The 72,089-nt window shown below is 34.8% G+C and overlaps 2 protein-coding genes across 2 annotated transcripts; one reads left to right on the forward strand and one right to left on the reverse strand.

The window, feature by feature from the left end:
• Positions 1 to 460: 460 nt before the first annotated feature.
• LOC149563718 (Chlorophyll A-B binding family protein) lies at positions 461 to 53,560 on the reverse strand. The gene is made up of 6 exons (XM_089826856.1): positions 53,107 to 53,560; positions 52,865 to 53,031; positions 28,780 to 28,926; positions 25,279 to 25,411; positions 15,151 to 15,243; positions 461 to 979 (listed from the first exon to the last, which is right to left on the reverse strand). Exons 1-6 carry the CDS (start codon positions 53,239 to 53,241, stop codon positions 662 to 664), a joined length of 993 nt encoding a protein of 330 aa, XP_089682982.1. The 5' UTR covers positions 53,242 to 53,560; the 3' UTR covers positions 461 to 661.
• On the forward strand, positions 30,570 to 44,193 carry LOC149563719 (uncharacterized). Its single transcript, XM_089824204.1, has 5 exons — positions 30,570 to 30,700; positions 30,875 to 30,945; positions 42,930 to 43,082; positions 43,224 to 43,624; positions 43,762 to 44,193. Exons 1-5 carry the CDS (start codon positions 30,570 to 30,572, stop codon positions 44,176 to 44,178), a joined length of 1,173 nt encoding a protein of 390 aa, XP_089680330.1. The 3' UTR covers positions 44,179 to 44,193.
• Positions 53,561 to 72,089: the final 18,529 nt, after the last annotated feature.

Consider the following 72,089-nt stretch of genomic DNA (forward strand, 5'->3'; position numbering starts at 1 on the left):
TCCAGTGTTTCTCAAATGAACCAAGCATATTGAAGTTGATATACAAGAACATGTTCAACAAAACAATATTCAATCAATTCTACTCTTCTCAGGAACGTGCAGATATCTTCACCAAGCCCCTTCCTTACACGTGAAGTTTGATAACTTTCAAGACTCTCGGATTAGTACTTTAAAACTATGATGTAATAGGGGGGGATGTTGGAAATTCGATCATTTACTCCAAATAGATTATTTTATTTATTTTTGTCTTCTTGTAAATGTATGTTGTTTGTTGGAACAACTTATGATATCGGTTATTATTTGTGACCCAAGAGTACTATTTTAGATCAAACGGTTGTCTTTAGTCTTCCTATATATTTGTAGGCTCTATGGGAGAATGGAACGGAGAATTATATTATTGATTATCAATAAAATACATAATAAACCTTTGACAAATGCTGCTTATTAGAAAATCCAGTACTAAAATAAAGACTTATTAACACAATATTATTAGCTTCAACTTTCAGTTCAAACTATTACAATAGGAGGTAAAACAGTATTAAGTACCACACCTGGAAAATGCTGCTTACTAGAAATTTCAAGACCAAACTAAAGGGAGAATCCTTTAACAAAAAATATATTCAGCTTCAGAAAATCTACATAGAATGTAAAATATAGATAACTAATGTACCTTTGACAAAATGCTGCTTATACAAGTTACCACATTGTTATGAACAGGATCACTTATGTGATCCCGTAAATTTTCTATAGGCCCTTTTCCTGTAAGGGCAGCTTGTGCATAGAAGCCTAGCCAAGCCACCATGGCTAGACGTCCATTCTTTATTTCTTTCACCTTCAGATCCTCAAAGGCAACAGAATCATTTGATAGACCTAAGGGATCAAACAATATTCCCCCTGGATAATTTTTATCTCCTGGTAAATAGATGCCCAGTGGTTCTAAGGCTTCAATTCCACAGTACCTTGCATACTCAGGACCAACCTGTGGACAGGATGCTAAATGTCAATTTAAATGTAACAAAATAGTTTATAATTTCCAGAGTTTAATATTATAATTGAAATAAATCTCTCTCTCTCTCTCTGATAAGACCCAGAGCAGGTTTAAATAAACATGGAGCTACAGTACAGCTAACTACCTTCATAATAGAAAAATTTAGAGAACCTAATAAATATGTGACAATGACACTAAAATGGCAGACTGGTATTACTCAGATAATCATAAGTTTTGCTCATGCTAGTCAAACTAAATTACAATGAATCTTTGTCAGCTGTATAAAGCTAATGAAAAACTAAGACGAGTTAGAATATCAGGGTCAGATGAGTTTAAGCACATGTGTGCTATTCATTAATTCTGTAATCCCTATGATATCTAAGAGTGAATATTTTTAAAATACCTAAGTTACCAATTCGAATGCAGATCAGAATGCGAATGCTGGAAGCAGGTGCGCAGATGCGAGAAATTTCTTTTTGAGGGATGCAGATGCGTATGGATCCATATAATATATATGCAAAAACACGAAAGAAACTTAGAAATATAAAAGGTAAAACATTTCCAACATTCCTTCCTTAGTTCGAGGTAGACTCTTGCTATTGTCGTTCAGCCTCTTTCGTTTTCTTCTGGTATTTTGGCAAGGCTCGACAGTTCATGTTTTGTTACTTCATGTTAAGTATGAGTTTATATTGTTCTATGCGTCGGTTTCCTTCTTGTTTTCATACTTGGGTCAAGGATCTGCTTGATTATTTGTCTATCTATTGGTTCGATTACCTGTTGCCACTGTGTAAGCGATATGTACCGATGTTTATACTGAGGTGTGGTCATTCTTCATACGGTCAACTCTTCCTTTTCCGAGAATCATTGAAGATCAATGGTGCTAAATTTTAAGGCAGTGTTTGATATGTATTATGCATAAGGGGTTTGTAACTGCCGGTCTTTCAATATTTGGTAGGGCGTTTTAATTTGATTATGCCGTCTTCTATGTATGCCTACTACAATAATAGATAGTTTCTATTATCTTTGTTTAGTTTCTAATGGTTATCTATTGTAATCTTCTGTAAATATTAGAATGTTTCTAATATTTAGTTTTTTGTTTCTAGAATAGAATGTTTCTATTCTTTACGATTGTTTCCCAAGGAAACAATGTTCAACCTCTTGTATAAATTTACCTCTCGATCTATGTTAATATTGAGGAAATATTTTCCAATTACTTTGTAATATGTTATCAGAGTCAATATTCTAAATTTTTTCGAAATTAATTATAATTTCTTAATTGAAATTATCTGCCTTCTATTTTTTAAATTATTTACATACATATTTGCTTCCAACTCTCTCTATAATCCAACTAGGCTTTCCGTTCTGAGAGATCTAAATCCGCCAACTTCCAGTTTGGTTCTGCAACCCATTTCTATCCAGATCCGTCTATTTTTTCCTCCACATTTTTGCCATTTTTTGAAGATTTTTTGAAGCCAAGGTCGTTTTTGTTCAAAACCCTAATTTTCTGTACCGGATAAAAATAATTACAGATTAGGTTCTTGGTGGGTTTTTCGAGAGTTCAACTAGGTTGTCTGATTTTTTAGGTGTCTCAATTTTTGTGCCTTGATTTTCAAGCCAGCGAATCCAAAAACCGACTACATACTCTTTTTGGGTTTTTCGAGCTCTTCTAGTTCATCCTTCAAATTTTCTAGGGCTTCCATTTTTTTACCTCGAAGAACATGCCTTCAAGGACTTTCATGTTTTTTTACTGAAAAACGCGCTATGGCATCTCTAACTAATATTTTTCTCAAGGGAAATCAAAAGTTCAACGGTCGCCATTATGGCACGTGGAAACAACAGATGCTAACCATCTTCGAATATTGCAAAAACAATAAGGTGGCTATGGTTCATCAGCAATCTTCTCAGCAGACATCCTCTGCTCCAAATTCAGAAGGCTCCTAGAAAAAGAACATTAAATGCAACTATTACAAGTAGTATGTGCACCTGAAGATTGAATGTTGAGAGCACTTAGCTGCCCTATCTAAGCAATTTGGTTCGCAGCCCAAAGAAAACAGTGCGGAGCCCCTTGAGCAAACATAGTCTGCCTTTTATGCTTTTTGACAGCTTCATGTTTTGGATAGATTAACCATTAAGGGAGGGTATTACGATAATAGATAATTTCTATCATCTCTTTAGTTTCTAATGGTTATCTATTGTAATCTTCTATAAATATTAGAAATGTTTCTAATATTTAGTTTTCTGTAGAATGTTTCTAATCTTTACAATTGTTTCCTAAGGAAAAATCGTTCAACCTCTTGTATAAATTGACCTCTCGGTCTCTGTTAATATCAAGCAAATGTTTTCCAATTAGTTTGTAATAATGCCGTACGGAATAAGATTGATGCAGATTATTGTGTATGCTATGTTGGAAATTACAGTGTGCTGTTGGAGGCACCCGGATGTGGGTGGAAGCTGGCGGGGAGTGGCTTCCGCCCAGCTTATGGCCACCTCTGCTCCAGAATCTGCATCCATCCATTTCTGTTTCCACCTCTCCAGCCAGGAAGCCTGCATCGGCTTCTGAGAAAAATATTATGACAAGTATATTCATTTTCTGAATACTAAGACAAGGGAATATAGTGCTAGCATTGCAGATGAAAAACAAAACCAAGACAAGTTAAAAAATCAGGGTCACACGAGTTTAACTGCATGTGTACTATTCATTTTAAATCTGCAACCCTATGAAATGTAAGAGTGAATATTTGGAAAAATACATACATATATGTCATTCCTCAGTTGTGAGGCCAGGTGTTTACAGTTTGAAACTTTGGTTTTATTTGCTAGTTTCCCCACATCACAAGGAATCCATGTTTTTGCCATTTACTGTATGTATATGTGCCTGTTTCTCTGTGTATATGTATGCATGCAGGCGAAAATGGTGATACACTTAGACTCGAAAGAATAGTATTTTGAAGCATGTTCTTCAAGTGCAAAAAGGAAACTCTAACCCACTACAAAAATAAAAACATCTGTCCCTGGCTAATTTTCTGCTCGGAACTCTTCTTTTCAAAACTTTTGTATTCTTGTCTAGCCAGTACAGTTTGTTTCGTATCAATTAGAAACTGTTTTTAGATGTATCAATTGCCCATAAGTCATTTCAGCATCCACAAAGGTTTCCAAGAAATGGTAACTAAATCCAAATACAAGGAAACTCTAGTTGACAACAAACTTAAGAAAGCTTATTACTATGAGAAGGAACCAATATTCATGCACGGAGAAAAAGAGTGCGCACAACCTTGACAACTCAACCAAAAACTGATTCATTTGTCAGGTGCTGAATAAGATGAGACGAAACTGAAATGAAATACACTAATCAGAATGTTTGAAACTAAATTGAAATGAAAAGGAACTAGTATAAAACATATTAATGTATTTTTGGACCAACTTATGTAGGAGTGCCTAATTAAAGGTGAAGCTTGTTTTAGTTTAGGTATGGTTGATGTGGAAGAATCTATAGACGCAAGTTGGTGGGATGCACGACTGTCAGCTTTCACCAGGTAGGAGGATCCCCATACACTGGTAATTCCTTGCATTAAGCTTTATAAGCTAACAAAAAAATTAACAGCAGCCCCTAATTGTAGATCAGAGTAAGGTGCTTGGAGGTGAAGCCTTGGAATCGAAGCAGGAAGAGCACTAGTGATTGCACATTGAGCCTAGACTGCAATTGACTAGGCTGTCTTTGCCTTTGTCTCCGATAGGGCTGAGCCAGTAAGATCGGACCAGCACTGGTGGCAGAGATACCATCTTACCAGCGAACTATTGTGGAGCAGAAAACACACTAACAAAGGCAAAAGATCTCACAAGATATCTTCTACAGGCAGTTGTTTGAGCAATACTGGAAGGTGTCGAGTCTGTTTGAATTAGTAGTGGATCAATATTTCAGTATCTCATAGGTGTAAGACAGTCTGCTCTGTAAGCTATTAACGTAATTATGAGACCTGCACTTTTGGTTCATTGTGAAATAAGACTAGTACAGTTAAAGTCAATGTAACTGTAATAATTGCTGTCATACGAACTGATGATGTTTTAAGTTGTGACAATCGATTCCATATTTTTATAAATACATTGTGATGAGTATATTACCTGATAAAATTTGCCGTTTTATATTTTAAATCTTTCACTCAGCTCTCTCTTCAATGCTAGATGATCACATCTGATTTCATACATTTTAAGGGCAATTCAATGACAGCTATTTTGGCAAGAAAATGAAGTCTGTATAAATAGAAAATGTCATGTTTCACCTGTGGGTTTGTCTTAAGCATCAAACTGATAAAAAAAACTTCTTTCTAAAATTTCTGGAACTATTTCAACTTTTGATTTTGCAAATTTCAGGACTTCCTAAGTGGTTTTAAGGGGTCAAACTTAGACAGCCTTTCATCATGCTGTCTTAAACTTCTAAGCATTTTCTGAATGGGATTGTTCTAAGAGACAATCCCCAAGTGATGTCTCCAACAATCAAACCTACAAGTTTTAAGATAGTCTATAAAAACACTTGCTTGAACTGCAACCTGTACTGAACTCTTTTTGTGGAAGTCTAAAAGAAGATTTGTTTCCACTTACTTTACATGCTGTCTAACTTTTGTACCCTTGGGTTTCAACCTTACGACCAATATCAAAAACAAACTAGACTGCCAATTAACCCACACTAGGGTATTTATTATTTTTTATCAAAATCTAAAAGAACTGGTTAAGAAGGATATCCTTTGAATTTTTCCCAAGAAAGATATATTTCATGGTTTCTAATTTCTCCCAATTCACCCACACTAGGGTATGTTTTATTTTTTATCAAAATCTAAAAGAACTGGTTTAGAAGGATATCCTTTGAATTTTTCCCAACGAAGATATATTTCATGGTTTCTAATTTCTCCCTGAAATTAAAAAATAAGTACAAATATATGTGAATAAATGGGACTATCAAAGCTAAAAGAAGATACCGTAAGCAACGAAACACAAACAAAATCCTTCCAAAAAAAAGATAAGTAAATATTTAATGAATTTAATTATTGAAGTACGAATGAAAAAGCTTCTTTCAGAAAGCAAGGGCACGAGACTCTTCTTTGCTTATGCTTTAGGGCATATGAAGGGAATAGTTATAACCTATATAGTGTATAAACACAGTTACTAGAAATAATCCCAGGCCATACAATGTAAAAACTCTTTACTGATTAATTGCCATCAGAACAATGTCCATTAGCATCCAGTTGAAGAATTGTATCCTTTCTCCAGTCAACATATAGAAATCTCAATATGTTTACTGCTAACACAAATGATCAAATGTTCATTTACTCACTTGAGTTTGAATTGCAAAATGTTGAATGTACATAGATCGATATTGGTGTAGAATAACTAAACTGTATTTTCAGAATAATATAATGTTTAGAGTAATGTTCAAATCAATTTCTGATTTATTTCTGTTCTATATATATCTTGTACTAAATATCAATAACCCTGTTCTGATGTATGCAGATTTCTTTTGAACTGACTGAAGGTATAAAACAGATCGAAGCTTATAGCGGATATATATTTATATCAGATTGTATGTTCTTGACTGAGACTTATATTGCTGTTGTGATTAATATTTGTCTGCAGTCTTGAACTCGGCATATGTACAGATACTTAGGGACATGCCCATGTAGGGGCATGACCCTATGTGGTCATGTCTCAAGATACATTGTCCAAAAGACATAGCCAATCAATATCCTTAATCGGCATTTGATTCTAACACAACCGATTGTATATTAAGACTAGATCGGCATTAGCATTTAATGATAATATACAAAACAAAAGTTTATAATAAATTATAATGTGTGTATATATATATGTGTATGTGTATGAACATTCTCATCAACATTTACATGTATTATATGCTTATGGAATTTAATCAATATTAACATTAGCTTCAATTTACTATAATGCTAACATTCTCAACACTCCCTCTTTAGCAAGGAGGGAATTGAAGCAAATGTAATACAAGATTAAATACCACCTTAACTGTGGTCTATTAAGTTAGTGTTCGGCAAGATCCGGCCCGAAGAACCATAACAAATTGATTTTCATGGTGTTTGGCAAAATCCGGCCCGAAGAACAATGATGGTTATTAAGGTGTCCGGCAAAATCTGGCCCGAAGAACCATGATAACACTTAGCTCCAACACATTTTGGTGTCAGGAGATAGATCAACTATTGATAAGGTCATTACCTTACAATAGTGACCTTACACATATGAAAGATCATCACCTTTCATAACACAAGTTTGCAAACAATCTAATTTTCAATTATTCATAAATCTATTAACTTACAAATGTATTTACAAATTTGTCATACCAAGTTTACCTCTGAAGCACTCTATTTTCAACGTTGCAAGAGGCTTGGTGAAAATGTCAACATTTTGCTCATTAGTGTTGATATAAATCAGCTTGATAACATTTTTGTCAACCATGTCTCTTATGTAATGGTAAGGAGTCTCGATGTGCTTTGATCGATTTTGGAAGACAGGATTAGCAAAAAGTTTGTTGCAGCTCTGGTTATCACAATGAATCACCGTAGGACTCAGTTGCTTTCCAAAGAGTCCAAATAATAGCTTTCTCAGCCATACTGCTTCGAAATCTCCTATGGAAGCTGCCATATATTCAGCTTCGATGGAACTCAAGGCAACTATTGGTTGTTTTCTACAGAATCAGGATAACATTGTCGATCCAAGACTGAAGCAACAGCCTATAGTACTCGTGCGGTTTATGGAACAACCAGCCCAATTAGAATCAGTATATCCTTCAATTTTAATCTCAACATTTTTGTACTTCAAACCAAGACCAATAGTGCCACATAGATATCTTGTAACAACTAGTTTTCCTGCGTCTTAATTAACAACTAACATACTCATAGAAATATAGTTATTACTTCAATTTCATAGGAAGACGGTTGTATCAGTCATGTTCATGTGAATGAGACTTACCATTAAAATCAGTTAGACAAAATTTCTTAACTAAGAACTTAAAACAGCATCAATGAATTTACCATGAAATTTGAACCGATAAATCATTGTAAGAAGGCTTCTACAATCACCCTTAGTCCACAAATACCACTATAACAAAATCATATAACGACTACCATTTAATACTGCTATATCAAAATTAGATAACGATTACTATTAAATACCACTATATAAAATTAGGGAATCACCAACCACCGTATCAATTAGGGCATCGATTACCATTGGATCATTTAGGGCTTCAGATACCATTGTATCACTTAGGCTTCAATTACCACTAGATCATTTAGAGCATCAAATATCACTGTATCAATTAGGGCTTCGGATACCACGGAATTCAATTAGGGCTTCAAATACCACTATACCATTTAGGGCTCCAGATACCACTGATTCAATTAGGGCTTCAAATACCATTGTATCATTCCTTTCCTTTCAATTTCTTAACTGTGGCAATAACTTAAGATTAAAAGATTTGCTCATATTCTATATTCATATAAATAAAAGACTGAGATAACAATCCATCTGATAAATCTATCCCTTGCAACTAAGTGTAAAGTAACTATAATAATGATAAAACTCAATTAATCTTACCTTAGTCATGCATATACATCATAAAAGTAAAATACCTATTTTCGGTAACTAACTGAATGTATAACTTATCTTTGTTTGTTGTACGTCCGATAACTTGGGAAGAGGTGAAACATTGTTAGGGGCTTAACCACCCAACCTTGGACCTTAACTTATTCCCCACACAATCTCCAACGAGAAAGGCCCTCCCTACCCAGAATTGGACTTGGAACATCTGTCATCTACTAAGCATCCTAGTATTTAAATACACCATTCGACTTGACAGCAAGAGTTACAATAACAAGATTATGCATGATATTATTTTAGATTTAATGTATCAAATCTAACTTTTATTTTCTAAGTCATTGCAGACTCCATCTCACCTCTTCACCCTTTCCATGGCTATATAGTCGGTGAATTGTAGGTGCTCAGATCTCAGTACAATAAGCTCTGTCTGATGATTCCCAACAAATACATGAATAACATATATGTTCTAACTTATCACAATCTGTGATTTGAAAAAGATATTCTTAAAGATGACAGAATTTATTGTTTAATTAATTAATTTAATCATATCCGATTTCTCTTTTGCGTTCTTGCAGATTCATTCCACCTCTTCACCATTTCATGGTTTCTTTGCCAGTGAATCCTAGGTGCTTGATTATTCTATTTTATTTACACCTCTTCACCATTTCATGGCTTCTTTGACGGTGAATCCTGGGTGTCTATAAGATTATGAACATTCTATTTTTATTTACACCATTTCATGGCTTCATTGCCAGTGAATCCTAGGTGTCTGTAAGATTATGAACATTCTATTTTTATTTACACCTCTTCACCATTTCATGGCTTCATTGCTAGTGAATCCTAGGTGTTAAAGAATCTAAAAGTATTATGATCTTTGTTTCAAAAATTATGATAGCATGGTTATTGATGTTGATTCATATAATCATTTAAGTTTCTACAACTACCATTCAATTTCATAAATGATGTTACAATCACAAAGATAAAACTAAGAAGATCTTCAATGAACTCTATGAAATGCAAGAGACCATCAGCAAGGTATTTTGTGTTAAAACAATGTATAGTTGGCTGCAGTCAAACTTCTACTTAGAAAAAGAAGAATTATGAAATAGGAAGGTATGTATTGTATTAGTCTCAGTCCTAGCCTTGTAAAGCCAGATGCAGTCGGACTTATACTCAGAAAAGAAAGGAACTATGAAACACGAATACACGTATTCACGACCTAAGATTGGGCTTGAGGTTTGTCTAGATGTGGCTCATCCTGTCCTCGATCGGAACTCCTGTTGGCGATTTGTCTTGCCCGCCGGTTTGAGACTTGATTCGCAGATTCCAAAATGCTGGCGGAGTAAGGGAAGAACAGAGTAATATTGGTTGTCTAGTCGACATAATGTTTCAGCTGGGAATGAATGTTCTTGGCTTTAAATGGGAATGTAGCAGACAATGGAAAGAGAGATGTCGTCTTGGTTGATTCACGGCTTCTCTTAAACACTAGTCGTGGCTCCTCGGCTTCTATCAATTTAAAAAGATTATAGCCAATTCAAATTCCAAATGTTTTAAATCGATTCATCATGCCAAGTGTTAATCGGTTAAAAACAAAGAATATTAAAAAGGAAAGAAATAGAGTTGGAAGATTATAACTCGAATATTATTATTATTTTATATTTATACAAGTAAATATATTAATCAGGTGACATCGATTTATTAAATTATTATAATATAATTATCTCAATTCATTTTTATATTTATATGTACGTATATAAATATTTATTATAATAATATGAAGATCAATTAAAATCCTTAAATGTACGTTTTATATTTTAACTCAATTATTTTATGTTTCTCAATTTATTTATTTAAATAGCTCGTGCGGGTCACACAGATGTATCCTATTTCAAGTCGCTAGGTTCTCAACCCATTTGCCCAATGATAGTGATGCTCCTGTGCCTAATTCTTTTTTGACAATGCTTCAACCCCTCCAATATGTTTCCTGCAAGGAAATTCTCCGCAGTTAAATTATTTTATCATAATAAATTATTTAATCATAAATAATCATAACGGTTAACCATCTTCTCAATTCCATGAATTCGTGATAAATGATCAACTAACTTGTTACCCTCACTTGAAATTAGAACGATTAACCATCTTACCATTTCGCAAGATTATAACAAATTAAACTACCAACTAACTTCATGTGAACCTCAAAGGCTATATTTTAAATTAGGTCAAAATTTGGGATGTAACATACCTCAAGATATATTTAGCAGCCATCAAAAGAATCTTCTTTGGTTCACGCATGAAGTCACTTAAAACATTGGTGGCATAGCAGATATCAGGCCTAGTATTTACTAGATACATAAGTGATCCAATGATTTGTTTGTAGAGAGTGGAGTCAATAGACTCTGAATTCACAGCTTTTTCTTTTAGTTTGTGTAGATTTGTTTCCATCGAAGTTGCTATACGTTTCTTGTGCATCATCCCAAATCTAGTCAAGATGCCATGGGTGTACTTCCCTTGATTTAGAAACATATGATCTTTCTTTTGACATACTTCTAGACACAAAAAATAGTGTAGTAGGCCTAGATCATTTCAAATTCATAAGATCTTGTCTGCATCTTTCAATTAAGTGATCTTCACCTGTTATCAATAGATCATCAACATATAAAACAAGTATTAATATGTCACCATTAAATATTTTGAAATATATGTTAAGATCAACTTCATTTTTGGAGTATCCTAGTTTGGAGAGGTAGCTATCTATCCCTTCATACCAAGCTCGTGGTGCTTGTTTGAGGCCATAAAGAACTCTCTTTAGTTTACATACATATAGATTCTTATCTTTTATAACAAAACCTTAAAGTTGTTCAATATATACTTCTTTATTAATAATAATGACACCATTGAGAAATGCAGTCTTGACATCCATTTGATATATCTTCCATCCTTTGGATACTGCAATAGCAATGATTGTCCTTATTAAAGTGTATCAAGCAACTGGAGCAAAGGTTTCCTGACAATCAATACCTGTCTTTTGGGAAAAACCACGAGCAACAAACCTTGCTTTATGTTCTTCAATACTGTAATCTAAAGCATATTTGATTTTGTATAACCAATTTGATGAAACAACTGATTTGTCTTTTGGCCTAGGTACAATATCCCAAACATCATTTTATAATATGGATTGGTATTCTTCAACCATAGCATCTTTCCATGCTTGACAAGATAGGGCTTCTTCAACAGTTGATGGTTCAGATTTTGTAAGCTCAATTACTAGTGCAGTGTAACAAGATTTATTTCTGGTTTTCTTGCTCTCTCTAGAGATTTCATCTAGTTCAACATTATTTTCTTCAATCATTTTCCTTGCCCATAAAGGCCTTTTCTTGATATTAGAGATGTCTCTGTTTTCAGTGTCCGGTAGTAGTTCATTCTCTTCTGATATGTTCTCCCTCTGATTTTCAATTTGCAAATTTTCATCTAATTCTGTGATGGGCTCATCTTATGTGCTAGTGGATAGTTTCAAAGCAGTGTTTTCTTCAAATTTGACATCTCTGCTAATTTCAACTGATCTCTACCCAGATTTATAGACTCTATACCCTTTGATGTTTTCACTGTACCCAACAAATATTCCTTTCTTTCCGAATGGTTCTAACTTAGTTCTCTTTTCTTTAGGTATGTGAATGTAAATGTGGCAGCCAAATATTCTGAGATGACTTAGATCAGGTTTAATTCCTGTAGAGACTTCTTCAGGAGTTATGTTTTCTAGGATTGAGTGTGGGCATCTGTTTTGAATATATACAGTAGTATTAGTGGCCTACGCCTAAAATGAGAAGTGTAAATTTTGATCATGCAGCATAGCTTTTGTTGCTTCAACAATGGTATTGTTTTTTCTTTCTACTACCCCATTCTGTTGGTATTATAAGGTACAATATACTCCCTCTTAATCCCAACAGAGGTGTAGAAGTCTTCGAAATTTTCAAAACTATATTCACCCCCATTCTCTGATCTTGGAGTTTTTATTCTTTTTGATGTTTGATTTTCCACAATTGCTTTGATCTCTTTAAATTTTAATAGAACCTCACTTGATTCTTTGACCTTAAGAAAATAAATCCACGTTTTCCTAGAAAAATCATCAATAAAGATTATGTAGTATGAGAATCCTCCTAGAGAAAGTGTTGGTATAGGTCCACATAAATCAATGTGGATTAGTTCTAGAACTGATTTAGACTTGTGTTTGCTAGGAGGAAAAGGTCTTTTTACATTCTTTCCTAGAGCACATCCTTTACAAATGCCTATATGGTTTGAATTTAAGTTAGGTATTCTAGTGGTGATTTTTTCTATATTTGGTAGTGCACTGAATCCAATATGTTTGAGCCTTCTATCCCATATTTCATTAGGATTTGTCATTTCGTGACTTGGGGCTTGCTTTTGAATGTTACACAGTTTATATAGGGTTCCATCTCTAGTCCCTATGGTGATAGCATTCTTGAGATTAATATTTTTAGGCCAGTACAAAACTTTGTCTTCATTAAAGATGACTTGATATCCTTCATCAGCAAGTCCAAAGATGGATACTAGATTCCGTATTAAGCCAAGTACAAAAAGAACATCTTTCAAGTTTAGAGTAACCGTAATTTTTAGTTGTATAGAACAGGTCCCAATTCTTTTTACTGGATAGGTGGAGTTATCTCCAATGGTGACTCCTTCAATGGTATAACTCCCAAAAGTTTCAAACTTATCTCTAAATCACATTATGTGACAGGATGCACCACTCTATTATCCACACATTTTCGTTGGATTTCATCTCACCTAATAGAGCTGAGTAGAATAATAGATTTTCATACTTTTTTGTTTCAGCTAAGGAGGCTAGAATTTTTTCCCTTTCTGGACAAAGTCTGGAGGTATGTCCAAATTTCTCACTTGTAACATTGAACTTTGGAGTAATCATTTCTTTTGTAATTATTGTTTCCTTTTCGCTTATCATTTTCTTTCCTTTGAATTTTTTCTTCTTCCCTCTGTTATTAGAGACTAAGAAAAGAGCTTGATTTTCTCCCTCTTGATTTGAAATGATCCCTCTCGAAATTAGTCTTGATTCTTTTGAAGTACAATCATTTTTAAGTTGATCAAAAGCTGGTATTGATGGTCTACTGACAACTTGGATGAACGCTTCCCACGATATAGATAATCCTCTAAGTGCTATTATGGATAATTCTTCATCTTCTACTTTGTTTCCAATAGAAAATAGTTGATTTTTTATTTCAGAAATTCTTCCAAAGTAGGATGAGATTGACTCTCTTTTATCCATTTTTATATTCATAAGCTGATTTTTTAATGTAAGCAATCTACTTGAGTTGTTGATCCCAAATGTATCCTTAATTGTTTTAAATACTTCAAATGCTTTCTTGAGGTTTGATGTGGAAGGAAGATTATGATCTTTTAATGAATCAACAATAATCTTCCTAGCTTTGTTATTTAGCCTTTTCTAAGTGGCCTTTTCTGCCTCATCTTCAAGTATTGAAATGTCCGGTTCAATGAATGATTCCAATTCCAATTCTTCGAGGATTATTGTAATCCGAATTTTCCATGAGAAGAAGTTTGTTGCTCCTTCAAGTCTATCCTTCACTCTAACATTGTTTGCCATGATGTCAATTTTATTTTAGGAAATTTGATTAACAATCTCTCTACCAATTTGGCTCTGATACCATGTTAAATATACATAGATCGATATTGGCGTAGAATAACTAAACTGTATTTTCAGAATAATATAATGTTTAGAGTAATGTTCAAATCAATTTCTGATTTATTTCTGTTCTATATATATCTTGTACTAAAGATCAATAACCCTGTTCTGATGTATGCAGATTTCTTGTGAACTGACTGAAGGTATAAAACAGATTGAAGCTTATAGCAGATATATATTTATATCAGATCGTATGTTCTTGACTGAGAGTTATATTGCCGTTGTAATCGATATTTGTCTGCAGTCTTGAACTCGGCATATATACAGATACTTAGAGGCATGCCTATGTAGGGGCATGACCCTGCGTGGCTCATGCCATGTAGAGTCATGATCCTACATGATCATGTCTCAAGATACATTATCCAAAAGACATAGCCGATCAATATCCTTAATTGGCATTTGATTCTAACACGACCAATTGTATATTAAGACTAGATCGGCATTAGCATTTAATGATAATATACAAAACAGAAGTTTATAATAATCTGTCTGTGTGTGCGCCGATCAATATCCTTAATTGGCATTTGATTCTAACACGACCAATTGTATATTAAGACTAGATCGGCATTAGCATTTAATGATAATATACAAAACAGAAGTTTATAATAATCTCTCTGTGTGTGCGTGTGTGCGTGTGTGTGTGTGTGAACATCCTCATCAACATTTACATGTATTATATGCTTGTGGAATTTAATCAATATTAACATTAGCTTCAATTCACTATAATGCTAACATTCTCAACACAAAAAATAGCTTGTCCATTGAAAGACTTCAAAATGAATTTTACTGTCAAAGCCCCAAGTAAAGTGCATACCATGAGAAGAAATTGACAAACTGCAATGACTAAAACTCCTTGTGCTCCAGCAATATGCAATCCTGGTATTCCAAGGTAATCTAGAGTATCACCCTGAAAAATATAAAGCACATTTACAAATGTGAGGATATATACTATTCAATAGTTTTCAATGTGCACATAATCATGAGATTTTCAAATAAAAAATAAAACAAGATATAAACATGTTGGGAATTAGTCTTCACATAGATGTAGAAAATGAGAATTTTTCTTTATTTAAATAAGTGCCATAATGTTGAGTTGTTGAGAAACAACTCAATAATATTACTAACCACAAGGTTTTTTAAAAAGGTTATGAGAAGAGTGGTACATATTGAGTTATTAAAACAAATAAATATTTAAGGAGGTTGTTTGGGTTGTTCCCCATAAAATAGGAGATGGAAATCCCATAAATATGTAGTTTGTATTTGAACAATATGTAGAAAAAATCAGTGACTATTTTGTAAAATATTTGCAGCTTCTCTCTGTCCACATATTTTCAATATGGTATCAGAGCAACGGAGATCCAAGAAAAATCATTTTTATGATTAGTGTGCCTTGCACAAGTGAATAAGGTGGACTGATTTTGATCTGTGTGTGATTGTCCCGTCCTGTAGATTGGTTCTTACAAAACTGGCCCGGCCAGTGACAAATCCCTTTACTAAACAAATCTATGTTCAGTCATTGAGTCTGTAGCTGTGCAGAAGCATAATATTTTGTTTGCACTATCTCATGATACAGAGAAGTTCTGAGCACTGGTCGATTCCATTAAGGTGACCAATCAAATGATTTGCATGACAAGAAGGGACATGATTCAAGAGTGCCATCAAATATTCTTCACTGGTTTTCATTCCATTGGTGCATGGTAGAGCCTTGAATAGTTGGAAAACTCGCCAAGGCTTGAAAAAACAATTCAAGAAAGACTCGGCCAGTTTTCAGCAAAAAACTTGGGAACTTAAAAAATTGATAGATTTTAATTAGAAATGCATTTTTTTGTATAATTCAATGAGAGGATGCATCCAATGAGTCAATAAAGGAGAACACAAGAACACAAAAAACAAGCTTAGTTTAGATATATTTAAACACAAAGTGGGTACAAAATCACATTCTTCTGAGGAATGCCGATGGTTGGAAGCGAAGTAGTAAATAATTTATGTAACAGTAAAACTAAAACTAAATACATTATTACTATTATATCTTCCTCTTCCCAGCTCTAACAAAAACTAAGTGAGAGGTAGACCTAGAGGGTCTTGTCGTAAAAGTCTGGACCAGGCATGACTGTGCCTTCTCGTTCCACATGTCTGACTCAATATATGGACTGTCCTCCATACCTGATGTAATTCTGCGTCTAGCTTCTCCTGGCACTAGAAATGACTACTCATTCAACTCAATGCAATCCACTGTAAAACCAAATCCACCCCCCTCCTCCATTGCCTGCCTCTCCAAATCATTGATGTTATCCTCTTCAAAAATCACCTCAAATCCACCTCAAATCTACTTCAAATCAATAGAAATCAGTTTGTAAGTGTTTGGAAGACTATTTTCCCCCTCTCAACAAAATACAAGTGAAGATATGAGAAGTGTTACATCCCAAATTTTGACCTAATTTTAAATTTTCTCATAGCCGTTAGATTGAATGGATTTTTTTTTCATACTCGTGAAGTAGGTAGTTATTTATATATGTTGTATTAACAATTAATGAAGATGGTCGTTAATCATTATTTGTCATGTGATGTTTAGTTGTTGCTTGATCTTAGAATTATGGTTAAGAATTAAAATTCTTTTAAATGTTTGTATGGAATTTATTATGGAACTTGTTATTATCGTGGAAGTATTGCACAGATGACTGCAGGAGAAGATGAAGGGGGGAAGCATTGCTAAACGAGATCAACAAAATGGGATACTAGCTCAAGTCCAGTCATCAGGATTGACAGGTATGCCCTTAAATTGCCTTGGCAAGGACCAAGCGACTAACTTCAGGATACAATTGAAGGACCCGCATGCGCTATTAAATAAACAATTTAAAACATAAAATAATTTAATTAAAATATAAAACGTACCTCAAAGGATTTTGAATGATCTTTCACCATATTGTTATAATATATACCTATGTACGTATACATAGATATAAATATAAAGTGACACCATAATATTATTTTCTTTATAATAAAATGATGTCACCTCATTAATATATCTACATATACGTAGATAGACATTAACCATAATATTTTTCGATTTATAATCTTCAAATCTTCTTCCAACCTTTATTTTTTCTTTTTCTTTTAAAAACCGATTTAACACTTCGCATTTTAATTGGCGTTCAAAGAGCCAAGATATTTCTTTATGTTACGGAAGCCAAGAAGTCACGTTATTTCTTTTTAATAGAAGTCGAGAGTGAGAGGAGGATATATCTATTCAAGCACCCGACTTCCTTTCTCAAGTCCGACTCTCTCTCTCATTTCCAAGTTCCATTCATCAACTAATATCCTGCAATTATCATTTGAAAATCACTGCCATCCATAGCATTCCAAGTCTTTATTTTTAGTCTTGTTTGAAGAAGACGTGACACATTTATACATTGGATTTTGCACCTGAAGAACGTTTGTGGAGGGGCTGAATCATAGCGGCCAGCTAGGCTCATACTTTCTTTTCTTTTCCAAAATAGTCTCAGGTTACATAAACAATCATTACTGTATATTTCCTTATCAATTGCTACTGGTTTCCAACTTCCATAACAACTAAACTGTAGATATAATCATTTTAGATATTATCGGATAGAACCTCTTGAGAAAATAGTTATTTAAATGCAATAAAATCCTGATTTAAATATACCATTTGGAAATCAAAATTCAATGATGTTTCTGCTAGTCATAAAGAACATATTCTTTCAAGTCATAGTTTGTGATAAGTTATACTTTTCAACGAATCCTTTGAGAATCAATGGACAAAATTGATTGCTCTGAATTTTCAAGCACCTAGGACTCACCAGCTATATAGTCATGGAAAAGGTGAAGAGGAGAGATGAAATTTGCAAGAACATAGAAGTGGAATCAGATATGATAAAATAAAATAAATAATCTTACTTAATAGCTCATGCTTGTCCCTATTGTTGTTTTCCATGTTGTCAAGTTGAGCGGTAGTGATCGGGTCATTGAACCCATCAGAAAAACCTTGGCCAAGGTCGTTTCAAGGCATGTTTGTCATCTATTGATCACTTGATGTCAGTGGTGCCAGTTATGCAGACATGTCCGTCCATAACTGTGCAGACATTCTAAACACCAGAATGCTCAAGTGGCCGGACTAAAAGTATCCCAAGCCCGATCCCGAGGTAGGGAGGGCCTTTCTAATTCAATAGATTGTGTGGGGATAAGTATGGTCCGAAGTTGGGAGGTTAAGCCTAAGTCAATGCTTCTCCTCTTACCAAAAGCCAAGGCTTGCACAACCAGCTAAAGACCCATCAAGATCCTTGCATATTTCTTTTCTTCTTTCCATGCTAAGTATTTACCTTACTTGTATGTAGAAAAAGATAGTTAATTGTTATTATAGTTATTGTTAAATACAGTTATTTTCAGTTAATCGTTAATCTAGTTATTTCAGTTGAACATTAATATAGTTATTTTTAGTTAATCGTTAATCTAGTTATTTCAATTGATCAATGATACAGTTATATTCAATTAGTAGTTAATCGTTAATCTAGTTATTTCAGTTGCTCATTGATACAGTTATTTTCAGTTAATCATTAAACTAGTTATTTCAATTGATCATTGATACAATTATTTTCAGTTAATCATTAATCTAGTGATTTCAATTGATCATTGATATAGTTATCTCAGTTGAACATGGTTATTTCAATTAATCGTTGATGGTTAAAACAGTTAATTTCATATGATAAGGAATTCATTTATCTATTCAATGATTGTCTACAAAATCTCTTTTTAAACCATCTTTGTTTTTTATATAATAAACTATTTATTACAAGAAGTGAAATTGATTTGAACCATTTTTGGCCTTTAAGTGTTGTTGTAAAACTACAACCTAGCTTTCGGCCAAAACTTGGGGAGTTTTTGGCAAGAACTCGCCAAGCCAAATAACTCGGCCAGTTTTTGCTACTCGGCGAGTACTCTGCCAGTAGGACATCTATGGAGCCTTTTATGTGATTGTGAACTACATCTTCCATGCCAAAGCGCTGAGTAGAAAGGAATGCCAAAATAGCGAGTCTACTAGAGTTGCTTGAATATTTAGAGGTAGTATTTGGTATTATATTTGGGATGAACTACTCCATTTTTTGGCATCCAAATTAGCAACAAAGAGGTGAGATTGTCAAGCCATTTGATAAAATCTTATTGTGCAGATTTTACTCTCCTCTTGGTCATCTAATTTTTATATATAGTGATTATGAGCAAGCTGTTTTTTCTTGGTTTAGCAAATGAATATCTTTTCCCTGGTCATAGCCCTTGAATTTAGCAATACACTGGCATAACTAGTGAATTAAAACATTGGACTGGTCTGTGTGGCCGTGGATCTTTTTGAAGGATGTCATTGCTCAGTGTTAAAGTTAGTGATCAATAGACACACTGGTCTAGAAGCTCGTACCATTTTGACTTCAAAGTAAAACTTCCACTTTGAGATAATAGATTGGTGTACTTGTTGATGCGATTTTTGTATCACTTACATAACATATTAGGATTTGAATATTCGATACGGGATATCAAACATGCAACTCCTCTCTTGAAAAGTTAATGCTCATGAGACATGAGTATAACTCCAATGTTCCTTACACCATTGGATACTCGCTCAGTTTTATCGATGTGATTTGTTGGTAATCACGTAGGCGGCCTTACACTATTCATTCAAGGGTGACTTGGACTTTGGTGGAATGATGGTGACGGTGATGGGTTTGCGAAAGCTAAATGATGTTGATGGAAAGTGATGTTGGTGGAAGGTGAATGGATGTGCTCTGATACTTAACTTACTCCTCTAACTTGCTTCTCTAAGCTTCGACTACCCAGCTACTCACTATTCTACTCCTACTCCTATGAATGGAGGTTTAGCAAACAGACGGGGATCGAACCTAATGAGAGCTAACCAGCGGCCTCACTTCCACAAGTGCAATGATTCGAAGGAATAATAAACTAGTTTACCACACAAAACTTCCCAACCAGCCGCTAGGATGCTAGTGGCCTAGTATTGATCCCTATCAAACATTTACCAATGCTACCATACAACTATCTATCTACTTTAACTTCACTTAAACAACTTCAAATGCAATTTGCTTCAACAACTTGAAAGAAAATCTAACTAATTGGAAGTAGAAAACATGCAATAATACCCAATGTTCTTAACATGCAAATCGCAACAATGAAAACGAGAGCAATTTTGGTATTATCTTCGCAACAATTTCTCCAACCACTTTACAAATGAGAGAAAATGGCCTTTTATAGGGGCCAAAAATACAACGGACGGTGGAGATCAAAACAAGATCAACGATCCAGATTGGATCCTCAAAACCCTAATTAGGGTTGCCACCCCATCGGCCAATGAGAAGACGCCACCTCATCAATGGAACAATGAAAAAAGTGTAAAAAGTGGCAACCAATGAGAAGGCACCAAAATAGTGGTCAATCAGAAATAGACACGTGTCCTATTCTAGAAGAAAGGGAAATTGCCACTTGGGCTTACATCAAATGATCTTCTAATATAAATCTTCCCTTTTCTTTCATTTTCTTAGCTATGGCAATGAACTTAGCTAGCTTTTCATTAACTTCTTCCATAGGAGGACAAGGTGTGTGCTTCGCCTTGAGTTCCGCTGACTTTGCCACGCTGCTTGCTGCTTGTAGTATCTTTTCATGCCCATTCTCATATTCTTTCTCAAATCGAAAAAAAAGCATTGAGAGAGGAAAAGGTGCCCAAATGCTTCTTCTTGATAGCAACCTTCCCCAACTCATCCAACCTCGATCCAAAATCTGTTTCATTGACATCCTCTTCTCTGATATCCTCAAAATCAAGTGCCACCTCAATGTTGCTCATCATGGTTGAAATGGAAGTGTCAACGCTTGGGTTGTGATGTGCAACTGCCTTTTGTATATCCTTTTATGGTACCGCCATTGGTATTGGTTATTCGCCTCATTTTTTGAGAACGGAGTTTTGGGCATCATATCCTCTTTGTCTTTCTTAGTGTTTGCCTGCTTGGGATTCTTACTTGCACTAACATCCTCCATGCTTGTCGCCCTATTACGGAATGGTAGAGTGGTGGACCAGAAGGCAAGAAGAACCAAGCGAAGCAATCCTTAGACTAGAACGAAAGAAGGATGTCAGCTTAAGGACCCCTTGCAACTCTAAATGATTTGAAATTTACCTCTACCTATAGCCAAGGGGGATTGTCCTTCCTTTAGTCTGTCCTTCATTCGTATCATGTCCACTGTACCGATATTAGTGTCGGTTATTCTCTTCATTTTTGAGAAGGAAGTTTTGGGCATCATATCCTCTTTGTCTTTCTTAGTGTTCGCCCGCTTGGGATTCTTACTTGCACTACCATCCTCCATGCTCGTCGCCCTATTACGGGATGGTAGAGTGGTGGACCAGAAGGCAAGAAGAACCAAGAGGAGCAATCCTTAGACTAGAACGAAAGATGGATGTCAGCTTAAGGACCCCTTGCAACTCTAGATGATGAAAATTCACCTTAACCAATAATCTTTGCACAACAGAAGTTTATTGATCTGAAGAATGTAGACACTGTGGGGTATCTGGCAAAGGAGCTATGCAACAGTGGATGCCATCTTCACCAATAACAATTGTTGTTATTTCTGGTTAAATTTAGGAGAAGTGAATCATATATGAGCCAAATGTTAAGGATGTGCTTGATAGGATGGAGTGCGGGATATTTTATCTTTATAGTGTATGTTTGTAAATGAGGTGTCTAGTGATAGTTTTATAAGTTAAATTGTCATGTCTTTTATATTATGTTTGTCTAAATTCAAAAGTATCCCAAATAAAAACCAAACCATATCAATTGTAAATGGACACACTATTGTTTGTATGCAATGTCAGCTTGAGGGAGAGAATGCTAAATCGAACCTGAAAACCAAATTTTCTTAGTAGTAAAACCTATTGGACGTTGGATGCATAGGAGGTTGGAGGACACTCAGCAACTTCTCGTAAATCACTAGTAACAAGGCCACAATCTTGTTTTAGTGACTAAACAACTTGTGCCAAAACAACTAAAGCAAAGCTCAGGTTTCAGGTGGCAGCAGCAACCATCTCGTATCATTTGTGATCAGAGTGGCATTGATCTACAATGGTGGCTGCATATGAGACAAGGACCTGGTTCTCAATCTCTTTATATTGTGGTTGGATGTGTATGTCCCCAATCCCATTTCTTGGTTGTTAGTGAATGGATGTGTTTGTCCCCATTCACAAGATGATGTAAGTGATTGGAAATGTTTTGTCTCCAGTGACAGGAGTTGCTGATTATGATTGGATGTAGTTGTCCCCAATCATAATTGTTGTGAGTAGATGTGTGTGTCTCTGTTCATGACTGATGTTGGATAGACTTGTTTGTCCTTATCCAAACCTAATGTAAGACCTTGAAAAATGTGTTAGCCCATGTCCTTGAATCCATGAGTAGATTTCTAAGCACCTCTACTCATATCTTATGATGAGCTAGAAAATGTGGTCATCGCGTATTGTGGCATACTATCTCCCCATATTCACAGTGAGGGGGGTGTTGGGAATTAGTGTTCAGATGGGTGTTAAAAATTAGAGTTCTTGTTTAGAATTAAGTGTCATTATATTTAGTTGTTGAGAAACAACTTAATATTATTATTAGGCATACGGTTTTTGTTAAAAAGGTTATGAGAATAGTAGTACGGATTGAGTTGTTAAAGACAACTCAATATAATATGGAGGTTGTTTGGGTTGTTCCGTATAAAACAGGATATGAAAATCCTATAAATATGTAATTTGGATTTGAATGGAAAGTAGTAGAAGCACTGATTATTTTGTAAAATGTTTGCAGCTTCTCTCTGTCCATATTTCTAATAAACATAACTGGAAGCCCCAAATATTGTCTCCTTAAGGCATTTTGTCATTACACTAGAATACAAACAAGCACTCCACACACTTCGCAAGTTGATTATCTCAATGATCCTTCTTCCTTCTGTGTAAGACTTTATTACAATTTACAGATGATGTAGGATTCAAAAACCTCCATTTTTTAGTTTCTCCATATCCATATATGTTAATATTTTGAAGATCAATTCAGGTAGGATTAAGTTACCTCTTCTTTTGGGAATTCATTAATCTGCACACTACAGTTACATTCATTTAAATCACTTTGTATCATCTTCAGTATCAAATGATCTGCCTTTTTTTACAAGCACTATTTTTCTTCGTTACACATCTGTTGCAATTCCTTCCTTTCTATCCAATTGGTTCTCTATCCAGATATTTTACTTTCATCCCAACATCTTTATCCTAGGTCTTGATCACCCAGGGTTCCTGTCTGTGGGCATTTAACATTGATACCAGTCAGAAAAACATTTTACTGAATTTTTCCAGTTCTTGTTAGAAGCAAAACCAATCTGCTCCACCCCAAGGAATGTTGTGTGGATAGAGATCGTCCAAAAAGTAAGACTATAAACTCTAAATATAAAATCTTGTCCAAAGTTTGATGAATACGTTCCCAATCACATTATATTTAGTTAAATGAAAACCTTTCTAAACATACAAGTTTACAACCATTGGTATTTTTCAGCAGTTTAGGCTCATCCCTTGCATCCACTTATATTGCATGCCTTCCCAATTCACATGTTTACACCAATGTACTACATCCCAAGTACTGTTGTGTGGATACTGGATAGAGATTATCCCAAAATACAACTGTACTCTAAATATGAAATCTTATCCAAAGTTTGATGAGTACATTTCCCATCATATTCCCTTCAGTTGAATGAAACCCTTTCTCGGCATACAACCATTGGCATTTTCAACAGTTTAGACACATTCACTTACTTTGCATCCTTTTCCAATTGACATGTTTACTCTTCAGCTCCAATCTATATTTAAATGGCTTTAGTTGTGTCTACTGATTTGAGTATAAATGGAAGGTTTACCTGGTGCAGTGACATACCTAAGACTAGTGACCTTTATTTAGTGTTGTGTACATGTCTCACATAAATGCATAGCACAGTATATTGTAATCAATTTTCTTCTTGGCAGTCGATCCTTCAATTTTTCCAAATAAATTCTTATGAATTTGCACATCCTAACAACTTTGGTTACAATAGTATGCCTTCTGAATCATTCACCACTAGTTCCGAAGTATTACAAGAATAATTTATGTTTGTTAAATAAATATGTGCTCCTTGGCCCATCATATCAAACCACTTCAAATTTATTCCCAATGCAATGTACAACAGGACCCACAAACATGTGCAGAAGTTATTATTGGTCATGAATTAGCAATGATTGAAGCATACATAAAGATAATACACAGAAATGCTAAATTTGGTGTACTAATTATAAAGGTCAGGGCTTATGTCTAGTGACTAGCAGCATAAATTCATTGTCTAGCACAAGTCGACACCTAGTACAACACATCAAAACCCACATATTAGTTCACCATTAATGCTACTAACAAACCTTGCAACTTATCCACCATAACAGATGTTTTAATGTTCAGCAACAATCTACTCCCAGAATAAGAGGCTGAAAAATCATCTTTTTTTATTTTTGCCGTTGTGTCTTTCTGTGCAAGCTGTCCTCTATTTACCACATTGCTCCATCATATCACACATCTGTATGCAAATACATGCATAGCTTCTAAGAAGTTGGTGACATGTAATTTGCAAAGGCGAAAAGGTCAAGAAAAACAAAGCTTGTGTTTATCATGTGTGGCATATCATAATCCAGTTCAGTTAAAAAAATCTCCACAATATTTTACTGTGTTCCAGTCATGTACAATATGCATTCTTAATAATCCACCCTGTAGCAATCTACCTTATTATCTGTGATGTCTGATAGTAAAATTTGAATGAAGGAATGTTCAGAACATATGCTGGCTCCACAAACATTTGATTAGATAAATTTGCAGCCATGCCTTCAGATGCTTGCCTTGAGCTTTGCATAACCGACACGCCACCAGACAGGCTCAATGAAATCCACAGCCCCAAAAAGATCCAACAATTCAGGAATGACAATGCCCAGAGCTGCAAGCATGGCCCATCGAGCATGAAGCACTTCAAAACTGCAACCAAATTAAATAAGAAAAACAGACTTAAAGTAGATCAAAATGTGCAAAAACAGATTTTCAAAAAATAACGTCCAGGAGAAATTTAACCAAAAAGAACATGGTTTGAAATACAGGTAATAGTGAAATAACATAAAAATAACTACATGGAAGTTTTATAGGTAATTGTTTAAGGCAAGACTTTAAGCACATAATATTCATGTATGTTTGATTCATCAACGGAACTAATGTCCGTGGACCATTAAAGTGACCCACAGTAAGGATTACATTTTTGTAGATGTTAACCAAATAGCCCAACATGCACATTTTACTCCTATTAAAAATATTATAAAGCCCAACAACTTGCAACATCTTAATGGAGAAACTTTTTAAGTTACATTTAACTATCTCTATATTGTTCTGGTCAAAGTAGGAAATATGGTGAGCTCTACAACAAATTCACAAGTTTTTCTTGCAGATGAGTGACTCACAAGTCACAAGTCAAGCCCTGCAAGAAATCTCACAAGTTTGACATGAGTGTCAAAAGCTAACCTGGCAAATTTCAAGCAAAGACTTGGCTGCTGAGAGTAACAGTAGCAGGGGTTTCAAAACCCTTTTTCTGCCATTTTGTCTTTGGCAGGTGCAAACAGAGCAGAGTGGAAACATACACACCCACATGTCCCTTTTGTTGTCCCTGGCATCCCAAACAATGGCCTAAAACTCACATCCCCGAAACCCATCACTCATCCCTGCATACTGGAAACTTGGTAGAACATAGCGAAAACATGAGATCTTTTATCATTTGAAAAACTTTAATATTATTTTACTGTAGATATAATAATTGCAAAATCTGAATAAGGTTTTCCTGGAAAGCTTGAAACTTAGGGCCCGTTTGTTTGTCGGAATTGAACTGGAATTGGAAGCAGCTAACTCCTAAAATTTCTAATCCATATTTTGGATGCGCCAAACCAGAATTGCAAATTGGATTTTGTACTCCCATTTTTGCCAAAAATGAGAATTTGTTGATTCCACCTCAGGAGGTGGAATTGAAATTGGCAATTCCAATTCCTGTTTCCCCTTATTCATAATTCATAAAGATTTCGGGTCCAGTGATTTCGAGTCTGACGAAATGCAAGGTATCATAATAAACGGAGGTAGCCCAGGCGGTTTCCATTGTTTTGGCAAATCTCGTTATTGCATTGTACAACAGTAAGGCATCCCATGACATCTGATATAGTTTCCAAGAAACTGGCACAATCATTATGATGTTGATTATGATCACTGATTATGATGACTGATTAGAGATGAGGTTGATCAGCTCCTTGTGTGAATTGTGAATCCCGTATCTGCTCCTCTTCAGCAGCTCTGAGCAGCGTTCGAGAGCCCCCTCGCCCAGATTTCTTCTCTTCAGATCTTCCATGTACCGAGTCACAGCTCTCACTTCCCAGATGGCCAAATCAAGCATGATGACCGAATGCTGAGATAAATTTGCATGGAAACCCCTATTTTGTTAATTTTGTTGAAACCCCCGGGAGCTTTGGAGAGCAATGAAATGCATTATCTGCTTTTTGTTTTATTTTTCAATCAGAGTGTAATTCTTATTTCTCTTTTAAAAGTGAAAACCCTCAGGAGCTTTGGAGAGCGATGAAATGCACTAGTGCGGAAGCATCGTAGTGCTGCACACGTCACTGATCATCTTCTCTCCCAATCAGAGTTATTTTGGTCCCTGTGAATGAATCATTGGATTATAGTGATGCTCGGATTTGAGATGCCGAGATTTGAGAATCTAATCCTAATATCTTCAAAATGTTCCAATTTTAATTTTGTAGAGCCAAACACAGAAAAAACATCTTCCCCATCAAATTCTGGATGAACCAAACTGGTCAAACTATTTTCACAAAACCCAATTCCAAACTATAAATCCAGAATCTGACAAATTCCGGATATGAGACCAATGCTCGAATTCCAGCAGCCAGACGGGCCCTTAGGATATTCCACCCAAACAAGGTAATATGATAAATTATACATACAAAATATTTTATATAAGCATAAGCTGAAACATAATGCTTGACAAAAGCTAGACCACAATCCGAAAACAAGCAAATGTTGCAGTGATAATTTCAATGAAAGCAGCAATGGTTAAAACAAACGAGGTGGCCTACACTTCTTGTGGCTGCATTCCTACAAAGTCCAAAATAGTATATGGAGACAATTAGCAATGTGCCACCTAAAGATGATGTAAAGATAAGAGAGAACAGAAGAGAGTCATCTCACTATATATTATCCAAAGGTGGTACGGCTGACTCAAGAACCATTTCAACATGTTTTACTTAGTTGCTCCTTCAACATAATTAAAGTAATGGAGGATAACAAACCATTCACCAAGAAGAACGCAATAAAATTCTAAATGGCAGAGAATGCATGGGATTATTGCACTCAAGGCATTGGTTAAAACTTAAACTTGTTATCCATTTACTTCCATAGGTTGTTAGTTCCAAGTCTGTTGATGCTGGAGAGGATTTTGTCCATTTGTATTTGCATCCTCTATGCAAGGAGGAAAAAACAAGTCTCCAAAAGAGCAAGGAAATTTGAATTAGCTTACTGTACTACAGCAGAGAAGTTGACATGCATATAGTTGTACATGGCGGCATTCATCCATAAAGAAGACTTTACAAATTACCTAAAGGATCTAACAGCAAGGTCAACATCAATCCAAATTATGCTTCCCAAGCTGATAAAAATATTTATATAATATGGCTCAATAAGTGTCACACTGACATGAGAGAAGAATAAGTTAGAGGTAATTATCATCATATTGAATGCATTTTCTATCATCCTAAGGAAGTGGATGTATAACATATCATCTTTAGAAGTAGAATTTTCCACATCACCCTTAAATTTCAGCCATTGTAACAGGGACACAAAAGTTCAAAGAATCTGAAATATTGCATTTCACTGTATTTTTATTTTAACTAATGAAACAAAAGTAAGAGCAATAGTTTGTCCATTATTTCTAAAAACATCTAAGCAATTATCTTAAGCTTCCTCTGTCCTTCATACCTATACCCTTAATACTGAGAAATCTTCTCTCTTTCCTTTACCCCTGTCCCATATAACAATGACTACAGGATAACATGGATAATTAGAAGCATCTTACATGCACTGTTGTATTGGCATCAAATTATCTAACTAAATATAAATTGCATTCCACTAAGTATTATTAGGTTTCGATACACTAAAGTTTTACACCATTAAATTACAAAAGAAACCTGCCACAAGTAACCTTACACTGAAAACATTATGTTGGTGCAAAAACTAATTGGGAGAACAAGGTTATTATGATGATATGAAATAAATATTTGAAAAAGAAGGAAAATAAAACTTACTTGAAATATTTATCAAAATTTGTTTGGTCCTTGCTCAAACCTGCTATGTCAAAGCCATAATCACCAGGTGCTTCACCGGTAAGATAATCTGGATATTCATAAGGGATAATCCCCAGCCAGCGAGGCCGATCTTTGCCATACCATATACTACATATATTTAAAATTATAAATTTGATCAGAAATTTACATCTATGCATGCCAATGAGGAAATATACATAATATAAAATAGATTACAATATTACTTTCAAACATATAGAATTTTGAACGGATGAGCTCAATTTCCTTAGAAATCAATCAACAGTAAGATGTTCCATTAGCAAAGGATATCAAGTGATAAAATACAAATATAGTTTAATACTATAATTGTTGCCTGAATAACATAATGTCGGGAAGAAAATGAAATCTTGTGTTTTTTTGTCAACAAATTATGCATATTGATACTCATAAGTGGTGATCATCCAAACAACTCTATGAAAATAAATATGTCAAATAAACACATGCCAACAAACAATCCCTGTGCCGTTACATACATACAAAGAAATGCCATTGACAGCTTGAATTAACACTGACCATTCTTTTTCTCCTCATATAACTAATAACTTATTATTGATCAAGTTTTCCTCATCATTCCTTCCAACAAAAATAGCATTCATACATATGACGTACAAGAATACTAATGATTATTCTAATTGATGATGCTACAAGAGTTGTGAATGATTGAAAAATCCGAGGAAAGCAGCAACAAACCACACCAAATGATCACTCGAAACCTCAAAAAGGGCCCAAAACATTGAAGATGCAATAAAGCATAAAACTATATGCAGTAGTAGAAACCCAAAGATGTTTAATTAAGGCCTTTAAAAGTTAAGTGATCCGCTTTATGATTCAAAAGAGATCTAGCAAGAACATGAAATTTAAAAAAGGTGACGAAACCTTCACAAGGAAAATACAAGTTACTGGAAATTTTCTATAAAGAAATATATTTGAGATTATTAAAGTTTGTGAAGGTAGTGAAGAAAACTTTAAATGCATAATCTATATGTATGTATGTATGTATGTACGTATGTATGTATTGTATATATATTATATATACATATAAATACATACATACATACATACATAAATATATTTTAAAATTTCATGTACTCAAGAGCTAAAGAGCTCCTCCATGGAGAACATATAATAGGAGAAAAAACCTTCTAAAGAGGATTATAAGTTAGTTGAAATCTGGTACAAAGTAATTTATTTGGGCATATTAAAGTCTGTGGAAGTTAGTGAATAAAATTTTGTGGGCATACTATATATATATATATATATATACTGCAAAATTTCATGAGCTCAAGTAAAAGAGAAACCATTCTAACAAGGCTGTAAGAGCTCTGCTGCATTTGGCAGGATAAACAGTGATTATTCCTCCTCTGAAAGGTGTCCAAGTGGATCGGGTGGGGTTCTGATGGTTGACATTGAAAATTAAGTTGTATGTTTTGTTTAGTTGTCCCACCTTTCTGTTGGAATTATGTGATTATGCATTTATTGGTGAGAAACATTGCTATCAATCCAGTAACACCTGATGTCCCATACAATACTTTTTGCAGATAACAGTCTAAAACCGCAACAAGTTTAGCAAGTGCAACTCAATTTTTAGAAAATACAACAGAAGCCTTTCAGACTTAAAGATGTGTAGGCTTTCTTAAAAAAAATTTAATAGGGACTCTTCAAAATTCATGAAAGGGTGCAAAAAACTAGCATGCTGAGAAAATACAACAAAAGCCCTTTAGACTCACAGATGTATGGAGTTTCTTAAGAAGAAGAAAATACAACAAAAGCCCTTTAGACTCACAGATGTACGGAGTTTCTTAAATCTTCTTAAGAAAAAAAACCTAAGTTGCCGGTTTGAGTTCAGGGACGGATTCGGATTCAGGTACCAGAATAAACATACATAATTGTAAAACTAAATCATTTCATAGTATGAATATATGTTACTTGTGTTAAGAATAGTTGATCTATATAGACAAACAATTACAAAATGTTTGTAGATAAATTCTGAATTAAATTATGCAGAATATAAGTACTTATCTTTTACTGTGACTTGCAGCAAAATCATTAACAGTCTTCCTCCTTCAGCAATGATTAATGTACTGGATCACTGTAAAACAAATTATGAAGGTGATAATAATAATATTCAATAATACTGATATTATCCTGCAGGTACTCAAATGCCTTTTGATCAATGCTTTCCCTGCAGTGGTGAATGAGCATATATATATACATGGTGAGAGACATGACTCTGAAGAGTCATGTCTCTACGTAGGGACATGCCTCTTCGGAAACATGTTAGTTAACAATAACAACTGCCCAGAACTTGTTTATATACCGTCGCCCAATAACAACTCAAGGGCCCGATAATATAACAAAGGCAAGGCACAGGATATGGAACCCGATACAAGCAATATAATAAGTCACTGATAATATGAAGCCCGATCAATATAAGTTGGTCAACAACATGCTTACTTTACTGTCAATATTTCAGTTGTATGACAGAGGTATATGCATACATATATGTATGCATACATCAGTATGAATAAATGTACATATGCATATGTCTCTGTGATGCATATCAGACAGTGGTAGCATAATTCTGATGTTTATATCTCTATAATGTATAGCAGATATCAATAACAAAATACAGATGCTTATATCTCTGAGATGTATAGCAAAATAGTGGTAACATAAGAGATTCATGTTTTGCTTCTTCTGACGCTAAACATTAACACTCCCTCTTTAGCTAGGGAGAAGTAAAACATTAATCAAAGTCATCATATAAGCAACACAGCATGAACAGTAAATGATCTCTGCTTGCACTTAAGCAATGTCTAGAGATAGTACACATAGTCTCTACTTGCACTTAAGCAATGTCTAAAGATAGCACATATAATGTCTACTTGCACTTAAGCAATGTCTAGAGATGGCTCATATAATCTCTACTTGCACCAAAGCAGTATCTAGAGAAGCCCAGAATAATCTCTACTTGCACTTAAGCAATGTCTAGAGAAGCCAAAAAAATAATCTCTACTTGCACTTAAGCAATGTCTAGAGAAGCCCAAAAATAGATTTATTATTTACAAGATTGTCACCTTGTAAATAATTTTTATATAACTGAATATGTCCATGAAAGATCGTCACCTTTCACTACATATCAAATACTATTAAGTAACCAATGGAAACACAATCTCAAATGAAATAACTCTTTTATTTCAAAAAATTTCCGTTACAAATAATCATACCAAGTTTTTCTCTAAAGTATTTCAGTTTCACTTTAGCAAGAGGTCTGGTAAGGATATCAGCCGTTTGATCATTTGTACATATATATTCCAATTGAATAACTCCTCAATTAACCATATCTCTAATGTAATGAAATGGAATTTCAATATGTTTAGCGCGATTGTGAAACACGGGATTAGAAGAAAGCTTGATACGACTTTAATTATCACAATAAATCACAGTGGGCTTCAAAGGTCTTTTGAAGAGATTTGAAAACAACTTTAGTAGCCATACTGCTTCTCTGGCACCCAAGGAAGATGCAATGTACTCGGCTTCAGTAGAACTTAAAGCTACAAAAGTTTGTTTCCAACTAGTCCAGGAAATCATACCAGGTCCAAGACTGAAACAATATCCTGAAGTGCTCTTTCGCTCAATAGAACTCCCAGCCCAATCAGAATCTGAGTATCCAATTAGTTCAAGATGGACTTTATCATATTTGATTCCCATTCCAATAATACCTTTCAGATACCTCAAGATGTATTTAGCTGCATGCAAATGTATCTTCTTAGGTGCACACATAAACTGATACGAAGTATGAGTTGCATAGCATATGTCAAGGCAGGTATTAACTAGATACATCAGGGATCCAATAATTTGTTTGTAGTAAGTAGGATCCACATCCTCGGATTCATTCATATCATCTTTTAGTTTGTGTAGGTTTATCTCCATAGGAGTAGCAGCCGGTTTATATTCCATCATTCCAAACTTGGTTAATATATCAATTGTATATTTTCCCTGATTTAGTATAATACAGTTGTTCAGCTGCCAAATTTCTAATCCCAAAAAATAGTGAAGTAACCCTAGGTCCTTCATTTCAAATTCAGCACAAAGATCTCGCTTACATTTCTCTATAAGATGTTCATCACCTGTAATTAACAAATCATCAACATATAATACAAAGATAACCATGTCATCGCCTTCAGATTTGAAGTATAGATTTGGATCGGCTTCATTTTTGGCATATCCCAATTTTAGTAGGTGATTATCTATTCTTTCATACCAAGCTCTAGGAGCCTGTTTAAGACCATAAAGTGCTTTCTTTAATTTACAAACATGAGTCTTGCAGTCAAAGGTATTGAAACCTTCTAGTTGTTCAACATAAACTTCTTCTTCAATCTTACCATTGAGAAATGTTGTTTTGACATCCATTTGATGTACTTTTCATCCTTTAGATGCTACAACAGCTAGGATTGTTCTGACTGAAGTATACCTGGCAACAGGGGCAAAAGTTTCTTCATAATCAATACCTTCCTTTTGAGAGAAACCTCGGGCTAAAAATCTTGCCTTGTACTTTTCAATACTACCCTCTGCAACATATTTAATCTTGAACAACCATTTGGAAGAAACAACTGATTTGTTTTTGGGTCTTGTTACAACGTCCCATACATCATTTTTCAATATAGAGTTATATTCCTCAATCATAACTTCCTTCCAAGATTGATGTGAAAGTGCTTCTTTAACATTAGTAGGTTCAGACTTTATGAGTTCAGATAGCAGTGCAACGTAACAGGATTGATTTCTAGTCCTTTTGCTTTACTAAATTACATCATCTGGTTCAACTTGATTTTTAGCTAACATTTTTCTGAGCCAAAGGGGTCTCTTCTTATTGGTATGGTTGACGTTTTCTGATTCTATATGATTAGACATGGAAGAGATGTCAGAATTATCCTCCCTCTCAATTTCTGTAGTTTGATCTTCTTCTTAAATGGATTCATCACTATTACTAGAAATTTTAAAAGCGGTATCTTCTTCAAATATTACATCTCTACTAATCTCAATTGTTCTTTGCCCAGGAATGTAGATCCTGTACGCTTTTGAAGTTTCACTATAACCAATGAATATTCCCTTTTTCCCGGAAGGCCCCAATTTGGTTCTCTTTTCTTTTGGTATGTGAATATAGACTAGACATCCAAATATTCTTAGGTGGCTTAAATCTGGTTTAACACCGGTAAATACTTCTTCTAGGGTGGTGCTTTCTAATAGAGTGAGGGCAACGATTTTGAATGTAGACAGTAGTATTGGATGCTTCAGCCCAAAAGGAGTAATGAAAATTTTGATCATGTAACATAGCTCTGGTTGACTCAACAATAGATCTATTTTTTCTTTTAGCTATTCCATTTTGTTGAGGATTATAAGGTACAAAACACTTCCTCTTAATCCCAATAGAAATACAGAAGTTTTTAAAGATATCAGATGTGAATTCACCCCCATTGTCAGACCTTAGGGTTTTGATCTTTCCTCTTGATTGATTTTCAACTAAGGCTTTAAACTCTTTAAACTTGGATAAGACCTCAGATGACTTCTTTTGTTTTAGAAAATAAATCCATGTTCTCATAGAGTAATCATCAATGAAAATTACATAGAAATGACATCCATTAAGAGAGGGGGCTGACATAGGACCACAAAGATCTGTATGAATCAATTCAAGAATGCTTTTAGATTTATGATCACTTTTGGGAAAGGAATGTTTAGTATTTTTACCTAAAGCACACCCTTTACAAATGCTTGAATAATCTGTTTTTAGATTTGGTAGGCCTTTTACAATTTTACCTATAGATGATAAGACTTGAATGTTAAGGTGACCTAGTCTTCTATGCCAGATTTCAGTGGAATTTAACTTATCATTACTAAGGGTTAAGTTTAGCTTTGGATTTTGATTATTACAAAGCTTATAAAGACTTCCATCCCTAACTCCAATGGAAATGGCTTTCTTAATAGATGAGTTCTTAGTCCAAGATAGAACTCTATCTCCTTAAAATGCAATTTTGTACCTTTGATCAGCAAGTCCGGAGATGGAGACAAGATTTCTTTTAATCCCTGGCACATATAGGACATTCTTGAGTTGAAGTGTGATTTTAGAATTCAGTTGAATAGAACAAGTAGCAATTCCTTTAATAGGGTAAGAGCAATTATCTCCAATAGTTACTTCTTCTGATTCATGATTTGAGAAGGTTTCAAACTTATCCTTAAATCCGGTGATATGACGAGAAGCTCCATTATCTATGATCCAGGTGTTGTGATTAACACTTAACTCGATTGAGAGAGCTACTACAAATGCATAATTTTCTTTATCCATTTTCTCATTTCTTTAACTTCTACTAAAGCTGCTTAAATTTTCTATTTTTCTGGACATACATAATAGGAATGACCAAGCTTATCACATTTAAAGCATCTTACTTTGGACCAGTCACGTTGTTTGTGAGATTTGTGATTTTTGTTGGAATCCTTCTTGTTATTCTTGAACTTTCTTTTCTTATTTGATTTGGAATACAATGCTTGGATGTCACCTTCTTGATTTGAAATTAGACCTCTGGAAGCTAGTCTAGACTCCTCTTGAGTGCATTCATTCTTTAGTTGATCAAATTTTGAAAATTCAGGATGTGAACTTAAACCTCGTATGAAGGTTTCCCATGATAGAGGAAGACCTCTAAGAGCAATCATGCTTAGTTCTTTATCATCCATTTGACTTTGCATAGTAGCAAGTTGATCCTTTAATTCAATAATTCTTAGGAAGAAAGAGGTAATGGATTCTCCATTTTTCATTTTTATGTAAAGTAGATCTTGTTTCAGAGTTAGCAATATACTTGTATTGTTAATTTCAAATGTACTTTGAATGGTGGAGAACATATCAAATGCGGTTTTAAAATTGGCTATGGATGGAAGTATATGATCTTTTACTGAATCTCTGATTATTTTCATTGCTTTATTATTATGCCTTTTCCATGTTGTTTTCTCGGATTCATTTTCAAGCATGGGTAAGTTTGTTTCAATGTGATTTTCTAATTCCATCTCTCTTAGAACTATTAATAGTCTAGTTTTCCAAGATGAGAAGTTTGATGCTCCATCTAGCCTATCTTCTATTCTTACATGATTCACCATTTTAATGCTTGAAAAAAAATTCCTTCCTTTAACTTTGGCTCAGTTTTATAATGAATATTTTGTAAGAGTTTTCTTATCAGTACTGCTCTAATACCATGTTAAGAATAGTGGATCTCTGATAGACAAACAATTACGAAATGCTTGTAGATAAATTCTGAATTAAATTATGCAGAATATAAGTACTGATCTTTTACTATGACTTGCAGCAAAATCATTAACAATCTTCCTCCTTCAAAAATGATTAATGTACTGGATCACTGTAAAACAAATGATGAAGGTGATAATAATAATATTCAATAATACTGATATTATCCTGCAGGTACTTGAATGCCTTTTGATCGATGTTTTCCCTGCAGCAGTGAATGAGCATATATATACATGGTGAGAGACATGACTCCAAAGAGTCATGTCTCTACGTGGCCACATAGGGACATGCCTCTTCGAAGGCATGTTAGTTAACAATAACAACTGCCCAAAACTTGTTTATATGTCGTCGCCTGATAACAACTCAAGGGCCCAATAATATAACAAACGCAAGGCACGAGATATGAAACCCGATACAAGCAACATAATAAGTCGCTCATAATATGAAGCCCGACCAATATAAGTTGGTCAACAACATGCTTACTTTACTGTCAATATTTCAGTTGTATGACAAAGATATATGCATACGTATATGTATGCATACATCAGTATGAATATATGTACCTATGCATATGTCTCTGTGATGCATATCAGACAGTGGTAGCATAATTCTGATGTTTATATCTCTGTAATGTATAGCAGATATCAGTAACAAAATACAAATGCTTATATCTCTGAGATGTATAGCAAAATAGTGGTAGCATAAGAGATTCATGTTTTGCTTCTTTTGATGCTAAACATTAACAGCTTGATCATTGATCAATTGCAAATGTCAAAGATAAGCATTAAATACTTACTCGTTAATCTATGTTCATGATTCTAAAGAAAATCATACGTTGAATTACTGAATTGCAAAATGAAATTTCAAAACATAGACTAACTCATCAAATAATAAAGTTTGAAAACATAATGATAATAGTCACAACTGTTAAATAGTTTATCATAGTATCAAGGCCCTTCAAGGGTCAGATGAGTCATCCAAAATGAGGTATCAATGGGTTCATTCCCGGCTGCAACTAAATCAAGATCCTCATCATTGGAACCCAAACCGGATCCTTTTTATGCTAAGAAGAAAAATTAAGAATAATAAAATATTATTTAATGTGTTTTTTAGTTACTTTTGGCCCCATGGATCGTGGGTTCTTGTGGGTCCGCACAAGGTCTGCCCAAGTTCTTCCAAAAACCACCTGGGTTAGTGGTAGGTCCGCACTATTGAGCTGTCGTTTTGCACGATGCTTAACGGCAGGAATCCTTTCGAACTCCTCTCTTGAAAAGATGATCCGAGGATCAACTCCAAAGTTTCGGGCGATCTTGCGACCTACTGGAATCCGCTCAGTTGAAGATAAATGTGAATGTTCACAAGGAGGCCTTTGCTGGTTCGAACCAATTTTGGATCAAATAATCAATCTGCTTGTTGTTTCAAAATTAACAACAAAAGGGATATGTTTTTTTGGTATTTTCTATTTTTATGATGAATGCAATCTAACAATGCAACTATATGAATTCCTAATTTAGCCAAGGGGTTAGTAAAGCAAATAACAAAGATAAGGTAACAAGAAGTTTAAGCAAATAACATGAAAGGGAAATTCCTAACGGACATAAGCTACGAAAACAACACGTTTGCATGTTAAACCTTTGAAAAGATCGGTAGGTAACCAATGAAAATAGGAGCAGTGCTTCCTTAATTCCGCTAATGCAATCGTCGATGGGAAATTTAGTAACCATATGATGTTTCACTTTTCAACAAATTGCAAGGCCATGGAAAGTGCGCTCGTGCAAGACAAAAAGCTATGAAGAAACAAAATGGGTGATCTCTTCTTGAACTAGATACATCAGCAAAATTCGTAAAACCGTAGCAAACACCAGAATTAAAAGATCATACAACCAGAAATAACGCAATAAAATTTTCGCTCACTTACATCCCATGAACAGACATTCACAAAATATAACACATTTAGACAAGAATCACTACACTCCAAATGCGAGCACCAAAAGAATATATTATTGCAAAATAACGACGACTTTGATTACATATTACAATCTCGTATTTATAAGAAATCTTCTCCTCAATTTGTGTTGAGAGTGAGAGATATCTTCATGCAATCATATGCTTCTAATTTAATAAAACAAACTAATTATATACAAATTAACCATCTAACTAGTGCTTAGTAGGACTCCATCCATTTTTATATCATTAATTGGATGCATGAGCCTTTACATGTCATAAAACAAAGAAATTATGAGAGGATAAGAAGAAGAGAGCCTTCAGTTGATGTAGAAGTGTCTGGAAGTGTCAAAATAAAAATTCAACTTTTACCGGGAATCTGTCAGAGTTAAATTGCTGTCAGAATGCGTTTCCAGTGCATGGAAAGCTCTAATTTTGGAACTAGCGGTTAACTGTCAGGGCACCTCAAGAGAAGCGCACCTCGAAAGAAAGCACACCTGTGCACCTCTAACTTCTTCAAAATTTCTTCCAACACTTTATTGCAAAAAGCACACTAGTGCACCGACGCACCTCTAAATTCTTCAAAATCTTCCAAAGCATTGAAAAAGTGCAGCAGTGCACCTCTGAATTCCTCAAAATCTTCCATGACATTATTGGAAAAGCGCACCTGCGCAGCAGCGCACCTCAGAAGCTCAATTCGCCAAAAAAATCAAAGTTCTTAGTTTTGAAAACAATTTCTAAGTTTTGCTCAAATGGGGTTTTAGATCACTTTAGTGTACTTATTTTCCCCCTTCAGATGATTTATACCTTCTTTATAGCCAAAAAATTTCATACATTTGAACTCTTGCTGCTTCTTCTATCTGAAATCCCAAGAAACTTGTGTTGAATCTTGTCATTTAATATTTGCGTAAGATGAGGAACCTATTCTGGTTTATGCGTCCAACCTCTGTATCTTTGATCTTTTCTTCTCTCCAACTGCCCTATCCTTCCCGATGAGAGACCAGGTGATCCAGATTATCCAAAATGATCAAATGTTTGAAACATTTTCACAAGATTTTCTAGGCGTTTTTGAATAGCTTTTTTCGAGGTCTTCTGCTCAAAATTTCAAGTTGAAGCTTTCATTGGTCCCTAAAACTAGGCAGCTGAAGGCTCGCTGTTTTAGGGATTGAAATTACATTTTCAGTTCTTCTTTCCAATGGTGTAAGCGGTTCTAAATTCTGAGCTCTAGGTCAAAAGTTATGACCCCGACAAGTTGAGATGCCCTTTTTCTCTACACAAAGAAGCAAACATTAGTCCAAAGAGTTGAAAATATTTATTAAAACAAACCCTAATTACGACACGAACAAAACCCAAGAAACCTAGTTGTCTGGGAAAACCAAAAAACCCTAATTTTACTCTTTCATGCAAAAAAGGGCGCACCTGGCACACCTGATAGGTGCACCTGGTGTGCCTTCTACCATTTAAAAAGGTGGGGTGCGCAGCAACGCACCTAATTAGGTGAGCTACTGTGCACCTTAAATGTTGTGTCTTATTCAAAGTTTTTATGTTTTTTGCTTTAGGTTTAAAAAATTTAGAAGGTGCACAGTTGGGGACCTAATTAGGTGCACAACTGTTTAGTGTTTGCAGGAGGCAAGGATGCAGACCTAGGTTAGTGCGCTGCTTTTAGTGTGCTGCTGCAATCGGAGATCAAAGAAGAAGACGAAGTGGGGATAAGGGAGGGGGTGCGCAGATGCACAGCTCCTACGCACTCATCTTTTTGTCAGTGCTTTCTATGTGTTTTGACGCACTAGCGCACTTGGTTAGGTGTGTTGGTGCACCTTTTTTCTTTGAAAAAGACTTATTTCCCTTAGAATTCTGACTTTCGGAAACTGGGCTTTCTAGTTCGGACCCATACTTGATCAAAACACTAGATAAAAACCTTAAAAAAGACTCAAACCCTAAACTAGGGATCCGGAAAGCCAAAAAATAAAGTAGGGGGTCCCCATTTCTAGGTGAAATGGGGCATGCATTGTGAAACTACAACATGCACCATGGACTGTGATACGTAGCATGTGGCCCCACAGTCCATGGTGTGGACCCTGTGCGGACCCGCCACAGGTCCAATCTAAATCCGAACCCACGACAAATCCAACTTAGAAAAAAAACCCTTAAAAATCAACGAAAACATCCAAAAAACGAGTATAGATATCTTAATACATCTATCAAAAACAAAGAGATATATCAATTTGGAGCTATTTTTTGAACTTGATATTTCTTTTATTTTCCTCTCTATCTAAAATAATCTCAAGACCACATCTCTAACATCTTTATAGATAGATGTGTTAATATGATCCATGCTAGTTTAATCTATATTTAAATCTATTTTTCTTTTCTTTCAAGAATTTTTTATATGATAAAACATTATATTTGATTTATTGCTTTACTTTGGGTTTATAAGTAGGAGATATTTTCCACAGCAAGTCAAATTGTGGTATTGCTATCAGGATTTAACTGTGTAGTTTTTGAGTCAAACTCACTGACCCATATCATGAGGAGTGATTCACACATGAATCCATCTCTCATGAGAATAAATGGAACACTTAGAACTCATTGGATCTAGGTGATGCTCACAAAGGTGAAGAACCGGTACTTCCCAAGAGGTCACCCATCCCAGTACTACTCCAGCTCGAGCACGCTTAACTACGGAGTTCCCTCCCTGGTTAAACCCACCCTACTTGTAACCCCATTTGCAAGCATAGAAGTCCCAATTTCAGGTTTTGGTTCAAATTTGGTCACATGCAAGGCCATCCAAGGTCCTATTTTTTGCATGCAAATCTGCCACGGGCAAACCTATGGAAAATTTGGTGGGTATCTGCAACCAACCAGTGAATTTTGCCACTTTTTTAATATTTTTTTGACACCAAAAAGTGGTACAGAAGGCATCTTAAAAACAAACCTAAAAAAATCATTTCTCATACTGTGAAGGAAAAACATAAATATTATTCATCATTTCTGAACTTTGTTCTTGCTGGCAGTTGCACAAATAGTGTTGAAGATTAATTAGTGAATGTTCCAAACTAGCTGCTCAGCTATTCCTACCATAGTTCCAAAAATCGCCATGAAATCGCGATAAGATTCATGGCTCCCGATTTTTTTGGAATCGGAAATCGCTGGTGGCGATTTTTTCTTGTGAATCGCCTAAATCGCCAAAATCGGCGATTCATGGCAAAAATCGCCAAAATCACCATCGTGAATCTCCAGAAATCGGCCACGGCAGCAAGGATAGAAAGTTCAATTTTTTTAAAAAAACACATGTTTTATTTGCTTTCTAAGTTGACTTTCCTCTTTGTTATAACCCTAAAGAGCCTTCTATTTGCTTAGTATGAGTAGAAGAGAGGAAGAGTGAGAGAGAAGAAGAGAAAAGAGAATCCATAGGTTTCCAACCGGCAAGAAGGAAGAGCACCAAAGAGATCAGAAGTCCATTTGGGGAGGCCATAAATTGCATTGGGAGCATTAAGGAGTCAATATCAACACTCCTCAACTCATTTGCAAGAGGTAAGTGTTGATTTTTTTTTTGCATGTTAGTGTAGTTTGCATTTTTTGTTAAATTTTTTTAGTGTTCATTTGCAAATCTTGAATGTTTTTTATTTTTAGTTTTACTAAATTGCAAACTAGGGTTTGTTGTTTTGTAGTTTTTGTTTATTAGTTGCAAACTTTGATTTTTTACATGAATTTTTTTATTGCAGCAGCCCTTTGCTTTCATTTTCCAATTTCCACAATGGGTAAAAAAGATGAATGCTGGAAATATAATGAAGAGTTTCCTGGGAGAACCAAATATCAAACAAAATGTATATTTTGCAAAGAAAAAATAAATTCGGGAGGTATCTATAGATTGAAATACCACATTGCTGGCATACCTGGCCATGATGTCACAGTTTGCACTCAACAAACCGCTGAGGCAAAACGCTCTTGTTTAGTGGCATTAGAAAAAATTGAACAAGACAAGTTGACTAAGAAAATGCAACTTGAAGGGTTAAGAGGTATTGGCTCCCATGCTCCCACATCTGCAACCGCATCTACATCTGCAAGTGCATCTGCATCAGCTTCCGCATCCGTAGGTTGTGTTGGAGAGGGTTCTTCTAGGCCTCCTTTTCATCCTAGTGCTCATGTGAGTGTTAGTGGTAGTCGGTCTCATACTGAGACAGAGTCCAACACCAACCTATTGCGGCCTAGAGTGCGGAAAAGCAGAATGGATAGTTACTTTGTGCCCCGCACTACTCCTGGCTCCCAACCCACGCTTGAGGGCATGGGTTTGAACAAGGAGATTCATGATGCTGCCAGAAAAGAGATTTGCAAATTCTGGTACTTTTGCAACATTCCATTTATTGCAGCCAGGTAATTGATTCTTTTTTCTTTGTTATCTTCAAAATTAAAGTTAAAAGTAAAAGTAAAACTTTAATTATATCTACTTGTTTTATGATTTTAGTTTTTGACATCTAAATTTCTAATCAATATCATTATCTATTTGTGACAGGACTCCTTATTGGTAGAACATGATAGATGCAGTTACCATTTGTGGTCCAAGGTTTAAAGCCCCAACTGAGGCTGAGTTGAGTGGATACCTCCTGGAGGAAATGGTTGAGGATATAAGGCATGAGCTTGAGGACAACCGAAAGGAGTGGATCGAAAAGGGTTGCACCATCATGACTAATGGTTGGACAGATAGGAGGGGAAGAACACTCCTCAATTTTCTTGTATCCTGTGGAGGTGATTGATCATTCTACTTTCCTACATACATAATTTTGAATCGTGATTGACTATTTCAAATTTTGATTTGTTGATTGCTAATAGTAATTATAATTCGTTGTTTTGTTACTTGTAGGATATACCATGTTCCTCAAATCCATTGATGCTTCTGGTCATGTAAAAAACGCCACATACTTATGTGAGGTTATTGAGGAAGTTATAGCAGAGGTGGGGGAACAACATGTGGTGCAAGTGGTGACGGATAATGCAGCAAGTTATGTTGCTGCAGGTAAACTTTTAACTTTTTAAGTTTTGAAAATAAATTTATTTGAATTTTGAACTTTTTCTAATTCTAACTTAGAATTTCTAAGTTTCCTAAGTTCTAACATGTTTGAAATTTGAATTTCTAATTATCTTAAAATTGTTGTAGGCAAACTTTTGATGGAGAGGCACCCCACCATATTTTGGTCCCCTTGTGCAGCACACTGCCTTGACCTCATGTTGGAGGAAATTGGCAAACTTGAGTGGGTCAAGTCATGTGTGGAAAGGGCAAAAAACATATGTAAGTTTATTTATAATCATTCATTTGTCCTTAGCACAATGAGGAAGTACACAGGAGACAAAGAGTTAGCTCGTCCAAGGATCACGAGGTTTGCCTCGAATTTCATCACCTTGCAGTCCTTGTTGACATCAAGGGATGATTTGAGGAGCATGTTTGTTGGGCAGGAGTGGATTTCATCTTCCTATGCTACGACCACTGCAGGGATAGATGTGGTGGATTGCATATTTGATGATGATGGTTTTTGGAAACCTGCTAGAGAAATACTTAAGGTAATTTTATTGCAATTTAACATTTAATATTTTACAGTTTACTATGCTAATTGTTTAATGATTTAGTTTTACCTTATATTATTGAATTATTCTATGTTTAAGTTTTGACTCAAATTTTTGTTTTACTTTATATGTAGGCCACTGAGCCTCTTGTATCTCTCCTACGAACTGCTGATGGGGAGAAGCCCTCTATGGGCTACATATATGAGGGCATGGATAGGGCCAAGGAGGCCATTAGAGCTCAGTATGCAGGAGTGCAGGAGAAGTATGCCCCTATTTGGGACATCATTGATAGGAGATGGCAGAATCAGCTCCACAGACCCATCCATGCAGCAGCTTACTTTTTGAATTCGGCATTTCGTTTCCGTCCTGACTTCAAGGCGGATGAGGAGGTTCTCACCGGATTATATACAGTGATCCAGAGGTTGAGTACTGATGAGGATAGCAGTGCTGCAATTATTGAGCTTGATAAGTTCAATAATAAAGAAGGGCCACTTTTCTCTAGCAGGGTAGCCATAGATGCTCGGAAAACAATACAGCCAGGTAAAAATTAAATAATATATTCAATGTTCATGAATCTAGATTCTAAACTTAAAGTTGATTATGTAATTTTAGAGTTAACTTGTAATTTGTAATTTGTAAATGAGACTAATTATTTTTATTTTCCCTTATTTCAGATAGATGGTGGCAAATGTTTGGGGCCACAACCCCAAAACTTCAAAAAATTGCCATTCGTATTCTGAGTCAACCAAGCAGCGCTTCTGGATGTGAGCGCAATTGGTCCATGTTCGAGCACATCCACTCGAAGAGGAGAAACAGGTTGACAGTGTAGAGGTTGAATGATCTTGTCTTCGTTCATTACAACCTCCGTCTTAGGATCAGACAAATTTTGGGCACTGACTCCTCTCCGATCATTCTGGAGGAGATTGATCCAGAATCAGAGTGGCTCACAGAGGTTGTAGATCCAGTCTTCACTGAGGAAGACCGTGCGTGGATTGACCAGGTGGATATAGAGGCTGAGGCAGCTAGAGCACGTTCTTCAGGCATTGGTAGACGCACACGTGCACGCACAGACACAGGCCCTAGCGACATTCGTGAGCCCATCTTATATGCGGGAGATATGGCTCGACAGTCCTCTAGGACCTACATTAGACGCCTTGCTACTAGGCAGACTGGATACTCAGAGGCTGAGGCTGAGGCTGTAGCCGAGCTTGAGGATGATGTTGAGGATGATGATGACTATGAGCCTGAGGCTTGAGCTGGAGCCTTGTTTTTATATTTTGTTTACAGATATTGATACTGAATCATTGATAGACATATGTTTCAAAGTTTCAAACTTTCATGGATCTTCATCTTAGATTCTTACATAAATTTATGATTTGATGTCTTATGGATCATCTTACATACATTCTATGATTTAAATCATTATGATCATTTGATTTCTATTTACTTCAGCTAGCCTACAATTTACATTTTAGATAACATAGTTACGTATGTGATGGATTTTATGTTTCATGTTTATGTATGTTAAGTTTTAACTTCTATTTGATGATGTTATAGTGTGCTTAAGTTATATTCAATAAAGGGTGCATGAAATAAGTTTTAAATTGTTAAAATCTTTAAATTTAAAGGGTTTTTTCAAATTTGCCGATTCATCGCCGATTCATTGCCGATTCACGATTCGATTCGGCCTTGCCGATTCCGATCCGATTCCGATTCACGTTTCTTTGAAATTTCCTACACATTTACGAGAGTCCATTTCTTGCCATGTAGATCATAAAGGAAGATTTCTTTAAAAGAGGTAGCTTTCTTTTCAGGTTTTTGGTTTTCTTATCCTAATTTTTTTTTACAGATGGACTCTCTTGTTTTGTATTGAAGTTTTTGTTTTGTTTTCATTCTTCTAGGAATCTATAATAGATACTTAATTGTCAATAATAAATTAAGTTGTATATTTTGTTTTATTTCATTTGTTTCAATTCTTTAAATGTGTTGCTTATTAAATTAATTGTCTTAGCTATTACAATGGAATCCAGTTCTAGATCAATGAGTAAGCCCAACTAACAAAACAAACACAAACTCTCCCCTTTGAAAATATGTTAAATAGTGCACCAACTTCCAAGTGGTGGCAAATATGTTTCATGGTGAATGTAATGTTAGACATTCAAGCTCATACAATCAAGTGAAAGGCCATTTGTGCAAGATCCCTGGAGTTAGACAAGGCATTAAATTTGTCCTAGGCAAAGATGGTAAGGATGTTCTTGAATCACAAGTCAGCACATATATTGATGAGAAAGAAAAAGTAGATCAAGCAGCAAACTGTAAATCACATAATCTTTTGCCAAAGAAAGGATTCCAAGTGATGAAGCCTCCACCACCTTCTAATCTTCAACCTACAAAGAGCCACATATTTGTAGTGCCCCCTCTCTGAATACAAAATAATAATAATAATAGAGAACAAAAGATTAGCAATAAAAAATTATATATTATTAATGAAAAGTTAATTTAAGTCAATCGCAATATCGATAAGTATTACTGATGAGTATTCTAGTGGTTCTGTGTGGGGAATCAAGGAATATTGAGTAAGGAACATATTATACAACAATACTTGTAATAGTTGATCCGATATAAGAACAGAGTTTATCGTGCAAGATTATTAATGTCAACTGATTTCAGAGTCCGGGGTACAATATTAAGGATATCCACGGGAATAAGTCAACACTGCATAGAGTCTTCACTGATTAACATAGACCAAAAAGAACACAATATATTGCTTCACTAAGGGTGTCAGGGATGTTTGATTGATATCTCCATGACAGATTACATCTACAGTTATTATTCACCAGCAATATGTCAATTCTGTTCAAGTTGCTGTCATGAAGAGGTGAAGGCAACCGTCTATACCATTACCAGTGAGGTATTTAGAAGGTAGCAAATAGTATGCCAAACACTGATTAATATTATCAATTATAATTTGACAAGTATAAGTCGGCAACCCTGAGTAGAGAGCAGCAATTGACTTTCGATGAGCAAAGGATTTTTTGTGACTAAATCAATAATCAGTAACACAAGGAGGACTAATTGGCTAGTTATAAAGGATGGTGTTCCATCATTCATGAAATGATACCCCCATTCTAATTGATAGTTATAAGGAGGCATTCCATCAAACACATTCAGGCATCAAAGGATCAATAAGGAAATGGGATCATGCATTGAGATGATCAGAGAATTATTATTTATCTCTGATGAAAGAATCAGATATTATTATGCATTATAAATATATATTCCTTAATCACTTGCTGGTATCGTTAAGAGCATAGGCTGGTTTTGATAGGGAGAGGTGGAGTAAAACCTCACAAGGGAGGGGAATTCCAAGACAGGTAAGGACATATATTTCCGAGGCATTGAGGAAAAGTCCTGTCAGGTATGAAGATACATTCTCAATGCCTTAAGGAAGCTCACTTGTAGATTGGTGTACAAACACCCTAAGGGCAAGTAAATTCCCATCCTTTTTAGGGTTGATGTTTAGGAGAGACATAAGGAATTACGGCTTGAGTAGGCATTATGAATCAGTAACTATTTTTTAATTTTAATCCAATTTAAATGCATAGTGATGTACGTTAATATTTGGGAATTGACAGCTTCCTAGTAGGGAACATTACAAATTGCCATTTCCAAATGCAATTCAAATCCTAGTTAGGAATTTTAGGGTGAATCAAGTATAATCCTAGTTGGAGACATTATAGCATTTTTGTGCACACCTGAAAATGCAACCTATGGCATATAAACAACCAAGATTGAGTGGTATGAAGGATTGGCTGCTTATTTATGGCAAGTTATGCGTGGCAAAGATTTGGCTTGATTGGGGAATTATGAGGGTGAGTGGGTAGCGGCTATAAAATCATGCAACTTTGGGAAGACGTCTCACCATTTGTCCTAGCCTGAGTCATATAAGCCTAGAGAAATGTATACCCCAATCCTTTTGGAGCCCTGTAGTAATATGGTAGCCAATCTAGGAGATGTCTCTATAAGAGGATTTTGCGGATGTTGAATCTGAAGCACCCCCTAATCCTGCATGTTGTTAAGGTTGTGCTAGGAAATGAGTGACTTCCTACTTACCACCGGTATAGGGTTAACATTGATCTCACAAAAATTTTCCTGGCCTCTGTGCTTGCTAGAGGAATGGTAGGGCCGAAAATTGGTGTCAAAGAGTTTCCAAACACAAATACCTAGGAGAGATAGACGGTGTTGGATAACATCAGTATTGACCAAACCATTCCAGTCTCTCAGCAGTATTACCTCAGCCCTAAAAGGGAGTTTATGGGGGTGGTTCATCAGTTTCCACTTATCATCTTAGTGAAATTGGAGGGCCTAAAGAGTAGGATGGAGACTTTTGACAGGAACCTCATGTTCCTACAAAAGGAAGCCGCCTTGCTTCCACTTCCCATCATGGAATGGTTTCGTGGTATAAGGCATGCTAAGGCTTCTGGATTCCAGAAGATCAAAATGTGATACTAAAAGAGTTAGACTTTCCTACACTGCCTAAATGCAGAGAGGATTGTAGTGTAGATGATGAAAGGGACATCGAGGAGATTGCGAATGGACCCTCCCACCAGTGTTACAAAGGAGATTGTGTGATTAATGCTCACACAGCACATGCAAGGAAAACAAAGAAAGAAGCAGAGGAGCGGAGTCTTCTCATCAGCCAAAACAATTTCCTCTTCAAGGACATCCACAACCCTAGGCCCAAGAAGAGGGTTGGCCTCTTTTAACTCTGGTAGCAATGTGCTTGGAGGTGGGGAGGGTACTGATATTTTTCTGATGTTTTTTCTATATCCGATTAAGTAATCGTGTAAATATTGTTCATATATTTGATAGCTTTTGTTATTATATTTCTAGCTCGCCAACAATTTTTGGTAGTTTATTAGCATATTGTCATTTTCATTGGTATCCATCTTGTATGGTTTTGGGTAGGTAGGTTTAATCTGAACATTACCTAGTGACAATTTATGGATTAGTTTCTCAGACAACCTTTTTTTGGATCTATTTTGTACTTCTTTTCGAATATCAATATGATGGGAGTTGGCCCAATCCAGCTACCTATGGCATAAAAACATAAGAGATCAAAGGGACCATTAAAAGTTGCATTTCAAAATGAGTCCCAAGCAATTGTCAATCAACACTTTGCATAATATCTCTATGTGAATGGCAACAATTGTTGTTCAATCACCATATTGGCAACAAATGATGAAAGCAATTAATGAGGCTCCAAAAGAGGGTAAGGCCCCCAATTATGAGGTGTGTAGCACCTTATTGAAAAAAGAGGTGGAGTTTGAAAAGGAGTCCTTGAAGCCCATAAGGGATTTGTGGGCCAAAACAAGGGTTTCCATCATTTCTAATGGAACAAAAGATGCAAGAAATCAACTATCGATCGACGTATTGTAGTGTCCCCTATAGAAGCAATGTTTTTGAGAGCAACGTATAGCAAAGCAAAGGGGAGATGAAGGGTGGTGCATTTATTGTTATTTTTGTGTCAAGCCATTGAGGAAGTGGGTACTCAAAATGTTATACAAGTCATGACAGACTATGCTCAAAATTGTCAAGTGGCTAGTTTATTGGTTAAGGAGCATTATTCACGCATTTTTTGCAAACCTTATATTGTCCACTCCCTCCGCCTTATGCTAAACAATTAGCACTAAAATTAATTGAATTAAACAAATGCATGCTAAGCTCAAAGAGATCGCAATGTTCATTTTCCAACCTCCACATAACACAAGGCATATTTAGAAGATTCTCAAAATTGGATTGTTGAAGGTAAGTTAACTATGTTTCACTTTAGCAAACTTTTTTATTTTGTTTAATTTTTGTAATTTAATTTTTTATTTTGATTTTCAAATAGGTTGTTGAGAGTCGAGACCCATTCATGCTCGAACACAATCATGTTAAGCCCAATGAAAGTTGTCTTCAATTGGGACTCTACACCTTGGTTGTTATATGCTATGAGAAATCATGTTTTCATACATTTTTCAAGAATTTTAAAATTGTGAAAGTTTCCTGAAAATGAATATGGAATATCTTTGCCCATCAGTTTTTTTTCCTAGTATACTGTTAACAGATTTTTCCACTTATATCTTTGTGTATGGTTCATTTTTCTTCTTTGCATGGTTTTGTACCATTTATTTTCGTAACAATATTGACCATGATCCATTATAACAACATGGATAGGCTCTATTTAGGTGAGATATATGTTGACATCGACTCAATCATTGAGAAGATGAAATCTGTTGTAATTGCAAAATTTCTTTTAACAACTACACAAAATCATTGAAGAGAGGAACAAAATAACCACTCTACTACATCTTCTTGCCTTTGCATTTAGTCTCAAATATTTTAGTGTTTAGCTCCCCTCTATATCAACTAGAGTTGCCCCACATAAAGATGTTAAAGTTAATCAAGGATACAAGGCAACAATTGTAGACTTTTCATTGATCATGACATTAGGAATGCAATGAGAGTTGAGTTGTTAGATTTTTGCATGGTCCATGACTTTAGGATTAATGCTCTTTGAAACAAGTAAAACATCAATGTTCATAGTTGGTGGTGCTTCAATGACCAATTGTTCACACACCTACAACCTCTTGCCATCAAAAGTTTATCACAAGTTTTATAGAAAAACAAATCTTTTATTTTTCAAGCTCTATGTATATTTAGATTATATAAGTTAGATTTTGTAACTCTAAACTCTCTAATTTTTTTCTTAGTAGGATGTTAGTACAACCACATCTGAGTCAAGTTGGAGCACATACACATTCATCGACTTAGTAAAGTGCAATCAACTACTCTTAAAAAAGGCAAAGGACTTGATGTATGTGCATTCAAACTTGCACCTCCTTACACATACACAAAGTAGTTAATATTTTATAGCTTCTGTCGGACAATACATAAGGTAAACATTAAGAAGAACTCTTTGATTAAACTAAAATATCATTATAAAGATATAATTGTATATATTTATATAACTGTGTATGCATATATGATATATGAATATATATACCATATAAAAAATTATAAGATATGAATTTTCACATTCAAATAATTGTTATGTCCATCGAATATCTATATGGCCTTTAGGTATTCATGTATGTTGTAGCACATTCAGTGGTTGAACATACTCATGATTATTTATGTTAAACATGTTATCATTACCTAAGACACATCCAATCGATGATTCCTCCAATATATGACTTGTCACAATTGACATACGGTAGAAAATTAATCATGGTTGCGTTGACCAGTTTATGGATTGAGCTGTTCACCAAACCTTGTCAATAATGGTCATGTCAGTTCAGTAAAGGATGTACGAAGTGGTCATGTCATTTTGGGTGCAGAGTTGTACAAAGGGGTCACGTCCCCTTAGTATTTGCCTCTTTCTTGTATATATATATATATATATAGGAGATGTCGAATACCTTTATCAAGGAATAATTTATATCAACCGGTGATAAACAATTTGCAAGTCTTCTGCAGTGTATGTATAATCGGTCAACCTATAATAACAATTAAATAATTCAAGATGTAATAAGGACATATATACATTGAGCACAAATTCTTCCTGGGCATTAAAAAAAAGGATTATCTACAAACAGATTTATATTGAGTAATTCTTACCTTGAAGGTCATAAGAACATATATGACTTTATTTATATTATTAGTCTAGAACAAAATCTCTGCATATATTCAAAACAATCAAATTGAATCTGGCACTTAAATCTGATCATAAATTAACAGTAGTTACAAAGAAAGGGACACAAGTGGATATCAAACAAAAGCATTTCAACTTGAATGCTTCCACTTCCAGCTTTGTTGCACTTAATGTTAACAATGAACCAACTACCAAGCATGAGAGTGCTAGTGCGAAAATGCGAGTGTGAGCGCCAAAGTCAACATGGCACTATCTGTGGTTCTAATTTATTACTACCTACATCATTTAATATGGATGGTGGTGATGATAATTTTGAAGACCCATGTGATGATTTATTATCAGTTGTGGCTTATTGTTGAGATATGACATTACTATTTTTAAAATTTAACATAGATGTCATGATATTTGAATTTGACTATTATTATGATGGTTTTGTTCATGATACAATATAAGATGCTATCTGTGGTGTATTTTAAATTTAATTATTACTGTAAATATGTAAATATTTCTAGTTTTTATATGTTTTTGCATAAAAATGAAACCAAAATGAATGTGACCCCAAAAAGAAAACCCACAAATCAAACCCTTCAACCCAAACTGGTAACAAAACTAGTAGCTTAGCATTTTTACTTATAAAACTAAACATAAAAATATATTCAAACTAATAGCATGTACTTTATTTTTCTAAATTTAAACAAAAACAAATAAATTATTTACAACATATTTAACTACACAATTATTTTGAAATAATTACTTAATATATTATTTACTAAAGTAAACAATTATTTCATTAAAATTACATTATTCACTATGGTTAGATGCAAATTATGATACACAAAATTATAGCGTCCTCAAAATCTTCTATATCAGCTATGCATTTTATTTTTATTCTTAGGCCTATTATTTATTTTCTATATCAGCTATTTAATTTATTTATTTGTGGTTCAACACGCTCGAGCTATAAAACTCCCTACTTTCTGCCACTGCAATTACACCTTTCAGAACAATTAAAATATGGGCTAAGTTCAGTAGTCTTGATAAAGTTGTAAGGCAGAGGAGCTGACGTAGAGAAAAAGCCTGATAGAAAAGCTCCGGATCGCAGTAAAATGGGCCACCCTAGAGTTTATCTCGAGTTAAATGTGGCATGTATATTTAGAAAATTGTATGATATTTAACAACAGTTCAGTTATTATCAGGGATAATTGAGCCTATGATCACTATCAGTGGTTAGAGAATTCAGGGGATTGAGGTTATATATTAGTATAGAACAGTAAGCCAATGTCCCAGTCTCTAACAAACGGTAACATGTGTAGTATGGGGTTGATTTCTAAGGAAACAAAAAGAATTTATCTCAGAAACTTGAAAAACTAACGAATCTTTAATCAAATTTATAGGAATTTTCATTTAGAGTGCAAATTGTTTTAAATTGTTTGTCTAGCCAAATGGCGCAAAATTAGCCCTTAAAAAATCCTCCGAAACCCTAACAAAACCTCTCCGAGACAATTGAATGAAAAGATAAAAGAAAGAAGGTAAGCAGATACCTGTCATTTCTGGCTCTCCTCAAGGAAGCTTCTCTCTGAGGAGCTTCCTTGACGGCCGACAATTTTGTCTGTTGCATTCTGTCCTGTAAATGCGCTCCCAATGGACTGTTTGCAATTGCTTTCACGGCAGTGAAGGGAATTGCAGAGAATATTAAAACCCCAGCAACCTGCACAATGCGCAATTTAAAAGGTCACCACAACTTCAAACTGCCTTTCACATTCATAAATATCAGTAGAAATACCTCCTGCCAAGAAGCTCTGCATGCTTGAAATCGACGCCTCGGCTTATTGAGAGAAGGGGATTTGACAGAAGTATGAAATTTCCGGGGCTCTAAGGAAGTCTGTAAAATAGCTGTTGCACCTGCAGCCATTGCCATATTCAAACGGGCTTCCCTTCTTTCGACTTTAGTTTGGAAGTCATTCCATTATTGCCCCATCTCACATATATCGAACACTCGAGTTTTTAGGTTGTTATTACTTACGATTACAAGTTGGCATTCGATGGATGGTAGCTCCGTTGAGAACTTTGTGGACAAAATTGTTTAAAGAAACGAGAAGCATCTCAATTTTATCTTTGACGGAGATCGTTGGAGACAGAAGAAGAATCTACAGCAAGAATTGTTTTTGGCAATACGTTATACCAATTGGTAGCTACAGAGTGAAATGAGTTGGGAGGATGAGCTTCTTACTCACTTTAAAACAAGTAAGTTTTTTCAATAACAGTTTATGAGACTCTTTCCACTAGCATGCACTTCAAAATAAGGTGCCTAAGTCATTTCAAACTCTAAAAAAAAAAAAAATTGTTGTAAATTTTGATTATTATTTTTATTTATATCGTGTTGTCTAGTTGTGTTTTCTTCAAATAAGGTATCTAAATTGTTCACTAATAAAATATCTTGTAATTAATGTGGATGTCATTGTACACTAGACTCTCCATGATAAAATGTTATTATGGCTCTACTGCTCTCACGTTACAAGATACAAATTTAAGATACAAATTATCTCCTTTCATTCTTTCTTAGGTATCACTCATCTACCTATTGTATACCTCAAATGTGAGAACGTGTCCTACACTGCACTATATACTTTCTCCTAGTAATCTCCCGTGGGGTTGAATTCTTTGATATAGTATGCTTTTTTCTCTCATTCTGTTTTGACCTTGTATTAGTCCCAGATTTTTTCTTAACAAATCTTTTATTTATTCATTATTTTTTGTACATTTACTCATATTAACACTCTATTTTTTCATCCATTTGACATTTTGTTTCATTTACATTTTTTTCTGTCTAATCTTCCATCCATGATCAATTTAAGGCGATAATATCTTTATATATCTTGAAATCTCTTTAGATAGCTTAACCAAACTGTTGTTGAAGCCTCTAAACAAAATATGTTTGTTTTTTGTCAATAAGATCTCATAAGGGACAACAACTTTAATTTTTAGGTTGTTGATGATTAAATGATTTTTGAAATCTCACTATTTGCCTCCTTTTTTTTTTTTCTAATATGGTGCTACCCTGAATCTCACATGTATAAAGGATCACCAAGGAAAGCATCTTCTTGGTTTCCAATCGCATTACTTTGCATTCATGCATCCATTTTGTAAAGAATGTAGCACTTTCTAGCCTCCCTGAATTCATTTAGCTCTACATGTTTCCCAATTGAGTTTATTGTGAAAGTCAATCCCAAGTTATAAAAGATTCCCTTTGAATAGAAAAATGTTTTGTCCTCAAATTTCTTGTTAACTTGAGAAGATTATCAGTTTGGTTTTGCTAGAATTCACTTGCATCCCAACAACATTACAGAAGGTATTAAGCACCTTCAAGAGTTCCCTTAGCCCATCAATCATTCTAGCAATTAAAATGAGATCATCCTCATAGAGAAGTAGTTTATCACATACTTATCTAGTTGAACTCTATCGTCGTTAGTTTGATTTAACCATTCTTCTAACTTATTATTATATAACGCAAACAATAAGGCTTGTGAGAGTGGAAGTTTGTGTTTCTAATGCAGGAGCATCCTAGGTTGCCTTGTAATCCTACTCATTTTTGTTTATTCCATCACTTACTATCAAGTTCAAGTTACTGCCAAGTTCTAGTTGCTATCGAGTTGTCTAGTATTAGCCAAGTTATCTAGTGTTGCCCGAGTTGTCCAGTGTTGGTCGAGTGTTCCTTCATGTGTCGAGTGAGCCTGATATTTGTTGATGCTTAGTTCCTTCTTTGACCAATTTTGTTTGTGATTGGTTGTTAGTTTGAGTCAACTTGTGTATTTAATTTGGATCATGAATTTAATGTAAGGATCTTTTCTTGGGGTGTGTGCAGCCCATTTTAAGGTTGGCCTTTCTATTACATTATCATCTAGAATCTTTTGTAAGTCATTGTGGCAAGTATAAATAAGGGTGTTTAGGTTTAGGTTAGGTATCATTTAGAGAGTTCAGAGAAGATGTTCCTGGAGGAGCAAGTTTAGAGTTAGATCATGGATTTTGAAGTTGTATTTTGTATTTGGATGTAACCCATAAGGCCTTATAGCTGGGCATGTACACTAATAATTAGATGAATCAATAAAATATTTATTGTTCCTTCTCTCCTTAGCGTTGTTTTCTGTGTTGTTTTCTTCTATTGTGTTACTCAGCAAGGTGGTTGGATGGTTAGGTGTGCCTCTGGCCCTATATATTCGGATCCCTCTTTGCATCGGGTGGTATCAGATCTTGAGGTTCATCCTTAAGGACATTGGATCATGTAAAACCCTAAGTTGGTTTTGGTTGTAGGGTGGTAGATCTACGGATTTGACCTATAATGTGTAGAGGGTTACGATCTTGTAGGAACCTATTTGTAAAGATGGTTCGAGGCAGAAGAAATGTTGACATTGCTATTATGGACGTGTTGAGAAAAATTGCAACCATATTAGATGTTGTGGAGATAGCCCAGAGGAGAGGAGTGCATCTTGATGATGTAAGTGATGATGAAGCAATGACACCAAACCCTAATCTAGAACCTAAGGCAGATCAGGATGAGGAAAGATTGTTGAGAGTATTGTCTAGAGCACATTCAATCATGTTGTGGAAGTTGTTCCTTATGATGGAAAATTGGACACCAATGTTGTGTTGGATTGGATCTCCCATATGGAAAAGTTCTTTGAGTTTGAAGGCACTCTTGATAATAGGAAGGTGAAGATTGCAGTCACTAGGTTGAAAGATCATGCCTCATTGTGGTGGGAGAATTTACAAACTAATAGATAGAGAAGAGGAAAAGAGAAGATCAGGACTTGGTTGAAAATGATGAACAAGGTAAAGAAGAAGATCCTTCATGTTGATTACCAAGTTAGCTTGTTGAGGAAAATGCAAAATTTGAGACAAAAGGACATGACTGTGAAAGAGTATATTGAGGAATTCTATAGATTAGACATTAGATCTAGACATGTGGATGATGAGGTTGAGAAAGTTGCAAGATATCTAAATGGATTGAGATTTGGAATTCAAGATGAGATAAGTTTTGTGGAATTGGAGAGTGTGGAGGAGGCATATCAATACACCTTGAAAGTTGAGGATATCTTGACAAAGAAGTATGAACAAAGACAGAGAGGTAGAGGTGGTAGATTTCATGGAGGTGGAGGTAGATCTTATGGAGAAGGTAGAAGATATGATAATTTTGTGCAAGATAAGGACAAATCTGAGTGGAAAATGATGATAAAGGCAAGACCAAGTGGAAAGGCGGTAATTACCAAGGAAGAGGTAATTCTTATTCTAGAGGAAGATTTTTTGGTAACTATTTCAGATGTGGCAAAGAGGGGCATAGATCCTTTGAGTGTAGATACTCTGGTGAAAATGAAAGTGGTAGCAGGAATGTTGTGATACAAGGTGAATTTGTGCACCCTCAGAGTGATCCCAAGGTTGGATAAAATTTGATGGTTAGAAGAACTCTATGCAGTGAGGAAATTGAGGATAAAGAACTTGTCTTTAGGAGAAGTCTTTTCAAGACCAGGCATAAGATGGCAGGAAAATGGTGCAAAGTAATTGTTGACAGTGGAAGTTCAACGAATTTGGCATCAGAAGAGATGGTTACAAAGTTGCAGTTGTAGAGGTTGAAGCATCCTAAACCCTACCACATGTCTTGGATCAAGCATGAACATAAGTTGAGCTGTGAAATTCAAGATAGGAAACTATTTTGATGAAGTTCTGTGTGATATTATATCAAAAGATTGTTGTCATATTTAGCTGGGTAGACCTTGGCAGTATGATAGACATGTTGTGTGTGATGGTAGATTGAATCAATACACTCTTTGGGTAAATGGAGAAAATACAATATTGTTACCTTTTATTGAAGCTCTTGATGAAATAAAATGTACTACTATTAGAATTTGCATGGTTAATGGAAAGCAGATTGAAAAAGAACCAAGTTTGTTTTTCTATAATTCCTAGAGGGCCAAGTTATGGTAGCAATGGTTGAACAATAGAATATAGTAATGGTTGAATGATAGATAAAGGCCTAGCAATAGAAAATAGTAGAGGTCGGGTGATAGCAGAAGCTAACAGTGTTAGCCGAGTGCCAACAAAAATAGAAAACTTGTTGAATGAGTACAAGGAGATTGTTGTTGAAGATATACCTAATGGTTTACCACTAATAAGTAGTATAAGTCATTGTATGGACCTAATTCCTGGAGCTAGTTTGCGAACAAAGCACCATATAGATTGACACCTACATAAAATGAAGAACTTAACAAACAAGTGCAAGAATTCTTGCAAAAAGATTTGATTAGAGAAATTTTGAGTCCATGTGTTGTACCTATTGTATTGGCATCTAAGAAGAATGGAGAATCAAGAATGTGTACTAACCCTAGAGCTATCAGCAAGGATCAAAGTGAAATATAGGTTTCCTATGCAGAGAATGGATGACATAATGGATTGTTTGAGTGGAGCAAAGTATTTTATCAAGATTGATTTGAAGAGTGGTTATCATCATATTAGAATCTGAGAAGGTGATGAGTGGAAGACTGCTTTCAAGACAAAAGATGGTTTGTATGAATTGTTGGTTATGCCTTTTGGTTTGACTAATTCACCTACTACTTTAATGAGGTTGATGAATGAAGTTCTCGAGAGATTTTTGGGTAAGTTTTGATTGTTTATTTGGATAATATTATGATATTCAGTAAGACTAATGAAGAACATATTGAGCATGTTAGACAAGTATTGCAGAGATTGAAAGAGGAGAAGTTGTTGATTAATTTGAAAAAGTGTTCCTTTATACAAGAGGAGATTGTGTATTTGGGATTTGTGATTTTAGTCGATGGTTTGAGAATGGATCTTGAGAAGGTTAAAGAAAATTCAAAATGGCCTACACTTTAGAATGTGGGTGAGGTAAGATCATTTCATGGTTTGGCTAGTTTCTACAGAAATTTTATAAAGAATTTCAATTTTGTTTGTAATGCTATGACTGAGACTATGAGAGGAGATAAAAAAAGATTTTAAGTGGACACATAGAGCTGATAAGAGCTTTGAAACTTTGAAACAAAAGGTTGTTGAGTTTCCCAATATTGGCTTTGCCTAATTTCAATAAGGTTTTTCAAGTTGAATGTGATGCAAGTAGTAGTGCAATAGGAGTTGTGTTGAGTCAAGAAGGTAAACTTGTTGCTTTCTTTAGGGAGAATTTGAATGATGGTAAATGGAAGTATTTTTTGTATGACCAAGAGTTTTATGTTATTGTTCAAGCCTTCAAGAAGTGGAGACATTATTTAATTCCTAAGCAGTTTGTGTTGTATATTGACCTTAAAGCTTTACAATATTTGGGAAGTCAACATAAGTTGAATCAGAGACATATGAGGTGGGTTGAGTACTTGTAGAGTTTCACATTTGTGATAAAGCATAAAAGTGGGGTTACTAACCAAGTTGCAGATGCATTGAGCATAAGATATTCTTTGTTGACTGAGATGAAGGTTGAAGTTCTTGGTTTTGATGAGATGAAGGAGTTGTATGATATTGACCCTGATTTTTCTAAGGTGCAAAGAGAGTGCAAAGCACCAAATCTATCAAGTCAAATGAGTTAGTATGATGAGTATTTCATTCAAGAAGGTATGTTATTCAAAGGAATTTAGATGTGTATACCAAGAAGTTCTATGAGAGTTAATTGGATTAAGGAAAAGCACTGTGTTGTTTCATTTTGGAATTGATAAGACATCGAGTTTGCTTAAGGATATGTACTATTGGCCACAAATATATAGGGATGTTCAGAAGTTTGTAAGGAGTTGTGAAATTTGTCAAGTTGCAAAAGGAGTAAGTTAGAATATTGGATTGTATACACCTATTTCTATCCCTAATAAACCTTGGAGTGACATAAGTATGAATTTTATTCTTGGGTTACCTAAGAGAACAAGAGGGTATGATTCCATATTTGTTGTTGTGGATAGATTTTCTAAAATGACACATTTCATACCATGTAAGAAGACATTAGATGTTGTGCATATTGCTAAGATTTTCTTCAAAGAGATTGTTAGATTGCATGGATTACCAATAAATATTATTTCTAACAGAGATATTAAGTTTGTTGGTTACTTTTGGAGGACTTTGTGGAAGAAGATGGATACTGAGTTGAAGTTTAGTTCTATATTCCATCCATAGACAGAGGTTGTGAATAGAAGCTTGGGTAATTTATTGAGATGTTTAGTTGGAGATAAGTCAAGTAATTGGCATATGGTATTGGCACAAGTTGAGTTTTCATTTAATGATTCTGTGATAGGAATACAAAAAAACACCTTTCGAGATTGTTACTGGAATGCAACCTAGAGGAGTATCATAATTGAGGGATGTTATTGGTGAAGAGAAGAGAAGTGTTGAAGGGGAAGAATTTGTTGGTTTTATGAAGTCTTTGCATGAGGAAGTGAACTTGAGGTTGGAACAAAGTAATCAAAAGTATAAGGAGAATGTCGATAAGTCTAAGAGACATCATGTGTTTGAAGTTGGTGATGAGGTGATGGTTCATTTGAAGAGAGGAATATATCATGTTGGAACATACAGGAAGCTAAAAATAAAGAAATTTGGACCTTGTAAGATCTTGAGGAAATTTGACAGTGGTAATGCTTATGAAGTTGAGTTACCTGATAACACGAATATATCTCATATATTCAATGTTGCTGATTTATATAAGTATCATGAGTCAGATGATTAAGTTGTTATACCAGATGATTATCCAAAGAAGTGAATTGAAGAGGTTGAACAGATATTGGATCAAAGAGTTGGTAAAAGCACAAGAGGAAAATATTACTATGAATATTTAATGAAGTGGAAGAATAGACCAGTTGAAGATGCTACATGGATTTCTCAATCTGAGTTGGATTCAGCTCAGGTTGTGACATCTCAATGATTCAAGAGTATCCTAGGTTGCCTTGTAATCCTGCTTTTTTTTTGCCAGTTATTGTTGAGTTCCAATTACTGTTGAGTTCTAATTACTATCTAGTGTTGGTCGAGTTGTCCAATGTTAGTCGAGTGTTCCTTCATGTGCCAAGTGATCTTGATATTTTTTGATGCTCAATTCCTTCTTTGATCGAGTTTGTATGTTATCGGTTCTTAGTTTGAGTCGACTTATGTATTTAATTTAGATCGTAAATTTAATGTAAGGATTTTTTCATGGGGGGTGTGTAGACCATTTTAAGGTCACCTTTTCTGTTATGTAACGATATAGAATCTTTTGTAAGTCATTTTGGAAAGTATAAATAAGGGTGTTTAGGTTTAGGGTAGGTATCACTTAGAGAGTTCAAAGAAGGAGTCCCTGTAGGAGTGAGTTTAGAGTTGGATCGTGGATTTTGAAGTTTTATTTTGTATTTGATCGTAACCCAGAAGGCCTTACAACCGGGCATGTATGTTGATAATTGGATGAATCAATAAAATACTTGGTGTTCCTTCTCTCCTTGGTCTTTTTCTCTGTGTTGTTTTCTTCCATTGTGTTACTCGGAAAGGTGGTTGGATAGTTAGGTGTGCCTCTAGCCCTAGCTATTCAGATCCCTCTTTGTGTTAGTTTCGCACCTATATTACTGCAAATCATTATGGCATTCCATCTAGTTTTCATTTTGGCCCTGAACTACTCATATAGTCTATTGACGAGATCTAAAACCAACAAATTGCAGCAAATAGATATTCCTAAAATAAAATAGGAGAGTACATAAATATATCTTTCTATACATGATTTATCCTTGTTCCTAAGGAAAAAATAATGCTTCAATTCATACATTAAGATAGGCTAATTTAAGCCTCAAATGGATCATATTGGGATCTCCTTATTTAGGAAAATCATATAATATTTCCAAGAATTTTTCTAACCTCCCCTATTTTAGCAAAACAAACTTAAAAACCTCCTATCCTATTATCTAGAAAAATCTAGTCATTTAAATATCATATGCCCTTGCATTAGACTCCCATAAATAAAAAATATTTATTCATGGACTCGTGTCCATGACCAACGGGATTGTATTTGCCTAATAGTTTTAAATTATAGGTGCATTTACTATGACTTGTTTTGCTCCTAGATCCCAAACTTTTTGTTGTTGTTGTTGTTGTCCACTTTCCTTGCTATCATTTTCATCTCTTGTATTTGTTGATATATTGCTACTACTCATCATCATGTTTTTACTCAACACTTCAAGTGGAACTCTTCCAACAATAAGAACAATCAAATTAAGTGGATACAAGAAAACATATACATTCTTACACTTACTCCTATCTTCCTTTGTTTGTTAATATTCATGTGGCCCTGCATTAGACTCCCATAGAACAAAAGGATTTATTGTGCACCTTGCCTAATAGTTTTAGATTGTAGGTGCATTAAGTATGACTTGTTTCACTCCTGGATCCCAAACTTTTTGTTGCTGTTGTTGTCCACTTTCCTTGCTATCATTTTCATCTCTTGTATTTTTTGATATGTTTCTACTACTCATCATCATGTTTCCACTCACCACTTCAAGTGGAACTCTTCCAACAATGAGAACAATCAAATTAAGTGTATACAAGAAAATATTTACACCTTTACACTTACTCATATCTTCATTTGTTTGTTAATAGTTAGCCTGAACTCTACATGTCTACTGGTTGATTCTACTCTCATGTTGTTTGTTATATCTTCAACCTTTGGATTAGTTGCATCCATTCCATACAACTTTTGAAAGTTGTTCATTTTCACATTTTACATCACTTGCATACACATAATCAATATGATCACTAATAAATGGTTCATCCTTTTTAGATGTGAAGAGCATCTCTTATCCATTCAGTATTTGTAAACACTTTCTATCATTGATTGATATCTCTCCCTTTGCTTTTGGCACTTTCAACCAATTCTTCAACAACTGTAATTCTTCATCAATATTCATGATAATTTTACATCTAATATTTTCTATTCATCTTTGCTTAGAATGGAATCTAGACTTTGTCATCCTCCATCTTACTCTATCTTCATGAAAGTTTCAAAGGATTGTCCATCATCACCACCTGCAATGACACTCAAATGATTAGTTTGAAAAATTAGAGATTCCTCAACCTCTATTGATTCTTTTAGCGTCATTTCCTTGCACTAATCTGACCATTCCATATAATAAGTGATACTATCATCATGTCTAGCATCAATATCTGTAAGAAATCCCCCTTGCCCAAGTTCACACATAAACTTCTTCTTTCTCAAGCTCAATTTCTCTGAGTTCTTCTTCTTGCAACCAAACATTCATCACATGTTTTAGCTTCTTCTTCATCTTTCTTGCTAACAATATGTTAACAAGCCATGTAACTTTCTTTTTCAATTTCCATCCATACCTCTGGTCTTTTTCACTTTCTTATGGCATCATCATCATCATCAATTTGATGTGTTTGTTCATCTCAACAATTTCTTTGTTGAGTTCCTCTTGACTCACCTTTCTCGCCTTAATGCCATTTTATTTCCAAGTTGCAACAATTCACAGATAGTCACTTACAAGAGTTGTGTTGCTTTCAAGAAGGGGAGAATGATGCATCATTTTCTCGGGGTCATAACTTTTGACTCAGATGTGGGTTTTTTCTCAAATTTTTACACCGACTTCGTTAGGAGGAGTTAAGTGATCTTCTAACTCAATATTACTCTATTATGGAAAAAAATCTATTTTTCAAGTGCCAAAAACTCTACTTAGGCCCTTAAATCTTACTTTTCATAATTATTGTGCTTTTCTAGAGTTTTGTTTATTGTAATAACTCTAAATCGGTATTTCTAAAATTTGAATAGTAGTTGGTAGGTCTATTTGTCACAGTTCAATGAATGTCTAGTTAAATATTTAGATTTATAGGAGTTTCTTTCGCTGGTTACCAAAAATGACAAAATTCAAAAATTGTAAAAATCTACTAAAAGAGGTTTTTTCCTAGTTTTTCTATTTTAGAGATTTTTTTGGTTATTTAATCAGTGGTTGAAAGTTGTATTAGTGGTGAATAAATGGAAGAATAGAAAAATTTCAAAATTCTATAAAATTAGTTTGTATCAATTAATAGTTTCAATCTTCAATCATGCATTAGTGTGAATTGGTATATGGTACTACATCATAATACCAACCATTAGTATCAACCCTCATGATCTTCAATGTCATTGATCTCTTATCTCTTATTTCATGATATTGGAGCAAAAAATAATACCTCCCTCTTACTAGTTGGGGTGGTATCGATGACTTTTCCACATCCAATTTTGTGCAACTTTTGTGGAGATTGACATTAGGGACCTACTGACCTATTTAAGTCAACACTCTAGCTATCACATCTTTGCATTTGATACTACTCTTCTTTGCAATCTCTATGATTTCAGCACCTTCACCTTTCTTTTGGTGCATTCTTGCTATGACAATTTCATTCAATCTGGGAATTTATTCTCGTGAAATATGGACTTTAGCAGCTTCTTTTTTTACTTCCAACAACTTTTTTGGTGGTGACAAAATCTCTACAGTAATAGTAGAAATATCTACAAACTCAATAATATTTTTCTTGTTGTGAAATTCCAGTTGGCAATCCTCCAAGCAATGGTTCCTCTAAACAACAATCATATTTTTTTTGCTTAGCTAGGTGATATATCTAGTGATAGAATTCCTCCAACCATAGTGCGTTAATCTCCAATATTTTTAAAAAAATTTATGGCTCTGTCACCTTCTGATTAAAATTGCTTGTCCACTATAATCCAAGAAACAAAATTAAATAAAGAAGGAACTAAGTTAGGACAAAAGTTAGGCATTTGGAAATCTAAATTTAAAGAATTGAATAGAGCTTCAGGTGAATTGGGGATATTATGGAATTTTTGGAAAATTAATCTAGAAATAATAGCTACTAATCCTAATTGGATGGGATGTAGGGGTTGCAAGTACTAAAAATAATCTTTAGATCATAGTAATACATGTTACAGGCCTACACAAACAACAGACAAGTTAGCAATATGGAATGAGATCAGCTCATTTTTAATTAATCATCAAGATCATAACTTCATAATTGGAGGAGACTTTAATGCAATATTAAAAAGGGAGGAAAAATATGGAGGGATATAGACAATCCCAAGAGCAACATAGGATTTCAGAGAATGGACAAAAAATAATTCATGCATAGATATACCAACTAAAAATAGAATATATACGAGGAATAATAGATGAAAAGATTTCAGCTACATAACACAAAGGTTGGACAGATTCTCTTTTAAAGGTGACTTAAGCAACTTGAATAGAGAAATCCAAGCATAAATTTTACCACTAGTAGGCTCGGACCACTTTCCTGTAAAAATAGATATCAAGGAACCATCTAAACCAACTAGAAATCCATTTAAATGCAAAAAAATGTGGTTCCTTGATAAAAACTTTATGGACAACATTAAAAACTGGTGGCAAGAAGGACAAGTTCAGGGATAAAAAATGTTCTGCTTTGTATCCAAATTAAAAATGGTAAAGGAAAATATCTTAAAATGGAATAAAACATAATTCAACAACATATTTAAAGATAAGCTGGATATAGAAGAAAAGTTGGAAAAACTAAATAAAGAAGTCATTAGAAAGGGAATGAATAACGAAACATATTTAACAAGAAGAAATTTTAGCCAAAGAAGGGTTGTTTTGGAAACAAAAATCTAGGGAGAAATGGTTAGTAGAAGGAGATTGCAACACAAAATACTTTCATACTAGTGCATTACAACACTAAGCTACTAATAATATATCAAAAATAAAAGATACAGAAATAAAACCAATAAGGAATCCAACTAAAATCACAGGAATATTTGTAGATTACTTTAAAGATATCCTGAATAATTATGAATCATCTAATTGAATAGCACAAGAGGAAATGCTGAAAGAAATACCTAAGATCATCACAACAAAAGATAATAAATCTCTCAATAAATATTTCTCTCTACGAGAGATAAAAAACTCTCTTTAATATCAATCCGGATAAATCACCAAGACTAGATGGATTTCAGGCCCTTTTCTTCTAAAAATGCTGGAAAATCATAGGAGTAGATCTGTGGAAAGCAATAGAAGCATCTAGATATGGAGGGAAACTACTTGTAGAAATTAATCATACATTCCTAACTCTAATTCCAAAGAAAAGTAAGGCTGAAGAACCAAGTGACTTTAGGCCTATTGCTCTTTGAAATACTATCTATAAAAAAATTCTATAGCATTAGCAAACTGATTAAAAAAAAATCTCCCTAAGTTAATAGTAGAAGAACAAATAGGGTTTGTTCCTGGGAGATCGATTCTAGATGGCATCTCAATCATACAAGAAACAATCCATTCAACAACAAAGAATAAAGAAGCAGGTATGCTACTAAAACTAGATATTCAAAAAGCATATGATAAAGTGGACTAGAGATTCCTATGTAAAACCTTAGAAGCATTTGGATTTTCTCATCGATGGATTAGCATCATTTTTCAGTGTATATCTACCCCTAAAATTTCCCTCCTTATAAATGGAACCCCTAAAGGTTTCTTTAGTATATCTTGGGGGATCTGACAAGGTAACCCCATCTCCCCCTTCCTTTCCATTATCATGGCTAAAACCTTCGAGAGAAAAATCAAGATAGCACAAATTGAAAAGAAAATCAAAGGAATTAAGGTCACTGAGAATGTGACTAATACCACACACCAACAATTCGTTGATGATACAATATTAGCCAAAGTTAGCACTAAAAAAGAAACAAACAACATTAAGACAATTCTAAACAACTATACAAAAGCATCAGGGCAAAAAATTAATGCAAAAAAATCAGAAATCTTTTTCCTAAATACACCAGTAGAAAGAGAAGATTATAGTTGCAATGAAATAGGATTCAAGAAAGGTATTTTCCCTTTTAAATATTTAGGAATATACCTAGATAAAGGGGTAAAAAAGAACCAAGGATGGGAGCAAACATTGGAAAGGATAGACAATCATATAGAAGCATGGAAAGAAAAATGGTTAAACAAAGCTAGGAAAGCTACAAAATTAAAGCAGTTCTATCAACAATACCCATCTATCAGCTAACTTGCTCACAATTACCAAAGAATATTAATCAGAAAATAGAAATAAAACTAAGAGATTTCTTTTGGAAAGGTATACAGGACAAAAAGAAGGCATCTTTAATAAGATGGGAAAAAATTTGTAGACCTAAGGAAGCAGGAGGGATAGGAATACAAAATCTAGATTGGCAGAATGAAGCATTAGGCACTAAACAAATCTGGAGAATGTACCAAGAAAGAGACAACAAATGGGCTAGAATTTTGTATAACAAATATTTGAATGCATCAGACAACACATCATTATTAAGGACAAGGAACCCGCCTAAAGGATCAACAACATGGAATCTTATGCTAAAATTTTGCCCCTTGATCATAAAATATGCAACCTGGGATATAGGGACAGGAGATAAAGCCCTATTCTGGGAAGACTCTTGTAATGGGCACTCCCCGCTTGATCAATCTGATATCTCTAACGATACAAAAATCCTATTAATGTCAATATGGGGAACCAAGATAGAAGACTATATCCAGCATCATCCCTCCAATGAAGAAGCCCACGAAAATGGAAATCCCTAGAAAATAGAGGTCTCAACCCTACTGACCAAGAGACATTAGAAGCTATTCTTAGAGAGCGGCCAATCAACTATCACAATAGGGAGGATAAGCTGATTTAGGCAGCTGCTAAAGACAATAATTGCAAAGTAAAGGAGGGATACAATCAAATAATAAACTCACAAAGATGGGAAGCAATAAAAGTTCTTGTAAATATGTGTTGGGACTTGACAGGACTACCCAAAGCTAGAATTTTTCTATGGGCAACATCTCAAAATTGAATCCTAACAATAGATAGAATTAGGAAAATGAGATTTGAAGGCCCTTCGAGATGCATCCTATGCAAAGAAAACTTAAAAATGATCGAGCATCTCTTATACCAATGCAAATATGCTAAGAAGTGTTGGGAATGACTTAAAAACAAATTGAACTGGTTTGCCCCACTTCCGGGAATATGGCAAGATCACTTAATAAGATGGCCAAAAAGAACTAATAATAAAGTATACAGAAAATTCTGGAACATTACTCTAGCAATTCTAGCATGGGAATTATGGAAGGGAAGAAATAGATGAATCTTCAATAATGAAGAACTTAATTTAACATCTCTCCTTAACAAGATTGAAGCAAGTATAACAAAAGTTATAAATTGCAATCTCAAAAAAACCTCAAAAGAAGAAGGGTCCTTCTCAGAATGGGATGCAAAAATAAAAAAGAACTAGAAATATCTAATTAATCCACCCCTCATCTATAAAAACAAGAATAGTAAATCCATGAAAGAATGCAAATGGGAACCCCAACCCCCCCCCCCCCCCCCCCCCCCCACCAAAAGGATGGAAGAAACTTAATTTCGATGGAACCTCTAGAGTAATTCGAGAGTAGCAGGAATAGGGTGTGTAATTAGGGAGGAAACCAAAAATTGGCTCATGAAACAAGCTAAGCCTTTGGGAATAGTCTCAAATAATATGGCATAATTAGAAGCAGTACATGAAGGATTAAAATAGAGCATAAACTTAAAAATTAAGAATATTATAATCAAAGGAGACTCATAGATCATCCTTAATGGGCTTAGAAAAGGGATGACCCCTAACTGGATTTTAAATTCAAAACTAGAAAAAATGATCAGACTTATGGATAAATTTGAAGAAATAAGCTTTACATACATTTAGAAGGTAATACAAAAGTAGACCAATTAGCTAACAAAGGAATGGATGGAGACAATATTCAATTGTTTAACCAAAGTTAGTTGGTCGAGGTATTTAAGTTTTTTAATCTTATCTAGCATCTCCCTTTGACACTTGGTTTAATGATTATCCCATTAAGTACAAATTCGGCACACTTTTTTCAGTTTATGTGGTATCATCACTCTAATTACTCATGATCTTTAGCACTCCCTTTTTATATCCCTAGCATTGTATTAATTATTACCTAGTTGTATTGTGATGGCATCATTGTTGGCTTCCTTCTAGATCTTTCTTGATTTCGCTGAAGCTTCTATATATCTGTGTTGGGTCCTTATATGTCTACATTTTTTCTTAAGGGTCTAGTTCTATCTTGAGTAGGTGTTATCATGGATACTAATATTTTCCCATGTCATGTTGTTGAAGTCTGAACTATGGCATTTTGTGGTAATGTGAAGCCTGAGAGATGGACTCGCTTGCTCAATCTTATAGACGATATGAGCAAGGTTACCATTAGTAGGGTTTTGGGGGAAGGAGTCTTCAATTACAACTTTACTTGGTGCACCAATAGTGACATTATAGGTTCTTGGATTGGTTGTCCAGTTAGGGCCAAAGTCAAAAAATGGGATATTATCCGACTCTGCTATAATATTTCTGACCCTATCTAGTTGGTAGGTCTAGATTAGGTGGTCTTTAGTATTGATGAGAAGCTCAAAATCCCCTTGTCAAAAGCTTATATGGCTCATCCGTTAGGGAGTTTTGAGCTAGCAATTGTTCCTAGACGCCCTAGACTAGTTATCTGGGATAACATCCCCTTCTTTCGAGAATGACCCCAAGATGGAAGCCAGCATTCAGTTTATGCTATGTTGGAGGGGTATTATTGAAGATCCTACTAAGGAGTGGCTCTTGAAGTATATGAATGCCTTTGATGCATACATACATCCAGCTGTGAATTTTGCAAACTTAGAAGCTGTGGAATTCTGTCTTCCTAATTTAGACAAGTCTAGCAGAATCAGAAGCACTTATGAGTTTCCTCCAGGGTCTAGGGCCAAAGACATTAGGAAAAATTCTAAAATCATCATGGTCTTTTGGAAAGAGGATGGTGGTGCGTAGCTTGGAGCTAGAATCTAGATCTAGTGGCTTTTTAGTGCTCCTATTGTCCTCGCAGTTGTGGCGGCTCTCTCTCCCTTTCTTTGTGGGGTTTTTGGGTGCTTTTTTCTGGTAGCTTCCTGTACTAAATTTAGCTAAGGCTCCTCACTTGGATAGTGGATCCCTGACTTCATATATTCTTAGTTCTTTATGGATCTTTTGTAATTTGTCTAGGGTTGTTTTTTGACAGTTTTGTTTCTATGGGTTGATTATGTGCTCGTTGGGTTATTGTATTTATCTTTGCTTTAAACATTACATACTATGAATATAATCAATATATTTAACTAAACCTTTTTATTTCTTTCTTCGTTCCATCAGTGTTCTCAGGCTTGGCCCCTCTTGGAGGTTTTTCTCTTGGATTCATTTTTGTTTTTAGCTCTTGGTTCAAAGGGCTAATACTCAATGTATTGTTGGTATTTGGCTGGTACATTAGCTCATTGTATCATGTTTTCATGATTGACAGAGGCTCAACAAATTTTTATACTTGGTTTCTTAATTATAGAAGAAGGATAACGAAAATTTGACATAGCAATTAAAAATTTTCAAGAGATGCTTAAAAATTAACCTTAATACATTGGCTACATGGCTAGATTTTCTGTTCTTACCCTATCCTACTTATTGTAATCACAATCTCTAGCTTAACATAGGATCACAAAGGATCTTAAAAGAAATCAATCGCTCTAGTGTAATCATCAACAACTTAAGTACTACTATAATTTAATCCAATTAATAAATTATCCTCATAAATCGGTAGGAGAATAGAATGCTAATAACATTAACTAACTGATTATAGATAAGGATACACTTTTGTGCATAATAATTACCATATTTAACATATTTCATCATAACAGAGTAGGTTTATTATTTCTTGGGTCTCTTATACCTAATTTCAGAAAAAAACTATAATAAATTGGAAATTACTCTTTGCACTTACTACTAATGTGGAGTTTGGAAAAGTGGCATAATCAACAAAGGAAGGAAAGGGCAACACATATAAAGGGGGGTTGTGTTGCAAAGTTTCCCTTGTGTGATATATTGGTTCCTCCTCCCTTATTTTTAAAATTTTTTTACTTAACTCTAACTTCTAACCCCCTTCTAGAATATTGTTGTGTGTAATCTTACATTTGCAAGATAGATCTCCACCTTTTGTCTAGATGTTCAACTCTTTTGTCTCCCCTCAAGCTTGTTGTCCCTTTCATAATATTTGTTACTATTGTAAGAATAATTTATATTTCACTAGGGTGTGCTCCTTTTAAATCTATATAATATTGGACTTCAATCCCAGGCTAGAATGGAGATTTTCTTGCTCCATTATTTCCTACCAGTGCCCGTTTGAACGAAGAACTATGTAATCTTTTTATCTTATATAATCTAAAGCTTCGGTCGTTTCCTGATTTAAAAAAAAAAACAAAAAAAATTGCTCATCCACTAAAATGTAGTATTCAAAATGATATATGGCTCTATATGCTCCTCTCTCTAACCTTTCCAGATCATTTTGAATTTCTCCAAACATATGAGTTGATCTTCTTTGCTTCCACAATGGCCTCTTCCAGCATCAACATGCATCTTAAATTTTTTGGCAAATTCTCTTCCTGAGAACTTTCACGTAGCTTCTAATCGTGACTTTAGCAGCTAAGAACATAATTACACAACATCTACCATGCAGACATTGAATTTTTAGTCATATGAACTTCGATTAGAAGTCTATGACTAGGTATTAATTTCTAAACATGTCATGTAACTTTCTTTTTCATTTTCCATCCATACCTCTGGTCTTTTTCACTTTCTTGTAGCATCTATTAGCATGAATTTTGATGATTTTCCTTTGGGGGAGTATCCTAATAATTGGAGAGTATTGACATGTTACATTCATGATTGTGTTTTTCATTGATGTCAACATAGCAGTAAGTCTGTGAAGACTGATAGAGTAGCAGACATAGATCGTAGTTGTACGGACAATCTTTTGATTGTCTAGTGATGCACATTCATGCACATGTTCTATAATGTCTCCTAATGTTAAGGTTTGATGCGCAATATCTAAGTCGAAGATGTATGAAAGATATTCATGATTTATAGAGAGAAGTACAGAGACAACGTACATGAGAAGCGATTTTTGATGTTTGTATTATATCTTCTAACAAAAATATAATCTAGAGATGTGTGGTGAGCAAGTGACATAAGACAGTTTGATGATGATGTCAAAGAATGCATAGGCCCTAGTTCACATGTGTGAGAAGTTGTATAGAGTGTGAGCTAACAGTGTTATTGTAATTATGAATTAATTAATTATCTTATTATAATTCATTGGGATAGCCTCAAGACTGACTTAAGGAATTATTTTGAAGATACTATATAAATGAAAGATGTTTGTCTTGTTTGTAATGTGGAAGAAAACATTATATTGAATGTGAAGTGTGAAAAGGAGCAGAGTGTTTGGTGAATGCAAGTAAGTGATCCAAGGGATTATTGGATGCGAGATTTATGATCTAGTTACAAGATCAGAAGGAGCAGAAGTCTAGTTGATAGGGCATAGAAAGAGGAAGGAGCAATACTATTCATTTCTATTATTCTAAAAGGACATAGATCATTTGGACAGTGGGTTAATTGGTCTTGCCCTTGAAGTTGTTTGGATAGTGGGTCCATCTTTCTTCTACAACTCCTAACAGGGATTCAAAGTCTCTTAATAGGGACTGATATGTACTAAATGATGGTATAGATTCCTAACAAGGTCCATCCTCTGACAAGGAATATTTATATTAGTACATGATCTTGTGGGTACCATCTCCACCGAGGTATTCCCTCTGATCAAGGGTTTCCCTAGTTAACATATCTAGTGTTATTGTGCGTGATTATCTTATTGTGGTTTCTGATTATATTGCTCATAAGGT

Source organism: Cupressus sempervirens, chromosome 4 (assembly GCF_028749045.1).
Source record: "Cupressus sempervirens isolate cs-2001-9-10 chromosome 4, ASM2874904v1, whole genome shotgun sequence".
Lineage (NCBI taxonomy): Eukaryota > Viridiplantae > Streptophyta > Pinopsida > Cupressales > Cupressaceae > Cupressus > Cupressus sempervirens.

What these genes read in the sequence shown, in the direction of transcription:
- LOC149563719 (XM_089824204.1), top strand. Translation starts at nt 30,570, where the DNA reads ATGGAGTTTCTTAAGAAGAAGAAAATACAACAAAAGCCCTTTAGACTC. An exon ending in AGGGACGGATTCGGATTCAG is followed by an intron (nt 30,701 to 30,874) that starts GTACCAGAATAA and finishes TGTGACTTGCAG; the next exon opens with CAAAATCATTAACAGTCTTC. An exon ending in CTGCTAGAGAAATACTTAAG is followed by an intron (nt 43,625 to 43,761) that starts GTAATTTTATTG and finishes CTTTATATGTAG; the next exon opens with GCCACTGAGCCTCTTGTATC.
- LOC149563718 (XM_089826856.1), bottom strand. Translation starts at nt 53,241, where the DNA reads ATGGCAATGGCTGCAGGTGCAACAGCTATTTTACAGACTTCCTTAGAG. An exon ending in AATTTTGATAAATATTTCAA is followed by an intron (nt 25,412 to 28,779) that starts GTAAGTTTTATT and finishes ATTTGGTTGCAG; the next exon opens with TTTTGAAGTGCTTCATGCTC. An exon ending in TCGGTTATGCAAAGCTCAAG is followed by an intron (nt 15,244 to 25,278) that starts GCAAGCATCTGA and finishes TATATTTTTCAG; the next exon opens with GGTGATACTCTAGATTACCT.